Raw genomic sequence first — 72,089 nt, 5'->3', positions numbered from 1 at the left:
TATGCATGAAAGGTAAGCAACCTAGATTTCCATTTGCATCAGAAGTAGTTCTAAGAGCAAAGCATGGTTTGGTAGTTATGCACTCTGATGTGTGTGAGCCATTCCCAGAACCATCACTTGGAGGAAATAAGTATTTTGTGTCATTTGTGAATGAGTTCACAAGAATGACTTGGGTCACTCATCAAGTTTAAGTATGATGTGTTTACTGAGTTTCAGAAGTTCAAGGTGAAGGCAGAAAGACAAAGTGGTAAGAAGTTGAATATTCTTAGAACTAATGGTAGAGGTGAGTATAACTCTATAGAGTTCATACTGTTCTGTGAAAAAATGGAGTTGAGCATGAAGTGAATGCTCTGTATACTCCACAACACAATGGTCTTGATGAAAGAAGAAATCGTACTTTTCTTGATATGACAAGGAGCATGCTGAAGGAGAAGAAGCTACCTCACTCGTTATAGGGAGAAGTTGTCGCCACTGCAACGTATGAGCTCAACATGTGTCTAACTAAGAAGATGAAGGAAGTTGTTCCTTTTGAGAAGTGGATGGAGACAAGCAAAGTGTGAGTCACCTTAGGGTATTTGGTTCTGTTTGCTATAAACATGTTCCAAGTGATACTACAAAGAAGTTGGATGATACATGCAAAATGATATTATTGGTGGGGTATCATAATACATGTGCTTATAAGCTTTATTGTCTAATATCTAAGAAAGTGGAATTTAGAAGAGATGTCATAGTGAAAGAGTCAGAAACTTGGGATTGGAACACGTCTAATCCTTCCTTTGGTGTTGGAGGTGCTTCTAAAGGAAGTTTGAAAGTTTTTTCTGAAGATGACTATGAAGCTAAAAATGATTTTGACTCTAAAGGAGAATTAGAGTGTGAAGGATTCTCTGAAGGTGGCTCTAACAAAGACTCTTTAAGTGATCCATACTATGAAGATGATCCATACTTTGGTGGTCAAGACTCTAGGGTCAAAGTTTTGGAGGTGATCATGTTTTCTGAAGGTAGTGTTTCTGGAGGAGGTCCAGAAACTAACATTATTCCAGGTTATATAGAACATTCATTACAAGTTCATAGACCACAAAGAATGAGATAAATACCTAGAAGTTTTGCAGAGTTTGACATGTTACGCGATAATGAAAAAGACTCTGAATGCGAAGTCATTCAATGTGCCATGTTAGTAGACTATGAACCTTTGAATACAGAAGAAGCACTCAAGAAAAAGTCTGGGTGAAGGTCGTGAAAGAAGAACTTTAAGCTATAGAAAAAAAACAAGACTTGGGAGTTGACTGAGCTTCCAAAGGAGAAGAAAGCCACCAGCTTCAGATGGGTTTTCAAGGTGAAGTTGAAGCTAGATGGATCAATTGGCAAACATAAAGCAAGGTTATTAACTAAAGGTTTTCTTCAAAAACTTGAGCTAGATTACTTTGAGTTGTTTGCACCTATAGCTAGACATGAAACAATCAGGTTGGTGATTGATATAGCTGCTAATAAGAATTAGCCTATGATACATCTAAATGTTAAATCTGCATTTCTGAACGGTTCTTTACTAGAAGAAGTTTATGTGTCACAACCTCCTAGATTTGTGAAAAAGAATCAAGAAAGGATGGTGTTTAAGTTGCATAAATCCTTGTATAGATTGAAGCAAGCTCCGAGAGCTTGAAATTTGAAGATTGATTCATTTTTCAAGAAGCTATGGTTTCAGAAATGTGAGATGGAATATGGGGTTTATGTTCAACATACTTCTGAAGGCAATATGATTCTGGTATGTCTCTATGTGGATGACATATTGTTGACTGGAAGTTGTTCTGATGAGATAGTCAAGTCCAAGAAGGTGTTGATGAATGAGTTTGAGATGATTGATTTGGGAAATATGGTATTTCTAGGGATGTAGATTTCGTACTCTGAGATGGGTATCATTTTGCATCAACTGAAGTATGAACTTGAACTTCTAAGAGATTTGAGTTAACAAATTACAAGTTTGCTATCAAACCTGCTGAGATGAATCACAAGTTGGATTCTGATGCTGAGGATGATGATATAGATGGTACAACTTTTAAATAGTTGGTTGGCTCGCTGAGACATCTCTTTAATACCAGATTTGACATTTTTTATGCAGTTGGAATTGTGAGTAGGTTTATGAACAAATAAAATTGGTCACATTACCAAGCTACATCTAGGATTTTGAGGTATATTAAAGGGCTCTGAAGTTTGGAATTTTGTTCCTTTCTGGTGTTGAATATGAGTCAGAACTGATGTGCTACTCAGACTCTGACAGGTGTGGTGATAAAGTTGACAGAAGAAGTACTTCTGGATATTTTTTCAATTAATTGGAAATTCCCATTTCTTGGTGCTCAAAGAAACAACTCGTGGTTGCGTTTTCAACTTGTGAAGTTGAGTATATTGCAGGTGCTTTGTCTGCGTGTCAAGATGTTTGGCTGATGAATTTGTTGCTCGATCTGAAGATCAAGGTGAGCAAGCCTGTGAAGCTGATGATATACAACAAGTCAGCTATAAGCCTTGTCAAGAACCCATTAATGCATGGAAAAAGAAAGCACATTGACATGAAGTATAACCATCTGAGAAATCAAGTTCAGAATGGGGTGCTAGAAGTTATGCACTGTAGCACCCAGAGGCAACTTCCAGATGTGCTGACTAAAGCTGTCAAGATTGAACACTTCATAAATTTAAGGAATGGAATTGGTGTTGTTGATTTTAGCTCTGATTGGGTATTAAGGGATGGTGTTGATGTGTAATTGCATATTCAGTGTTTGCTGTTAGTTTGTTTTGGGTTGTATGTTGGGCTTTAGCTAGTTGGTCAAATATGTATTTAGTATATATTGCATTTTTTTCTTTGTAATGGTAGAATATAATCATTCATTGTAAATGTTTTTCAATTAAGGAAAAGTTAGTTACACTTTCTCTCTTTTCTCTCTTTTCCATCAACATCTTCTTCATCTTCATCTTCAACCTTGTGCTCCAACATCTATAAAATGTATATTTTAAGTTGAAAGTGCAAAAAAATCAATACAAGACTATTTTTTATCTACAAAATTGAACATGGTTATTATAACCTAAAAATGGGCAACTATCCAATGCACAAGTGTTGATCAACACATTAATTGATAACTATGGTAATTCATAAGAAAACCAAGTCTTGCTAAAAAAAGACTAATATAAATCCATCGTAGATAACGATATCAAGTCTTACTAAAAAATAAATATAGGTCCATTATAAATAATATTTCTCTCTTTTAAAGCTTCCACAAAACATGCAAAGTTACATAAAATAAATTACTTAAAATTGAAATTGTTAAACATACAAAAACACATACATGTGAAAAATAAACATGTTTCTATTAACAAAAATGATAGTCTGTAACAATGAGAGGTAACATTTCCTTACGCTTATTAATTTGAAGTCCATTAAAAAATATAATGGCAAATATAACAACTTGTGCACAAATTCAAATGTAAAGATTCAACACACTAAACTTCAATCCACAAATTACAAACACAAATTGAATCCAAAAATTACAAATTCAAACCCAAATAAAATTCTTCAAAACATCATTCATAAGAATAACAATCTATTGAAAATAATTTTAATAATCTAGCCACATGGAATCAATAACATTATCTCTAATTGACTATACGCTAATTGTATCGTCATTTTTTCTCTTTGTTCTTGACGAGTCGATGACTCTCTTGAAAATCTCTTTCATTTGCAAGATCATCTTGCATCTCATTTATTAAAGTTTGATTGGGTCTTCACCCATCAAATTATTGTGTAAAATGCAACAATCAATGATGATTTTATTTTGAGTTTGAATACCAAATGTAAGTTTGATTGAAGTTTGTAAAATTGAAAAAAATTCTTCAACACTCTAAATGCATATTCAATCGAAATTCGTAATGACAAATGTTGATGGTTGGATAACTCACGAGGACTTTGAGGTGGATTTCAAGAGTATTCTTGTAAGTGGTGTCATTCTCTCCTATATGGTGTGGTGAAACATGCTTTCAAAGGAAATCTTGCATCACCCAAATAATATATTTTAAAAAAATTATAATGAGTTTATTTGTTTTGCGAATCTAAATACTTATACAAATATTTTTATTTATTACACACGTGTCAACACACTCTTAACTATTCTTGAATCAGATTTTGTATCTTCTCATCCAACCAATACATAAGTAGATTTCAAGTTAAATGAGCATGCATCCATTACATTTGGTGTGGGATAATCTTTTCTACCACAGTATTTAGGTGCGAGTTCTATTGACACTTTAATTCAACATATGTCTACAATCAATTGTTCCAATACAATCCTCATATTCAAATTATATATTAACAGTGTATAACAAACTATAATCACTATTTGTTTGAGACACAATTTTTGTTTACCTTAAAATATGGGTAAAATCTATGACTGTTAAATATATGTGGAGGCACTTGTGCTCCATTAGGTTGTTTTAAAAATTTCCCTCCAATTCTATCAAAGTACCTATGACTCTATAAAAATGACGACTAGTAGTTTCACCAAAGTGTCTAAAAATGAAGGACATCACACGATTTATAACATTATATCCTACGATGTGAAGAAATTTTGATACTTGTTCTTCAAAAGACATTATTCATGTATGTGCAAGTCCACTTTAGTCTTGTAATAAGGCGCATCGTGGACAAGCTTAAGAAAGTTTTGGGACTCATACGAACAATATTATAACATCGTTAACTTCCTACAATTTGTTTCATCTACTCATTCTAACTTTCTTTATATGCTCTATGATTCTAGAAGGTATTTTAAACCTTCTACACTTGCTTATAGCAAACATATTAGAACAATAACGATAAATACTTGAACAATCATCATTTGAACCAATTGCATATGCTTGATTCTTATGTCTTCGTTGCTCAACTATAAAAAAACAAATAATAATATCAACTTTAATTATAGATTCATATACAAATAAATCAAATAAAAATAATTATATCTATTACAAATCAAAACACATCATATTAAAAATTAGAATAAATCAATTATGATTTTTTATATGATAAATCAAGCAATTTGTTTATAATAAATCAAATAATTTATTTATACCATCAATTTTTTTATAACAGAGGCTAAAATGATTTGATATATTATAAAAGTTCATATTTGTCATTCCACTCCTTCTTCTCTTTACTTTGAGCCATAACAAATCAAATAGGTATATAGAATAACATACATAAAGGATCATGCAAATCAAACACCTACATAGAATAACATACACAAAATATCTTCTCATATCCAAAGCTACGTGTAACGGAATATCTTTCCATGGATCCTATGACCCATAGAGAAAGAAACATAAAAATACAAAAGTAACTAATTTTATTGTAGAGCGTGCTACTATGACTTAAAGGAAGAAAACTACTGATTAATAAATTTAAAGAATAAGTGTTGTGTATATGAGCATGAAAACAAATCAATATTATTCATTTACTAGAGCACACAAAATGAGAAGAAACATAGTGTACATTGTTAGGGTAGAAGAAATATAGACTCTTTTTGCAAAAAGAAGTTATGTGAAGGAGAAGAGTTGCAATGGAAGAATTGAAGAATATCATGTGAATTGAAATAAGGAATAAAAACGGTTAATGAAAGTGAAAATTTGGAGGATAAAATTATAATTGTTTTATTAATTTATTTCACTCCATTGGATACACCCTAAATTGGGGGAATGAAAAATGGAATGAAATTGTGGTATTGGATGGAATGGATTCCACCGCACCCCATTACATTCCATTCATTTTCTTGTAAAACCAAACTATAACTCCATTATACTCCATTCCATTCCATCCAGTTCCATCAAACCAAACAGACCTTAAGGATTGTTTAATTTCTTAAAATATTTTTAGTTTTTATTTTAATTTTAAATTACATTCTTTTTATACCGGTGATCAGGAGGTTGAAATACCTTTTCTTTCATGCGATCCAATCTATATTAATCTCTATCATTCATTTATGTTACCCATGTGGTGAAAAGTGTTTGAATGGTGAGGATGCAAGCACGATTCAACCACTAGAGATAATCCATATCATCTCACTGTTATCATTATTTTAGGTATGACTTAACATTTGAGCATGATACTAAGTCATTTGTCTTTCTTCTCTCTACAGGATGGAAAATGGTTTATGTTATGCAAGTCAATGTCTATGTCTTTTATAGATAAATTCTTAGGTACCCTATCATTTTTGTTGGATATTGATTTGAATATACTTTCATATTTAAGTTTTGTTGATGACAAACTAGATACTACAGTCACTTATGTATGATATCTGATAGTGGGGAGTGTACCAACAAATATTCTAATGATTAAACTATTGAAATCCATAAGTATGAGGTTTAAGGTTTAGATAATGTGTACTTGAGTCTAAACCATGCATTAAACTTTATAGATTTCTATACTAGAATCAACTGCTCCCTAGGGAGGGCCCATCCCTTGGTCTGCTTCATTCTTTGAGACTTTAGTGTCCCAGAATCTAGAGGATTGGGTTCCCGTGAAGTTTGGTAAAAGAACCCTCAAAGCCTTAGCCAACGAATTTAGGCTATATGTTTACTCTAGAAGTTATTTGCATGAGAGTTCTCTTGTTTGGATGATAGTAGAAATCATGAACCTCAATGGGATTTGATGAAAGAGGTTCTTGTAAGGAGTTACATAGTAAATTCCATGTATGTCACACATTTTTATCATGACTTTATTATGAAGTCTTAACATTTGGTTAGAATTAGCTGTGATTTTGTACTAGCTGATCTAGAAGTAAGACAAATTTTTAAGTTGGCTATCATCCTAATCGAAGCGAGGTTTTACATAGGCTAACCACAAACCGAAACAAGATTTTTATCGAGCTTATCTTGAAAGTACTGATTTTTTACACCAGGTTGAACTCAAAAACCAAGTGAGATTTTAATCGGACTGATTTGGAATAAATAGAGCTTTTAATCACAGTGAGCTCAAGAACCGTTGTAGAGATTTTTACTGGCTGAACCAAAAAAGAAAGTTTCCTTTAGTGGAGAAACTCATGAACCAGACCGAGTCTTCCTAAGACAATCCCCCGACACAAACAATAGATTTTAAATGGTTTTTCTCACAAACAAAAATATCAACTTCCTACGGAACAATTATTTACTCAAGAAAAAATTCACTCTTGGTAAATTTGCAATTTTTCCATCACCCAAAACAATGTGCCTCATTAGATTCAAGAACACTATTGAAGCACTATGGCTAAAATATGAGAAAATATGAAAGATTTAGAGAGGTGATGAGAGAAATAAAATGTGAGTTTTTTCACGTTTTCTAGATGTAAAGGGTGATAGATAAACCCTCAATTTATAGGCCAAGGCATAGTGTAAATTTGGAAACAATCCATGGGCCAATTAAATAACCTAATCGATTAGTCACCTTAAATAACGATTGTTGAGGCCTAAAATGGAAATTTTTGAGATAGAGTTGTTACCAATCATTAAGAGATTGTCCCAATTGATTATAGACTTGATTAAGAATCATCTAATTGATTAGACAAAAGATCTAATCAATTAGACAATTATAAAAATCTTCTAATCAATTAGACACTCCCCCTAGTAACCTGGCTAGGCCTTAAAATGTTTTTTTGGTGATTTTATTAAAATAAAGGTTTCTCAATACATTGGTCACACTTCCTATCTTTCAAAATTTGAAGCTTCAAGTCTTGGTGTCATTATCCTTTATTTTATAATTGTAAAACTATGTGCTTGCAAGTATAATCAAGAAGTAATCGAAGCTTATGGTTAACAAGACTCAAGAAGAAACTGCTTAGCATTGATGATCATGATTTTGATGATGAAGGCACTTAAAGTTGTTTTGATGATGACAACACTTGAAGTCTTGAAAATAAGAACTATCAAAGTTAGCTCAAGCAGTCAAAGATGTAGAAGGTATTTGATTAAGATCAATCCATCCTTCTGAATCAAGCTAAAGATTTTTCTTTAAAGTCAAAACTTTAGTCCAATGACTCTGAAGTGAAGAATTTTGGGTTTATGATCATTGGTGATTTAAGACATCTTAGATGATGGAAACCAGTACAAAATATCCCATACCTCGTCAAGAAGACTGAAGGCTCTTGTGTGAAATGATGTCAAAGATAATGCCAAGACTTAAAGCTTCAGGGTGTGAAAACGAGGAAGTGCGGAAGCTTGCTTGATTGTGTTCTTCTGAGTGATTAGTGTATTGTAAAGACATACGGGAGTTTATAGAATTAGTATGGCTAAATCAAACACACTTTAAACATAGATAAACCTCTCATTTTTAATTAAAAAAACAAAAAAAATGTATCTGAAGCCGAGACAGTTGATTAGGAGATTGTCTACTTAATTAAGAAATATTTTTTTAGTCGTCTAATCGATTAAATTTATTAATATTTGTAGGATAAAGAATATTTGTATATAGAATAGTCCCATATTGACTATAGCATGTATTACTTTTAAATCTCTCTATATATGATAAAGTCTCCGTCGTACTTTTCTAGACAGACGGTTTATTCAAATGCCTCTTAGTCTCTCGCATTTAAATATGGTATCCAGAGCCGAGTGAGAGGAAACCATACACTGTGCTTTACCCGCTTTACCCACTGTCTTCCGATGAGAATTTTTTTTGGCAGACGTGTCATCACTCCAGTTTTCCCTTCTGACATCATATTTTTGTCAACCTCTGCCCACCACCGCCTACCGCCACCGCAAACACTGATTTCGGAGACTTTTCGGAAAACCACCTTTGCAGAAAGGAGCATTTTCCCCGATCCGACCCATCCCCAGAATTGCGCTGCCAAACACCCCACCACATGCCCCCACGCACTTTCGCCATCTTCGCGCATGTGATTCACGCGGCACAGCCTGCAGCGTGCGTGCCAGCGCGTCTGACATCATTTTCCAGTGCCGTTTTCACCGCCCCGGTTTCTGCCCTGTCTCAGTTCCAGATCGGGCCTCAGTTTTATTTTCAGCTCATAGAAAATCGTGCTACAGCTCAAACACCCTTTGTTTTCTCTGACTCGCGTGATATTCCACTTCTGTCACTTTCACTACTTGACTCGGTTTCTTGTAAGGGTTCCAGATCTGCCTTCTGATATTTTTCAGATCTGCCTTCTCATTTATCAAAGTTCCTCTTATCCCATGTGAGAAATTAACTGGGATAGCCAACTACAACATATGGGTTAGTGCTGTCAATATGTGGTTTCATGGTCAAGAGTTTAAAGATCACCTAACAACAAAATTGGATGTTGTTGTTGCCGATAAACTCGATAATTGGAAACAAACCGATGCCTCTCTATGCATACTGTTATGGTATCCCATAACACCTAATCTCTAAGCATAATATCAAGCCTTCACCACTTGCTATGAGGTCTGGGAAAAGGCTAAGAAAGTTCTCTCCAACGATGTTCATTGTCTATATTGTGTCATCCTCAAACTCAACTATGTGAAGTTAGAGAATATGGATATGCATGTCTATCAGAGTAAACTTGTTACCTTGAAAGCAAATTATGCAACCCTAAGGCCTAACACAAAAGATGCAACAACTCACACCGAACAACAAAGTAAGTTTTTTATGTTCATAGAACTTATTAGACTCCCATCAGAACTCGATTTCGTTTGTAACCATATTTTACCAGGTACTATTGTTCCTAACTATGAGACTGTTAGGGAACAATTGTAGCGCTTGGCTACACCTTATGCTTTTGGCCCGGTCTCCCCTTCATCTATTGATGCCCCGACCCCAGGTGACACTTGTAACACCCCCAATTCTATACTATACAAATAAGGTATACATTTGCACAATCAGAGTAAAGAAGCATGAATCTCATGAAGGCGTTACACATAATTATCCAAATATAAAACATTTCCACTTTAACATGCAATGGTCAAATACAAGTAACACAAAATTAAAGATTCATAATTAACATGCCAACCACAGCGGAATAATCATCTCATCGATAAATGGTAATTTGGATGATTCCCATACATCATCCACCATATCACAATTATCTTGGCTCAAAGGCCACACATCCATAATATAACATAATACAAATATGACATATGTATGAGTAAAACAAAGTCTCATAGCATCAAGTCAATTAAAAACTATAAAACTCAATCCCAAGTGTTACACGACCAGAGCACGAATGACTACTTAGTCACGACACTCTACAAGAGATCTAAATCTCCGAGCTAAGCCTCCTTTGAAGTATCACTATCCTTGAAACATGTGCGATGTCGCATTGAACATCATTCAAACAGAAGGGTGAGAATTTAAATCATTATAAATAAACATAATATGATAAATGTATAACAACAACAATTACATTCCAAGAATTCATCACACTTTCTATAAACATATATCATATGCAATTAATCAAGATTCACATGTTCATATTATACGACAAAGCTCATTCAATTCCAAGTAATCAAACATGATTGCTAAACGATGTACATAATCATATTTCACCAACATATATATATATATATATAATCATATCTCAAATATATCTCAAATATAATCATATCTCAAATATACAAGTTATCTTCACATAATCACATATACACGTTTTCCAAATATATAGACATGTGCACAATTCACCGACACATCGCAAGTATGAACATATATCACCAAATGCACATATCCATCTCTATCCCAATTCACAAAACATCATGGAATACATTTATATCACAAGTATACAAGTAATCACATCTCTTACCACATGTATCATCATCAATCAAACATGATTCACATATCCACATATATACATATATCATTAATACATACATATTCACATCTACATCACATATGTTTCAATCACATATATTACATCCATAACACATCAACCATTCATATCAAATGATTCACCAAATCCACATATATGCATATCCACCAAAATCATTCCACACAATTCATATCACATAAATCACACCAACAACAACATTTCACACCAACACATGCGACTCAAGTGTGACTTAATGCGATGTGGATCCCTCCGTTATCATTTCCGATAAGCCGATTGTCCATCTCTTAGACTAGATAACCACCTCAAATCCCCATACTAGTTAAGCTTTCAAACCCTATACTCGTTAGGCTTGGGACAAGCAAATAATTTTAACGAGATTACCCAACATTGCCTCTTTCAAAGATTCATGCTAGTGTAAGTGTGCAACAAACAAGACTTATGCAAATAAGATGATTCTCATTCTCTTAAACTATATAATTGCATCTCTTCCAACATTGCACCATATTACATAACATGATTTCAATCCAAACCAATACACCAAATAGCACACAAAAATTCAATCACATGTATTCAAGCATATCATAACATGTATTGTATCATTATTCATCAATTCACATCATAACACATACATTTTTCAAGCGTTTGTACATGTATAAATTCCATCCAAAACCTATCCAAACATCATTGAATAAATTATTAACATACATAGAAACTTTTCTAAAATCACAAGTATACGGACCCCCAAGCCAAGAATCAAAATCACAAAATTTTTATAACAGACTGTCGTGGCGCGTCACGCCTCCTCCGCAGCGTGAGCCAAGACAGAGAATTTTGCACGGTGCGACCAAGACTTCCCATGGCGCGACGGTGCGAATTCTGCAGAAAAATAACCCATTTTTGACAGCATACGGATTTCCTTCCAATCCAACCAAAATCTCATTCCAAATATATATGTATTCGACACATATATCAGGTTCCTAACATGTTACTACTCATGGGTTAACATTATAACATCATTAAACATGTTTTGATCCACAAAATATCATGAAATCTACCAAAATCAATAAAGTTAGGGTTTCACCAAAATCAACACATATTCACATGTTATTTTCATACTCATTCATAGAATCATGCATAGAATCATTATAACAAGTTAGATTTTACATCATTTATGGATTAACATACCAATTCTATACAAAGCTCAAGAAATAGTACGCTACCCATTCTAAATCATGCATTTACTAACCCAAACAACATTATCCAATTATATCTACTTATAATCACTTGGATTCACACCCTTACCTTGAATCTCTAGTCCTTCCTCTTCAAGAATCTACTTCTCTCTTCTCTTTCTCTTCTCTTATTTCTCTTCTTGCCTCTTTTCTTTCTATATCTTCTAATTAGGTTTTCTCTCATAAACCCTAACTATCTTTATTTTGTTATATTGGGCTTAACCCACCCAACTCCTCATTCTAATTAATTAGGCTCATTACTAGATATCTACTAGTATTCACATAATCACTTAATTAATTAAATAACACATATATTCAATTAATCACCAAAACACAATAAATGATCAACTATCACAATTAATAATTAATAAAAGTAAACACCTAGTAATTAAAAATAATAAAAGAATTAATAAAATCGGGCTGTTACAACACTCCCGCCCTTACGTACCTTGGCAACTCTAATTTCAATTGTTTTTCTCAGGAGTTCACTTTGTTAATCCTTAGAGGATCTCTCCAAGTTGGTTTGTCAAAAGTTTTCCTTGTTAATCCTCAAGGAAACTTTTAGTTTTATTTCTCGGGAGTTCACTCTATTATTGCTCAAGGGACCTCTTCGAGTTTTCTTTTCGAAAGTTTACTTTGTTAATACTCAGAGAAACTTTCAGTTTTCTGTCGAGGGATTATTCTGTTATTACTCAAATAGTCTCTCAGTTGTTTTTCTTTCCAAAGGTTTCTCTATTAATACTCAGGGAATCTTTCAGAGTTTATCAAAAATCAAAACTGAAGGTACAATTCTAGCCTGTGGACAGGGTATCTATCCCTCATGTCCTCACCAAAGTTAGTCCTTCATATATTTGTTTCACCACCATTTTCCTTCCAAAAGACAAAATTGAGATATTCTGATATTTACTTATCATTCATCACGAATGTGTGAAGACTTCATCTTTCGCATTACCGATTTGAAGGGTAATTAAATAGAGGTAGCTGTCATACTTCAATTTTGACTGATTTTTATTATCATATTGGTTTTGGTCGCATTTTCTTTAGAATATGTGAATTAGCCCATTTGGCAGTGAGGAGAGTGTTTAAGGAGTTCAAGTACAAGGAAGAGGTGTTTAAGGAGTTCAAGTACAAGGTCGCAGGTTTGAACCTCATTGCACTCTTTTAGCATTTCCTTTCTTTTTTGTTGTTTTTATTGAAAGAGGTTAAAAAAGTTAGAATGTTGACTTTTGTGTCATTTTTATGTTAATTTTTCGTTTTTTAATTAATGATTATTTAATCATTTTTATTTATTTTATGCACTTTTTATCAAAAAAGAGTCCAAAAAAATATCAAATCTTTTCCATTTTAGTCATCATTGTTTTCTATTTGTTGTCATGTGTCATACTAATCTATGATTAGTCAAAATGTGTCAGCTTGCTGACCAACAGAAATCTGACATTATTTGACATTATTGATTCATTTTTGGTCCTTTTACACACTGGAAATTATAAATAGGTCCCAATTTTCTCACAATTCTCACACACTAGAAATCCACTTCCCACCTGATAGCACACTTGTACATACTTTCACTCATTCTACACAAAAAATCTACAATATAAGAAAATAAGATGTTCTGCCAAATACCATTTTACCCTTTTGCACAACCAGACTGCCACGTGTATGCCCTGAATGTTCAACAATTCTCATTGTTTTTTATTCTCAACAATTGCTTTCTGTGTGAAACTTCCTTTTTACTTCTTCTATGAGCAAATATTATTTTATTATTATTATTTAAATAGTTTATTTTCTTTCAATGCACACCGTGTCATACCCCAAAATTTGCCCTCCATATTCCATTTACAATGATTCAAAGTTCAAGGTTCAGTTCCAAAGATTACTCACTCAAAAGTCCAGATGATCCATAGTCAACTGGTTTGACCTAAAAAGTCAACCATAATCAGAGCATAGTCAAAGCCTCCCAATTTTGGTCAACATCTAGTATGTGAAGTATAATTAACCATCATTTGATCAAAGATTGATCATGATTCCATTAATAGAAACTCAGAGATGAACAAATACAAAAAGGTTCAAATTAGGGTTTTTTATAGGAGAAAGTCAACCCAACTTTGACTGGGCATAACTTTCACATGGAACATCAAAAATGCCCCACTCAAAGCCTATTTTGAAGGAAATTTGATTCTCTACAACTTTATCTCTCACAAGACAAAGCTAGAAATGCTTCATTTGAGAGGTACAAGGCAAAAGATTACAGGTCCTTTTCAGGCATTCTTCAAAAGCAGTTTTTTGTCAAAGAGGATATGCTCAAGATAAAAGCTCCAAATGAAAAATATGTTCCAAAGTGACTTGTAGAGGACACTTTGAGGTTTCCAAAAAGTATTAGAACTCCCTCATAGCTTAAAAATTGAGTGAGATATGCTTGATCAAAGTTGGGTGATTTTGGAGGACCAAATGTGAAAAAAAATAAGGTTCAAATTGAGAAATTTTGCAAATGGGCCTATGGTTTTATGATACAAACTTGATCCACAAGCTATCCAAACAACATGCCACGAATTTCACCTTTTATTTAATTTATATATAATTTTATTTCATTTTTAAATGATTATAATAGTTTAATTAAAGAGAAAATCAAATTTTTTATTAAAGAGGTGCATATGGATTGATTTTAATCAGTATTTATGGCAAAATACAATGTAATTTCGTGCATATTGATTGGAGAAAAAAATCAACACAAAATAGGGCCAAAATAGAAGGTTTCTATTTGAAAATAAAATCAATTTTCACAAGAATGGCAAGAATGGATTTAAGGAGTTTTGGACCTTTCTTTTAGACCTAATTCATTCACTATAAGTAAAGGAGAGTGGGCACACGAAGAGAGGTGGGTTTTTGGAGCAAGGGACATTAGGGTTTGGACTCAAAAATCTCTAAAGAACTTGCACCATTCGATCACGATTTGGAGCCAATCCCAGGCTGTTCTGAGCTTCTATTCTCGTCCCTGCATTGTCAAAGACTAACCTTAGGCCAAGAAGTGAATCCCAAACAGCCCAGAACGATGCAACCCGAGTGCACCGATTTTGTATGATGTTGATTTTGTTCTTTACAATTCAAACGTTACTATTGGTTTTCAATTGTTTATACCTTCTCAGGAGGATTTTTAGAGTGGACTGGAGGCGTTAGATGCAAGGTTTGACGTGCGAATTGAGAGACGCCATAGCTAGGGCATGTTGGAGCTTCGTTGTCGGGTTCACCTTTTCAGGACGTTTTAAGCCAAGATAATATGATATTCGGAATCAGGGGAGAATTCCGATCGGGATAGGGTTTCGTTTCATGATATTTGGTGCGTTTTTGTGTTTTGTAGGTGAGAGGTCGCCGGAGAAGAAGGTGTTTACCACCGTCTCCGGCGAGTCCAGTTTCCAGGGCGTTTGCTGATTAGTGACGTGGCCGATCCGTGCATCCTCATTGGCCAGCAGAATTTTCCAATTCCTCTCTCTTCATTTGATTGGACGGTCAAAATTTCAACTTCCTCCCTCTTCTCTTGATTGGCTGTTTGCGCGACTGTGGGCCCCGGTTTGAAGTTTGTTTCTTACTTTTGCCATTAACACTTGTTTCATATATGTTTCTATTCACACAATGGGGTATCAGCGAATGCATTGCAGCTCAGTTGGTGAATTTGTGGCACCTATGACCGTTGGGACGCAGGCTCGATTCCTGGCAACCAACATCCTTTTGGTATTTGTTTGTTCACATTTATTTGTAGATCCAGCGCACCTCAAGTGTAAACACTCACGATGCTCCTTCACCCAGCCACCATCAGATCTCCTGTAAGTCAGATCTAACGCACCAAAAGCTGAGGGCATACCATGGATGCTCATAGCTTGCTGCACAGAATTACTCCCAGGTTTCATTTAATTATTTATTTTATATTGTTTATAGAATTATATAATTAATCTTGATTATTGTTATTATGTATATAATTTAATTAGGTTAATAATATAATTAGGGTTAAGATATTAAATTAAGATTAGGTCTAGGATTATTCTCTCGATTATTCGACTATTCCGACTTAATTTATTTAATCTATTTTAATTATTATTAAATCACAAAAACCCTAAAAAGGTACCAAATCGTTAGGGTTCGCCCAATCCCATTGGCCATTTGGCCAAAGATATTAGGATTTAATTTATTATTCGTTCTGACTAAATCTATTAGTCGCAATGGGTAATAATCAATTAATTGTTTAATTAATCAAATCCTATAAATATAAACAACAATTTATTCTGCTAAATGGTTTTAACCAAAGCTAGTGGTTACGATGATTAGCATTCTCCCTTTATCAAAGTTCGTTATTATTTGTAATCGAATCTATTGATTATGAGGGGTAACGATAATTAAAATACGCACATTTGCTATTCGCGATAATTGAATCTATCGATTATAGTGGTTAGCAATCCCCCCTTTAATCCGTTAGCCATGGTAATCAAATCTATTGATTATTGCAACTAACGGTAACAAATTAAAATCAGGGTTGTACGCCCAAAATCTCAAACACACTAAACCACGATACTACGGATTTTCATCCCTTCAAACACTGCGATGTTCACGACTACGATAAGGTAATTCAAAATACCTACGAACTTCGCATTTCGAAATAACTTCAAAACAACTTCCAACCATAACAAATCAAATTCAATTCTAAGGCGTACAACCTTGTCCACGAACTACGTAGACTCTGATCCTCCATAAGGAGGTACGTAGGCACTTGCATAACCAAGGCGAGTCCCCCTCCCTAAAATCTCAATCTTTCCCCTATTCAATTCCTTAGCTATAAACCTTGCCATAAACCTTTATCTTTAAATGTTAGCCTTTAGGAAAGGGTTGAGGGTGCCTAACACCTTCCCTCGACCTGAATATAGTATCTTACCCTGATCTCTAAATTGCGTAGGTTTCCTATTCGCCTTGGTAGAATAGGTGGCGACTCTAAATTAAAATTTTAGGGCAGGTTGCTACAGCTGGCGACTCTGTTGGGGACAACTATAATGGTGAATACTATGCTCCTATAGTTTTAGGTTTTGGCAGGGTTTAGGTTTGACAACTTTTTTTAGGGTTTGGCTAACGTGCCTTTTTCAGGGTTTGTAATTTTTTTTATTTTTTTATTTTTTTATTTTTTTTAAATTTTGTTTATTTATTTATTTTTATCTAAAAATATTTAATTATCTAGGATATGTTTATATCTACTCGCTTATGTGAATATATTTATACTGTTATATTTTTATATGCACTGCTGGATATTATGTCGTGTTAAAACCCTAAGTGTGGGAGTTAACTTTGAGATCAGTAGGGGACATGAATCGCCTACGAGTCTCATTGATAACTCCACACGGAGTGGGTTGAGTATTCGGAAATGTCCAAAACGAGGCTTGACTTTGTTGAGGGCAGGACGGGATACTTGGCTGATCTCTCCGAGAACCTACCCCAAAAATTCGAACCTCATGGATAAAATGAGTTGTTCTAAAATCCGAAGAGACAAAAAAGTCTCGGAGGCTACGAACGACCCCATGAGACCTTCTAGAACCCCCTTATAAAAAGGTTGGCTCCCAAGAGCCGCTACGTCGAACCTATGAACCTGGATTTCTTGAAATATTATGATCTGATTTGCATTTTTGTCTTGTATGATTTGTTTGTTTGTTGCTATATCTTTGTGTTTGCATGCATCATTCCTCATCTGCATTCTTGCATCATGTCTTATCCAAAAAGATAAAAAAAAAAGATTTTATCCATAGATGTGGGTAAAGACATCAATACAAACAAAGCATATCATGCATGGCATACACATCATTTTCATGGCATTAAGATAAGATTCCTCTTCTATCTCCAGAACAAGGGACCATTGGGAAGGATAACCTAACATCCCGACCATATTATCCAACAAGATTTCAGCAGAAGAGATCAATGGATCAGCAAAAGCAACAGGGTGGCCAACGCACTTGGAGGTCCAAGCCAAAACGATCATTCACTCCGTTGTACATGCCATTGTCTCAAGCTTTGCAACGTCTGCTCAGCCAGAACCTGGTAACTCTGCTGCCTCCATACTCAGCTCCAGCTAACCCCTCTCCTGGGTACAAGCATCATGCTAGGTGCGCTTATCATTCAGATAGTCCTGGCCATGATACAGAGAATTGTGGGCCATGGAAGCACAAGATCCAAGATTTGATTGAAGAAGGGCTCATTGAGTTCGAAGATCCTCGCAAGTCTAATACCATAGGTGGCTAGATGGAGGATTTCTTAGATCATTAGTTTTGTTTTCATTCGCAAGTTCTTTCCGTTTGTTTAAACATTAGTCTTACGACATATGCTGTGTACTTTACAATAATCATTAATGCATTGCTTACGTTTGTCTTGATTTACTCCTAGTGTTCTCACTATATTTAAAACTGTGTTTTTACTCGGTTTTCTCATTTGTGATATTCAACTCTCGTTAAAAGTCGTACACCTTTAGAGGGAGAATGACGAAAACGATACCACAATTTCATACACTACGTTTTCGAACAGACCGTGTTGACGATGTACAGGCATTGTTTCAATTCCTAAATAACGAAGATATAAGGATGTTAATCCCTTGTCAACCCCTTTGAGCCTAAAGAAGTAGGAGTTTTCCTTCATATAAAATAAAACCCTTAATACATAACCTGGGGTAGGGTAGTTGCTCAGTTAACTTAATTATTCCAAGTTGTTCCTTTGAACATAATCACCGATGGTTCCCCGTCATCATTAAGTCCGGCAGTCAATGTCCGCAAAGAAAAAGAAAGCAATGCAAGGGCCTGCTAAGTCAAAACCTATTAAGGAGACTTAGGCAAAATTGGGGCATCCCGCTGACTGTAGTTTTAAAACGAACAGTTCAGGCAAAGATTAGGGATAATAAAGTAAAAAAGGGGTCACTATATACCCTTGACAAAAGGAAAATATTACAGAAGGAGGATGACTGTCTTTGCAGATAAACCTTCGGTTTTTGAACCATCATAAATATCAATGTTATAATTCCCAAAGTCTTTTGGAGCCTAAACGCATAGTCAACTGAGCATAGGACTGGAGAACATCACGAAGATTGGGATGGGTACAAATAAACTTTGAGCCACTATCCTTTGTTTCTTAAAACCGTGAACCAGGCCACGTTACAACCCTTAAAAGTCCTAACTGAAGCATAGTTAGTTCGGAAGCACATCGTTACCAAAGGTATCCCGACTCCTTAAGGTCTACTATAACTCTTGAGTTGATATCACTTTCTTACAAAAAAAAACTTTGTTTTACTCAAAAATGTTTTTAAACTTTCAAGACAGACATATGCATTCGCATCTTATGAATTTCATTGCAAAGTACACTTGTCTATGTGGATTCAGATGTTTAAACATCAGGGAGAAGTTGCATGGGGGCATGGCTAATGGCTAAAAATCCTATCGACTGACGAAGTAGCTTTAAAAACTCGTCAAAAGAAGAAACATCCCTTACGCATGGCTGGGATGGCTAATGTGTACACATGGCATAACTCGTCATTATACCATTCACATGGGGCAAATCTAATCAAGATCCATAGAATCTCTCAAAGACGCTGAATAGCCCATGGGGCAAGCCCATTACCTGGGAGCACGTTGCGAAGGTCACTCACTATCAGATGGGGTCAATAACACTCTCACATCGTTTCCAGGAACCTTTATAGGATATTTCTCAATCTATCCATATAGTCTTCTTTAAGACATGTTCAAATACTTTTTACCCTTTCTAGGAGCCTTTTTCAGACAGTCTTTTAAAGACCCACCTTCTTATCCTTTCTATTTTCAAACCTTTTCAGATAGTCTTTCTCTAAGACATATTCCTTTCTAAGAACCTTTTCTAGGTAGTCTTCTGCAAGACATCTCTTAACTTTTTCAGTTAGTCTTTTTAAGACATATTCAAACTTCTCTTATGCTTCCAAGAACCTTGTCAAACTTTGTTTAAAGTACAGAGTCCTCTCTAAGACAGTTCACCATCCTTTCTAGGGTAATCTTCTTCAAGATGTCTTTTCCTAAGTTTTGTTTAAAAACACCACAAAAACAGTCTCTATCCTCTATAGGAATATTTTGACCTTCTGCAAACATATCCCTTTGAGCTTTGTTTAAAGCATAGTCTTGTTTAAGACAATGTCCCATTCTTTCCAAGGACCTCTTATAGAAGACATCACCTCATTCTGAGTACTCAAGCAAATCACGGTCCGTCGGATGCGACCGAAACGCATGACTCACTCTGAAAAGCATCTGCTTCACATTCAAATCAACACTTACAATCAAGGATCCTATTGACAAAGGGCACATCTTTCAAGAATTCAAATACTGGGGCAAGGCATATCAGGTTCATGGTGTGACTTGACAAAATTGGAGTTCCCTCTAAAGATACTTCCTTCAGGTTAAGGGACACGTCTCTTAAAGCTTCTGATAGCGGAGAGATTGCTCTAAGTATCATACAAGGAGCATGGTTGCGTAATTGGCCTTCTTACGCTTGTATTACTTACAACTCACGATATGGAATCGTCATACATGCATAATTCTCATTTATTTTGAGAATCTCATTACATGACACATGCATCATGACATTGCATAAAACTAACGTTGCCTTTTCAGGTCACTTCATAATCAAAAGGATGTTATCATCCAATTACAGTGCAAATACGATCGTATCAACGATTCAATCTTAACAGATACAATTCTAATACCTCATTCCAAGTCTTTCTTCAAAGACAATCCAGAAGCAATCAAAGAATTTCTTACCTCTCCAGGTAGTCTTGTCCAAGACAATTATCCTGACCTTTCCAAGCAGTCTTGTGTAAGACATATCCTGACCCTTTCTAGGTAGTTTTGTTTAAAATATTTCATAGCCTTTATAGGAACCTTTCTAGGTAGTTTTGTTTAAAACGTCTCACGACCTTTATAGGAACCTTTCGAGATAGTTTTGTTTAAAACATATCGTGACCTTTATAGGAACCTTTCTAGGTAGTTTTGTTTAAAATATTTCATAGCCTTTATAGGAACCTTTCTAGGTAGTTTTGTTTAAAACATTTCATGTCCTTTATAGGAACCTGTCGAGGTAATTTTGTTTAAAACGTTGCATGTCCTTTATAGGAACCTTTATAGGTAGTTTTGTTTAAAACGTATCGTTCCCTTTATAGGAATCTTTCTAGATAGTTTTGTTTAAAACATATCGCACCCTTTATAGGAATCTGTTTAGGTGGGTTTTGTTTAAAACGTTTCATATCCTTCATAGGAACCTTTCTAGGTAGTTTTTTTTAAAACATATCGTATCCATTCAAAAAAAAACTTTCTAGGTGAGTCTTATTTAAGACATATCATGCCTTTCTATGTAGCCTTCTTAAAATGTTTATCCAATCTTTTCTAAGACACACTTAGTTCTTTTAAAGAACTCCTCAGTTAGTCTTCTCCAAGACATTCTTCCTAAGCATTGTTCAAAGCCTAAGCTTCTTCGCATCAACCTTCGACATACCCTATTCAGGAACCTCTTCAGGTAGTCTTATGTAAGACATTACTTTCTCTCTCCTCAGATACAATCAAATGATCCAGGTCTGAAAAGCATATGCTTTAGACAAGCATCCAGGAAAATGGGTGGCATCTGTGAGCCCATCTCCCACAAAACTTCTTCCAGACGCAAGCAAATTTCAGGGCATTTCAGTGTCCAATCATCTTCTACCTCTTCAGGTTCAAGAAGATTGAACAGGGGCAGCTGTCATACCCCAAAATTTGCCCTCCATATTCCATTTACAATGATTCAAAGTTCAAGGTTCAGTTCCAAAGATTACTCACTCAAAAGTCCAGATGATCCATAGTCAACTGGTTTGACCTAAAAAGTCAACCATAATCAGAGCATAGTCAAAGCCTCCCAATTTTGGTCAACATCTAGTATGTGAAGTATAATTAACCATCATTTGATCAAAGATTGATCATGATTCCATTAATAGAAACTCAGAGATGAACAAATACAAAAAGGTTCAAATTAGGGTTTTTTATAGGAGAAAGTCAACCCAACTTTGACTGGGCATAACTTTCACATGGAACATCAAAAATGCCCCACTCAAAGCCTATTTTGAAGGAAATTTGATTCTCTACAACTTTATCTCTCACAAGACAAAGCTAGAAATGCTTCATTTGAGAGGTACAAGGCAAAAGATTACAGGTCCTTTTCAGGCATTCTTCAAAAGCAGTTTTTTGTCAAAGAGGATATGCTCAAGATAAAAGCTCCAAATGAAAAATATGTTCCAAAGTGACTTGTAGAGGACACTTTGAGGTTTCCAAAAAGTATTAGAACTCCCTCATAGCTTAAAAATTGAGTGAGATATGCTTGATCAAAGTTGGGTGATTTTGGAGGACCAAATGTGAAAAAAAATAAGGTTCAAATTGAGAAATTTTGCAAATGGGCCTATGGTTTTATGATACAAACTTGATCCACAAGCTATCCAAACAACATGCCACGAATTTCACCTTTTATTTAATTTATATATAATTTTATTTCATTTTTAAATGATTATAATAGTTTAATTAAAGAGAAAATCAAATTTTTTATTAAAGAGGTGCATATGGATTGATTTTAATCAGTATTTATGGCAAAATACAATGTAATTTCGTGCATATTGATTGGAGAAAAAAATCAACACAAAATAGGGCCAAAATAGAAGGTTTCTATTTGAAAATAAAATCAATTTTCACAAGAATGGCAAGAATGGATTTAAGGAGTTTTGGACCTTTCTTTTAGACCTAATTCATTCACTATAAGTAAAGGAGAGTGGGCACACGAAGAGAGGTGGGTTTTTGGAGCAAGGGACATTAGGGTTTGGACTCAAAAATCTCTAAAGAACTTGCACCATTCGATCACGATTTGGAGCCAATCCCAGGCTGTTCTGAGCTTCTATTCTCGTCACTGCATTGTCAAAGACTAACCTTAGGCCAAGAAGTGAATCCCAAACAGCCCAGAACGATGCAACCCGAGTGCACCGATTTGGTATGATGTTGATTTTGTTCTTTACAATTCAAACGTTACTAATGGTTTTCAATTGTTTATACCTTCTCAGGAGGATTTTTAGAGTGGACTGGAGGCATTAGATGCAAGGTTTGACGTGCGAATTGAGAGACACCATAGCTAGGGCATGTTGGAGCTTCGTTGTCGGGTTCACCTTTTCAGGACGTTTTAAGCCAAGATAATATGATATTCGGAATCAGGGGAGAATTCCGATCGGGATAGGGTTTCGTTTCATGAGATTTGGTGCGTTTTCGTGTTTTGCAGGTGAGAGGTCGCCGGAGAAGAAGGTGTTTACCACCGTCTCCGGCGAGTCCAGTTTCCAGGGCGTTTGCTGATCAGTGACGTGGCCGATCCGTGCATCCTCATTGGCCAGCAGAATTTTCCAATTCCTCTCTCTTCATTTGATTGGACGGTCAAAATTTCAACTTCCTCCCTCTTCTCTTGATTGGCTGTTTGCGCGACTGTGGGCCCCGGTTTGAAGTTTGTTTCTTACTTTTGCCATTAACACTTGTTTTATATATGTTTCTATTCACACAATGGGGTATCAGCGAATGCATTGCAGCTCAGTTGGTGAATTTGTGGCACCTATGACCGTTGGGACGCGGGCTCGATTCCTGGCAACCAACATCCTTTTGGTATTTGTTTGTTCACATTTATTTGTAGATCCAGCGCACCTCAAGTGTAAACACTCACGATGCTCCTTCACCCAGCCACCATCAGATCTCCTGTAAGTCAGATCTAACGCACCAAAAGCTGAGGGCATACCATGGATTATTTGTAGATCCAGCGCACCTCAAGTGTAAACACTCACGATGCTCCTTCACCCAGCCACCATTAGATCTCCTGTAAGTCAGATCTAACGCACCAAAAGCTGAGGGCATACCATGGATGCTCATAGCTTGCTGCACAGAATTACTCCCAGGTTTCATTTAATTATTTATTTTATATTGTTTATAGAATTATATAATTAATCTTGATTATTGTTATTATGTATATAATTTAATTAGGTTAATAATATAATTAGGGTTAAGATATTAAATTAAGATTAGGTCTAGGATTATTCTCCCGATTATTCGACTATTCCGACTTAATTTATTTAATCTATTTTAATTATTATTAAATCACAAAAACCCTAAAAAGGTACCAAATCGTTAGGGTTCGCCCAATCCCATTGGCCATTTGGCCAAAGATATTAGGATTTAATTTATTATTCGTTCCGACTAAATCTATTAGTCGCAATGGGTAATAATCAATTAATTGTTTAATTAATCAAATCCTATAAATATAAACAACAATTTATTCTGCTAAATGGTTTTAACCAAAGCTATTGGTTACGATGATTAGCATTCTCCCTTTATCAAAGTTCGTTATTATTTGTTATCGAATCTATTGATTATGAGGGGTAACGATAATTAAAATACGCACATTTGCTATTCGCGATAATTGAATCTATCGATTATAGTGGTTAACAATCCTCCCTTTAATCCGTTAGCCATGGTAATCAAATCTATTGATTATTGCAACTAACGGTAACAAATTAAAATCAGGGTTGTACGCCCAAAATCTCAAACACACTAAACCACGATACTACGGATTTTCATCCCTTCAAACACTGCGATGTTCACGACTACGATAAGGTAATTCAAAATACCTTCGAACTTCGCATTTCGAAATAACTTCAAAACAACTTCCAACCATAACAAATCAAATTCAATTCTAAGGCGTACAACCTTGTCCCCGAACTATGTAGACTCTAATCCTCCATAAGGAGGTACGTAGGCACTTGGATAACCAAGGCGAGTCCCCCTCCCTAAAATCTCAATCTTTCCCCTATTCAATTCCTTAGCTATAAACCTTGCCTTAAACCTTTATCTTTAAATGTTAGCCTTTAGGAAAGCGTTGAGGGTGCCTAACACCTTCCCTCGACCTGAATATAGTATCTTACCCTGATCTCTAAACTGCGTAGGTTTTCTATTCGCCTTGGTAGAATAGGTGGCGACTCTAAATTAAATTTTTAGGGCAGGTTGCTACACACCGTCCCAAACTTTTAAACATTATTTTTCTAATCTCTCTTTCTCATCTTCAATGCACACTGTCCCAAACTTTTTCTTCTATTGCACCGTATTTTTTCCCCACTATTTTTTTTTTGAATATTTTTATGCTCTTTTCTCTTCTCCTCTCCTCTCCTTTCTTCTCACTTTCTCCTCTTATTATATGTTCTCTTCTACTTATTTTTATATAATTTTAATTCTGATAATTTTTGTTTTGATTTTTGCAGATCTTTTACAAGATACTAAGTTTCGTACCTTCAAATCTACCATTTTTGTAAGAGATCTACCCGTTTTTTACCTTCAGATCTATCAATCTTAAGGTGAAAGGAAACAGAGAAACATAGATCTTAAGGTGAATTTTAATTTTTTTACATGTTTGATTTTTATTTTAGTTTCTTTTGAAGTTTTACAAATATTATGTGATTTTACACTTTTTCATCTCTTTCTATAAAAAAGATTGAGTTTTTACTGTTTTTGTTCCATTAATCATGTAAAAATGAAAATTTTAAGTTATTTGTTTCATTTTATTAATATTTTTTATTAATTTTTTCAGAAACAATTTTGTGCAACATCTATTTCGTTATTGTTGAGAAAATAATTTATGCTGTTGGAACCATGTTTTTTCATCAATTTTTCATTAGATTTCATGTTTTGAAATCATGTTCATGGTGTTTTTTTTTTTCTGACAGTGTTTTGGAGAATAAAGAAAAAAGAAGATTTGTTGTGGACAAAAGTTTTGGCAGCTTAAATTGATTTTCAAATTTATTAGAAAATTTGGTCTGAATAGTGTGAATTTGGTAAGCATTTAAGAAAAAATTCATTGTAGTTTGACACATCTACTTAATATAAATGTAAGGTTGTTATGATGGCAACCATAGACAAAAATCCTAGCATTTGCTTATGTGTCATCTTCACATAGCCTCATGCTTATGTGTCTTCTCTACAAAATTCTATCTCCTAAAATTCTATCAATTAAATATAATAATAATAAAAATTATATTTAATCTTTATTAGACAACAAATTAATTTTTAAATTAACTCAAATTCATCCAAATTACTAACAATATTTTATTATTTAATATTTTGTAACTCTCAAATATATTTCAATTATAAAGTATAAAAATATTAGATAAAAAACTTTTATATGTATGTATTTTAATATTTATACTTTTAATAATATTTTATTATTTAATATTTTATAACTCTCAAATATATTCTAATTATAAAGTATACAAATATTAGATAAAAACTTTTATATGTATATATTTCTAACTTTAATATGTATGTATTTTTAATAATATTTTATTTTTTAAATTATACCAATTAAATATAATAAGAATTATATTTAATTTTTTATGGACAACAAATTAATTTTTACACTAACTCAAATTCTTCCAAATTACTCATCTAATGATAATAATAATATTTTATTATTTAATATTTTTTTACTCTCAAATATATTCCAATTATAAAGTATAAATATATTAGATAAAAAACTTATATATATATATATATATATATATATATATATATATATATATATATATGTATTTTTATGTTTATATTTTAATAATATTTTATTATTTAATATTTTGTAACTCTCATATAAATTTTAATTATAAAGTATAAAAATATTAGATATAAATACTTTTATATGTATATATTTTTTAACTTTTATATGTATGTATTTTTATGTTTATATCTTTAATAATAATATTTAAATTCTACCAATTAAATATAATAATAATAATAATAATTATTATTATTATTATATTTAATTTTTAATGGACAACAAATTAAATTTTACATCAACTATAATTCTTCCAAATTACTCATATAATGATAATAACAATATTTTATAATTTAATGTTTTGTAACTATCAAATATATTTCAAATATAAAATATAAAAATATTAGATGAAACACTTTTATATGTATGTATTTTAATGTTTATATTTTTAATAGTATTTTATTATTTAATATTTTGTAACTCTCAAATATAATCTACTTATAAAGTAAATATTAGATAAAAAACTTTTATATGTATATATTTTTAAATTTTATATGTATGTATTTTTTATGTTTATATTTTATTATTTAATATTTTATGTGTTAAAATTATTTTTATACAAATGATTTTATTTGTATATATAATATAATTATTTATATTTTTATACTTATAAAATTTTGTGTTAAAATTATTTGTATAAAAATTATTTTATTTGTATAAATAATATAATTTATACAAACCCTAATTTAACTTTTTTAATTTGATCCTACATTAAATATAAATCATAATAAATAAATATGTTAAGAATAAATTTTCAAATTTTTGTGTAGGGTTGTTATGATGGCAACCCTAGACAAAAACCCTAGCATTTGCTTATGTGTCATCTTCACATAGCCTCATGCTTATGTGTCTTCTCTACAAAATTCTATCTCCTAAAATTCTACCAATTAAATATAATAATAATAAAAATTATATTTAATCTTTATTAGACAACAAATTAATTTTTAAATTAACTCAAATTCATCCAAATTACTAACAATATTTTATTATTTAATATTTTGTAACTCTCAAATATATTTCAATTATAAAGTATAAAAATATTAGATAAAAAACTTTTATATGTATGTATTTTAATATTTATACTTTTAATAATATTTTATTATTTAATATTTTATAACTCTCAAATATATTCTAATTATAAAGTATACAAATATTAGATAAAAACTTTTATATGTATATATTTTTAACTTTAATATGTATGTATTTTTAATAATATTTTATTTTTTAAATTCTACCAATTAAATATAATAATAAGAATTATATTTAATTTTTTATGGACAAAAAATTAATTTTTACACTAACTCAAATTCTTCCAAATTACTCATCTAATGATAATAATAATATTTTATTATTTAATATTTTTTTACTCTCAAATATATTCCAATTATAAAGTATAAATATATTAGATAAAAAACTTATATATATATATATATATATATATATATATATATATATATATATATATATATATATATATATGTATTTTTATGTTTATATTTTAATAATATTTTATTATTTAATATTTTGTAACTCTCATATAAATTTTAATTATAAAGTATAAAAATATTAGATATAAATACTTTTATATGTATATATATTTTAACTTTTATATGTATGTATTTTTATGTTTATATCTTTAATAATAATATTTAAATTCTACCAATTAAATATAATAATAATAATAATAATTATATTTAATTTTTAATGGACAACAAATTAAATTTTACATCAACTATAATTCTTCCAAATTACTCATATAATGATAATAACAATATTTTATAATTTAATGTTTTGTAACTATCAAATATATTTCAAATATAAAATATAAAAATATTAGATGAAACACTTTTATATGTATGTATTTTAATGTTTATATTTTTAATAGTATTTTATTATTTAATATTTTGTAACTCTCAAATATAATCTACTTATAAAGTAAATATTAGATAAAAAAACTTTTATATGTATATATTTTTAAATTTTATATGTATGTATTTTTTATGTTTATATTTTATTATTTAATATTTTATGTGTTAAATTATTTTTATACAAATGATTTTATTTGTATATATAATATAATTATTTATATTTTTATACTTATAAAATTATGTGTTAAAATTATTTGTATAAAAATTATTTTATTTGTATAAATAATATAATTTATACAAACCCTAATTTAACTTTTTTAATTTGATCCTACATTAAATATAAATCATAATAAATAAATATGTTAAGAATAAATTTTCAAATTTAAAAAATATCAAGAACGAAAATTTATATGAATTATAAAAATATATATTAAATATTATACAATTATATTAATAACAAAATTAGAATAATAATTAATGCATTAAATTACAATGTATAACTCCTATAATAAATTGTAATTAAAATTGAAAAGTATGTTTTTTATGTCATTTTATATTAAGAATACAATGAATATATTATACAATTATAATAATTACAACATTTAAATAATAGTTATTGCATAAAATTATTATGTATAACTCCCGTAATCAATTGTAATAAAAATTAAAACCTACATTTTTATGTCATTAGTAATGACAAAAAACTAGACTTTTCTGTTACAATCAAATTAAAAATGATGATATAATTTGATTTGATACTACATTAAATATAAATAATATTATTAAGTATAAAAATAATAATAATAATAATAATAATAATAATAATAATAATAATAATAATAATAATAATAATATAGTTCAAGTATTCATATTTTTATTCTTATAAAATTATGTGTTAAAATTATTTTATTTATTTAAATAATATAATTTACATAAACCCTAATTTTAATTTTTTTTAATTTGATACTACATTAAATATAAATAATAATGATAATAATAATAATAATACTAATAAATATGAATATTAATAGTAAAAAGTAACTCCTTATGTTAAGAATAAATTTTCAAAATTAAGAACTAAAATTTATATTCATAATACATTAAAATTAAACATTATACAATTATAATAATCACAAAATTAAAATAATAATTATTGCATAAAATTACTTTGTATAACTCCTATAATAAATTGTAACTAAAATTGAAACCTACATTTTTTATGTTATTTTATATTAAAAATACAGAGAATGTTAAAAATTATACAATTATAATAATGAAAAAATTAAAATAATAATTATTGTATAAAATTATTTTGTATAACTCCTATAATCAATTGTAATAAAAATTGAAACCTACATTTTTATGTCATTAGTAATGACCAAAAAATTAGACTTTTCGATTCCAACAAAATTAAAAATGATGATTGACTATAAATATGTCTTTTCTTTAACATCTCCGCCTATATGAGAATGTTTTGATCAAAGAGATTGTACTTTGTAGGTGGAAGAAAATATTCTTATTCTGTATTTGTATTATGCATTTGTATCACATTCATAGTTGTAATTTATAATTCTGTTTTTACTATATATTCGTATTATGGATTTGTATCTCATTCATAATTATAATTTATAACTCTTATCCATTCTAATTTATATATTTATATATAATGTCAAAATCTTGATTAAGTGTTATGTTTTGTTTAGATAGTATAGATAATTTAGGTATGTTTTTATTGAGTATTGTATTTTATTTGGGGATGTAAATAATATATATCACACTTTTATGAATATATATAAGTAGTTTCTAAAATAACACAGGTAAAGTAGATGATCGTCACCATGTGAAGTAAGTGGAGGAGCAACTGCAAAATGATGAAAGTTAAAACACGCTCAATTGTATGATATTTAAACAACATGCCAAAGCTTGGGATTAATTAAAAAATAAATTGTGTTTGATGGAATCTTTCATTAATCGTAATAAAATTGAGAAAATTTTATACGAAAAAGATAGGATAGTTAACGATTATTCTATTCATTTTTTATGTATATATAAAAGTCATTTTTTTATCATAATTATAATTTCATTATTTTTTGAATTTTTAGGTTGAATCACATTTTTATGAGAAAAAGGTGAGTTGATAAATCTCATTGGATTATAAGAATGAATTTTAGATTGAAAACGTGTATCATAGAATTAGACTAATATATTATTCGAGTTCTCTTTTTCATTGCTATAATTAATTGAAAGAATAAAAAATATATGAAATTTCAAATATGTTTTTTTTTGTCTTTATTTTTCATTTATCTTTTTCAGTGATATATAAGAGATTTTCTCAATTAAACTTTTATTTTATATATATTATATGATATTACTATTAATTAATATACGTTACTCTTTTTTGTGTTTGGTCGAATAAACTATATATGTATTATATTAAAATACAATATTAAAAATGAGAACTAAAATAAATACAAATAAAGTGAAAAATGAATTTAAAAATCATAAACATTTTCAGGATGACACATAAGGCAATCTCGGTTTCTCTCTCTTCAAGTTTATATATTTTTTATTTAATTTAATTGTAAATATATAGTGGTTGGAAGTTATTAAAATATTATCATCTAAAGATATTTACGCATTAAAATAATTAAATTTTTAAGATACAAACTAATCAATAAAATATAATGTAATTTCTAAATTATTTACAATTACATTGATTTTTTATTATTCCGTAAAATTCAACATATTTTCAAATCTTATAATAAACTCATATAATAGTTGTTTAAATAAATTCATTAGAAAGAAATCCTATAAATATTAACCGCGCGTTGCGCGGGTTATATACTAGTGATTGATAATTATATTAGTCAATAATAATCATTTATTATTATTATTATTAGTTTAAAATATTATTTATCATTTACTTTGTTGCTATATATATATATATATATATATATATATATATATATATATATATATATATATATATATATATATATATATATATATATATATATATAAAAATATAATATAATATGTGATTTGTCACTATTTTTGTCAAAGCATCCTAACATAATTGATTGTAAGGGAGCACTATAATATAGGATTCTTGAAGTGTAAAAAAAATTAAGTTTTATTTAAATTCATAAGCATTTTCTCTACGTTTTTGTTTAAGGACAAAATATATTTGATGGAATTATTTTATTTCTTTTAATTTTTTAGATTTCTAATTATATTTTTTTTGATTTTTTTCATGAAATGTCTATTTTTTGTGAGATTATTTTAATGAGATTTTAATTAATTTTGGTAAGTATATATTGGAAGGAAAAATTATGTGTGGTGGATGAAAAATAAAATTTTGTTACTTCATGCTATAAGATTCTTTGAAAAAATATATAAAAATTTTGATTATGTGAGATGAAGGAGTTAGGTATTCTTAGAAAAAAGTTATACAAAATTTTGACTATGAGAGATGGAGGAGTTAGGTGGAAAAGTTTGTGGATCATTTGAAATAACTCATAGGAGCTATTAATTTTCTACACCACACACATTTTCTTTTGTGATCTTATTATTTGCCATGCATTATTTTATAATCATTGAATTTTATATTGTTCAATTAATTATAGACTTATTTTTTTTTACACCACACACTATTTTCTTTTGTGATCTTATTATTTCCCATGTTGTGTTTTATTATCATTAAAATTTATAATGTTCAATCAATTATAGACTAAATGTATTTTTCACTCAAGTTAATAGTTAGTTATTATTTGAACACAAATGTATACATTTTTATTTAATATATAAATCAACAAGTTGATTTATATATTTACTTTAAAAAATTTATCCGATTTATATTTAAATCATAACTTATAATATAATTTTTGAATTATACAATAAATTTAAAAAGTGTTAATATCGTTATAGTCTTATTTTAGTATTTAAGGTAATAAATTATGTATTTCTGAACTATTTTATAATAATGTATTTTAAATTGTATTAAAATATTACAAGTTAAAGTTTATGAGTAAGGTATAAGAATAGGAGGTGTGAGGGGATTATGTTGTTGAGTTTAGACTATTTTATCATAGCACTTTCTTATTGTAATGTTTGGGGCATTTATTATACCTTAGATGTACAAAATTAGTTTGTTTGATAGATTGCACAAAGGTACAAATTTTTTTTTATTATACCTTAGATGTACAAAATTTATTATTAGTTCTATTTAAAACTAAAGCTTCAAATAGTCTAATACATCATTTCTTTTACTCTAGAAGTCTATATTACTTTTGTTATGACATCTATTGGTATTTTATTATCGCAGTTTTTAAAAAGGTACTATAATGATAACTACTACCCTTCTGATGTAATCAGTCATGCAGTTAAATCATTGTAAAACCTGTCAATGTAATTAAAGATGTTTTCAATTGACATCTCTACAATACAACTTTTGATACAAGCTGAACAATGTTTAAAATATTATTGTACAAAACCTACTTGCTTTTCCAATACACTACCATCATCTACCGTATATTCTTGGAAAGAGAAACTACTTTTACCCAATTCACTTCCTATCTCTCTACCATCAATGCAAATATTTTGTGGGTAGAATATTATAGTAATCAAATTAGATGATCATGTATCACTGAGGTCTTTTATTCTATTTCCAACAATAACATTGGCAATGGTTAAGGTGGAGAAGTAGGTGTCTATCTGAGTGTTTGCATTGGATTCATGTTGATTTTTTTATCAAATATTTGTTAATGGAATTATTAATAAAAATCAAAATATTTTTGATTTAATGATTTGATCTTATTTTGTTAATTTTGAATATTATAATTAATTGAATTGAAAATTTTCAATTACTCTTCACTATTAAATGTTTTCACAATTAGTTACCAAAAAAATTATGTTTTCACAATTAATAATTTTTAATATACAAATTTTAAAAATTTCACTTTTAAAAAAGCTTAATTTTTACAATATATTTATATTGTAAAGAAGTGTTATCTTTTGAAAAAAAGACTAATAATTTGGTATCTTGCTATTGATCATGAGCAAATCAAATATTTTGATAATAGTTTACACAATTTTTTCTCTTATTATAAATTTTAAACACAGTCTTTAATGACTATTATTATAAAATAAACACTAATTAATAATAATAATAATAATAATTATTATTATTATTATTAATTTATTATTTATAGAGTTAAAATGATATTTATAAATATCAAGTTTTAAAGAAAAACGATATATATATATATATATATATATATATATATATATATATATATATATATATATATATATTAGTATATATATATATATATATATTAGTATCTTAAGAGAAAAAGATCGAATCATTTTGTGATAGAAATAAAAAAAAAACAAAATCTTACCTTCCCTTATTAAATAAATAGAAAATATACATAAACAATAAACAATGTTATTAATATAAGAGAAAATGGGTGATACACTGACATTATGAAAGTTTTTATGTTTATATAGTCAAGTTGATAGTTTTGCATTAATATACGATAATACACATTCATTTAGAATTTTTTTTTTTTGTACTTTTAGATTTTCAAAAAATTTGCATAAAAAACTTTTTTTTTACCAATTTTTGAGATGAAAAAATACTTGTATAAAAGCGTGTATATTCAAAATCAATTAATATACTTCACACATATTACAATATTTGTTTCCGTTGGATTACATGCAATCAATGACTTTTAGTATAAGAAATCAAAAATTTATATAATTTATGATTTAATAACAATATTCTATAGTGTTTAATTAAAATTTATGATTTCACTATTATTGAATTTCATTATTTATGATTTCTTTTTTTGGTCAATCTTTGTTTATGATATCACTAATGCTAGAAATTCTAAAAATTATTTGTTGGAAAGACAAATATAATCTAAAATATTAAAAATCTTCCATCTTGGAAAGACAATTATTTAGTTTCTATTTGCTTCTAATATTTGCTTTTTTCTATTTTTTTATTACATTTTTTTGCTTCTATTATTCACATATATTATAATAAAATTGTATTTTGTATTAAAAAATATTATTGATCTAAATATTTTTACGGGTACCCGACATTTTTCTATATATTTAATTATTATTTTTTCACAGGTACCAGATATTTTTCTATATATTTAGATTATTATTTTTTCACGGGTACCAGAAATTTTTCTAAACATTCAATTATTATTTTTTCACGCCAAACATTTTTCCAAACATTCAATTATTATTTTTTTCACTGGTATCAGACATTTTTCTATATATTCAATTATTATTTTTTCACGGGTACTAGACATTTTTCTAAACATTCAATTATTATTTTTTCATGGGTACCAGACATTTTTCTAAACATTCAATTATTATTTTTTCGAAAATTTTTCTATGCATTCAATTATTTTTTTTTACAGGTACCAGACATTTTTCTATACATTCAATTATTATTTTTTCACGGGTACCAGACATTTTTCTATACATTCAATTATTATTTTTTTACGGGTATCATACATTTTTCTATACATTCAATTATTATTTTTTACAGGTACCCGACATTTTTCTAATAAAAAATATATATCTGAAACAAATGCGCGTCCCGTACCAAAACCTGTGCGAACGCAATTTCACACAAAAAATCTCCACAATTTTTAACACCTACAACCTTGTACATATTGCACACTAGCAACCATTGTACATACAAGTTCTCCTACACTTATTTCACGTACAGTAACCAAATCCTTCACAATTTCTACACAACCTCTTTCTCAACCTATAAACCATCACCAAAGAACCAAATAATTCAAACATGCATAAGCAACCATTATCAACACCAAAATTCACCAAAACTCTCATTCACACACATTCAAATTCAATACCACAAATAAACATTTTTCAACATACAAACCCTCATAATTCTCCTGCAAAATCACAAACCAAGTTTAAGCAAACAATACACCACAAACTGATAGGCCCAGCAGAATTGTGAGGAAGCCCACATGGCTTCAAGACTATTTCATGGATTAATTAGTTTATTTTAAGTTCAGCAATTTTATATTTTCCTCCAAATGGGCCGATCCGGTTTGTACCCAAGGCCCATATTTTATTATCTTGTATTTATAGAGCTGTTGTCTCTATCTTTGGTATGCTGAATGAAAACTAATTTTATTATTGTCTCAATTTTTATCTCTTTTCTTTGAGTAGAACCCTAGTTTATGGTAGTAGCAAAACCCTTCTTATCAATTGGTGCTTTCATCTCCCCTCTCAATGCCTCCCAAACCCACAAATCCTACACCCAAAGACATTGAAGATACTCTTCATGCCACAAATCAACGTATTGAGAACCTCATTTCTACCCATGAGAATCTTGAATCCTCCATGGAAGCTAACAACCAGGCTGTAGCTTTGCAGCTAGGGCAGATCCACACAAATCACACAAACTTGGAATCCACCATGAACAGCAACTTTGCTGCTCTTACAGCTCTAATGAACCAGCAATTTGCAGCAATGACAGCAGTTGCTGCTATACCTAGATCTAATCCTACATCTACCCCCACCCCCACTACCAGATCTACCCCTACATCTACCACCATCCCTACAACCAGACCTACCCCTTTCTCCACCACCAGATCTACCCCTACATCTCCTCCTTTCTCTACAACCAGCACTATGCATTTTACCTCCCCTTCTTCCCAAATCAACTCCACCCTTGTCTCAACCCAACTTTATACCCCTCCACCACCACCCCCTTCGTCCACCTTTACACGACCTATCTCATCCATTCACACATCCAATTCTGCATTCTACCCTTATTCCACCTCATTTACAAATCCTTTTCCCCCAAATTACACACAGCCACCTCATTTTTTAACACAGCCCCCAAACCTACTTTATACTTCTTTTCCCCAACTCACAGCCGTCACCCAACCACCCACATACGCTTCTTACCCATATACCCCTCAAGCCACCCAAATTCCCTTTTCACCCCCACCTAATTCTGGTTTTAGACACCCAAAAATTGAGTTAAATTACTTTGACGGAACGGATGCTTTAGAATGGCTTTTTCAAGCTGAACAATTCTTTGCTTTTTATAGTATCCCATTTGAGAATCGCTTACCTATGGCAGCCTTCTATATGAAAGGTGAGGCACTTGGTTGGTATAAATGGATGTTTCAAAGCAATGAACTCACTACTTGGGAAGCTTTTTCAAGAGCTTTAGAACTTCGTTTCGGTCCCTCCACTTACGAAAACCATCAAGCTCAATTATTTAAACTTAGACAGCATGGTTCTGTTACGGAATATCAAGCCAGCTTTGAAAAGTTAGGAAACCGTGTGATTGGTTTGCCAGCAGAGGCAATTCTTAATTGTTTTATCTCGGGATTAATTCCAGAAATCCGTAGTGAACTAGCTGTTCAACGCCCTCAATCCATCACTCATGCCATAGGCCTAGCTAAACTCATTGAAGCAAAGCTAAAGGATTCAAAGCCCAAGTTCAAAGTACCATATAGCAGCACCCCTACCCCTCCCAACGTACCTAAACCACTACCCATTTCCCCACATATGGCTGCTGCCTCAAAATCAGCTGTTTCTCAACCCACCTCCAACTCACGTTTCCCAATTCGACGGATTACACCAACACAGCAGGCTGAACGCAGGGCTCAAGGTTTATGTTTTAATTGCGATGAAAAATTTATTCTAGGTCATAAATGTTCCAATGGTAAATTCTTATTGCTTATGGTTGATGATGATATTCCAACAGCTACTAATGATGACACTAGCGAAACTATTCCTTCAGAAGCTGTTTTGGACTCAGAAATAGATGAAACTTATTTTCAGCTCTCTCCACAAGCTGCAAGTGGACAATTCTCTCCTAAGACTTTAAAGTTTAAAGGATTGATTGATGGGCTGGTTGTCACTGTTCTCATAGATACAGGCAGTACTCATAACATCCTCCAACCGCGAATTGCAACACACCTCAAAATCCCTACCATACATATCCCTAATTTTTCTGTCATGGTGGGTAATGGCTCTAAGCTTCACTGTTCAGGTCTATGTTCTAAAGTCCCTATTACACTCCAAGACCAATTATTCATTATACCTTTCTATTTAATCCCAATTGAAGGAGCTGATGTAGTCTTGGGAATGGAATGGTTGCGTACCCTTGGCCCAATTGTTGCTGACTTTTCTATCCCAGAAATTTCATTCACCTATGAAGCCAAAAAGATTACTATTCAAGGCGATGCTAAACAGACCCCCACCCCCTCTACTTTCACCCAACTCTGCCATCTCTTACATACTGATTCTGTTGCTTCCTTGCACCTTTTAATTTACCAACCATCCTTTGATCCACTCACAAATTACCCACCTCATTCCCATGAAAACCTACCCAATACTTCCCCACCAGAAATAGCTGCCCTTATCAACTCGTACCCTACGGTTTTCCAAGCCCCACATGGTTTACCTCCTAGTCGCCCACATGACCACCACATTCCCTTAAATCCCAATACACCTCCCATAAATGTTCGACCCTATCGCTATCCTCACTCACAAAAGGAAGCAATGACCACCCTAATTCATGAGATGTTAAGTGAAGGCATAATAAAACCTAGTACAAGTCCTTTCTCCTCACCGGTTCTCCTAGTCCGCAAGAAAGATGGTTCATGGCGGTTTTGTGTTGACTATCGCGCATTGAATGCAGTTACTATACGAGACCGATTTCCCATCCCCACCATTGATGAGCTTTTTGATGAGTTGGGTTCTGCTACTTTGTTTACAAAGATTGACCTACGGTCAGGCTACCATCAAATTAGGGTTGTACCCGAAGACACTCACAAGACGGCATTTATAACCTTTGATGGGCACTATGAGTTTTTGGTGATGCCCTTTGGCCTAACTAATGCTCCTAGTACTTTTCAATCGGCGATGAATGACCTCTTGCGACCTTACTTGAGATGGTTTGTTTTAGTTTTCTTCGACGACATTTTAATTTACAGTAATTCTTATTCTGATCATTTACTTCATTTAACTTTGATTTTAGACCTACTTGCTTCAAATCAATTTGTTGCAAAGCTTTCTAAGTGTGTTTTTGCAGTTCCTAAAGTTGATTATCTAGGTCATGTCATTTCGTTAAGTGGAGTTACCCCTGATCCAGACAAAATAAAAGCAATTGTAGATTGGCCACAGCCACGATCGCTCACGCAACTCAGGGGATTTTTGGGCCTCACCGGTTTTTACAGACGTTTTGTCCGTCACTACGCCACACTCGCCGCTCCACTCACCGATTTATTACGATCCACTAAGTTTACATGGAATACAGATGCAGAGTCTGCCTTTACAAATTTAAAGAAAATAATGACTGCCACCCCTGTTCTTGCTCTCCCTGACTTCAGTAAAACCTTTGTTGTAGAGACCGATGCTTCTGCCGTAGCCATTGGAGCTGTTCTTTCACAAGACGGTCATCCTTTATCATTCTTCAGTAAGAAATTGTGCCCAAGAATGCAAGCTGCTTCAGTCTATGTTCGGGAAATGTATGCAATCTCTGAAGCGGTAAAAAAATGGCGTCAGTACCTCATTGGAAGACACTTTAATATTTTCACAGATCAAAAAAGCCTTAAAAATCTTTTGGTTCAAACTATCCAAACCCCTGAGCAGCAAAAATGGGCGGCGAAAATGCAAGGTTTTAGTTTCGAGATTTTTTACAAACCTGGAAAAACAAACAGCGTGGCGGATGCCCTTAGCAGAAGACAGACAGAAGAAGACCCCCTTATGTTGGCAATTTCATCCACAATCCCTACATTCCTGTCCAATCTCCAACAGTACTACAAAGAAAACAAAACAGGACAAGAATTTGTTACTAAGTGTCTCAGTAATCCAAAAATGCAGAATTTTTTTGAGCTCAAACAAGGGCTATTATACTTTAAAAATCGTATTTTTTTACCTGATGATTTGGAGTTCAGAGCTTCTATACTTAAGGAATGCCACAGTACGCCGTCTGCTGGCCATTCGGGGATGAAACCTACTTTAGCTCGTATCTCAGCCACCTTCAGCTGGCCTGGCCTAGCTAGAGACGTCAAGCGCTTTGTTAGGTGTTGTTCTTCATGTCAAAACAATAAGTACCTCACAACAAAGAAACAAGGCTTGTTACAACCTCTAGAAATACCTAAACAGGTTTGGGAAGATTTGTCCATGGATTTTATTACTCACCTTCCGAAGTCTTTTGGACACACAGTCATTTGGGTTGTCTGCGACAGATTGTCCAAGTTCGCCCATTTCATTGCTTTACCACCAAAGTTCTCGGCCGTGGATCTGGCGCGCCGATTCTCCGTTGAGATATGTAGACTCCACGGAATCCCGAAAACAATCGTGTCTGACAGAGATCCGATTTTCTTAAGCACTTTCTGGAAGGAGCTTTTCCGAGTCCAAGGCACAACCCTGAAATACAGTACAGCTTATCACCCCGAGACTGACGGTCAAACAGAAGTTTTGAATAGATGTTTAGAAACATACCTACGGTGTTTCACAAGCGATAGCCCGAGACAGTGGTTCAAATTTCTCCACCTAGCGGAGTTCTGGCATAACTCAGCTTTCCATTCTTCTATTAAGATGACCCCTTTTGAAGCCCTCTATGGCCGACCACCACCGGCAGTGAAAGACTATGTTAAAGGGTTTTCTTCCATTCCATTATTGGACTCCACTCTACAACAAAGACAAACCATACTGAATACATTGAAGGTCAATCTACAACGCAGTCAGAAGAACATGAAAGATCAAGCAAATAAAAGGCGTAGAGAGGTTACCTTCACGGCCGGAGATCTTGTCTTGTTGAAGTTGCAACCGTATCGACAAACATCTGTTCAGCGCAGAACCTCCCAGAAACTTTCAAAGCGATATTATGGTCCTTTCTCTGTTCTGCGTAAAATCGGTCCGGTGGCATATGAGTTGCAACTACCACCAACTTCTAAAATCCACCCGGTCTTTCATGTTTCTCAGCTAAGATCCTTTCATGCCCAAGAGCCACCGATGGCACCATTTCCTCTACCGGAGAACCTGAGAGGATACGATGATGAGGATGAAGAGGAAAAATGTTTAGACTCAAATGGACAGACATTAAAAAAAACCAGGGAAGACTCGGTTGTGGGGTTAGATTCGTTGAAGGAGAGAAGAGATAAGGAATTAGTTCAAGAGGACTTAGAAGTTCTAAAGGGTTATGTGGGAAGTGGTTCATCTAAAGACTTTAAGACTTTTTCTAAGTCTTTAAAGTACAACACTTACGGTGTTTTTCCCAACCCCACGCGCCAGAAACAAGTTCACACCACTCAGCACATGCAGCCATCCGATTTTCCTAATCCAACTTCTGCACCGTTGGATCACATTGGATCCCATTTTTCTCCATCTTCTCACGCAACCCTTCGCCCACCAGTCCACAAATCTGCGATTCCCAAACCAACAGACCCATGTGCTTCCAGCTGTTTCCAACCTACCCCATTAAATGCCACACTGCCCAAGGATTTTTCCCAGCCACCCGTGACTCTGCAAGCTGCGCCGTTGGATTTGCAACGTTCGAATTCGTTGCGCTCTCCTACGTCCACGCGTCCACAAGTTTCAAATTTCCCAATACAGCTGGATTCCTCTCACAATGTTAACCCTAATGTTACTGCACCACTGATTACTGGGCCTTCCATTGGGCCGGGTCTTACAAGAAATATGTCTAACCTTAAGGACAAGGTTCTCATTGGGATGGATAGTAGTGATAGGCCCAGCAGAATTGTGAGGAAGCCCACATGGCTTCAAGACTATTTCATGGATTAATTAGTTTATTTTAAGTTCAGCAATTTTATATTTTCCTCCAAATGGGCCGATCCGGTTTGTACCCAAGGCCCATATTTTATTATCTTGTATTTATAGAGTTGTTGTCTCTATCTTTGGTATGCTGAATGAAAACTAATTTTATTATTATCTCAATTTTTATCTCTTTTCTTTGAGTAGAACCCTAGTTTATGGTAGTAGCAAAACCCTTCTTATCACAAACTAATACACGATAATCCCTTAAAAAAAATTTAACCATAAACCATATACAAATCCCCAATCCAAACTCTCAACAACAACCTGCAAGTTACAAAACAACCATAATCAAAACCTTTCATCCAACCTTACATCAAGTTCGAACTAAAAACAGCAAAACCAAAAAAAGAAAAGAAATATGGAACGAAGAAGAGAAATGTGAATCCAACCACCATAACGCTGCACACATCTCTGCTGTCGAAAACGAATTGCGTCGTCTATGCTTGAAAACCCACCTTCCACCGTTGATTGTATAGTTTTTTTTATTCTCTTTTGTTGCTTTTGGTTTTGCTTGCAGGTTGTTGTCGAGAATTCGCTGGCTTTTGAAGAAAGAAGATTAAAAAATAAGGCAAATCGAGAGCTACCACTACTATATCGAAATCGAACGCACCTCCTCCGCACGAAGCTCCGGCGAAAACTCATCAAGCCACGTCAAAAGTCCCTCCGATCTACGCCTCAGCCATACGTCGCTAGAGATATTACCAAAGAACAAGAAAGACATCAATGTGAGATAGGTTTTTAAGATAAAGCTGAAGCCAGATGGGCCAATTTCCAAGCATAAAGCAAGGTTAGTAGTTAGAGGTTTTTAAGAAAAATCTAGTTTGAACTACTTTGAAGTGTTTGCACCTGTAGCTAGACATGAAACAATCAGAATGGTGATTGATATAGTTGCAAATACGAATTGGCCTCTGCTACATTTAGATGTAAAATCTGCTTTTCTGAATGGTCCATTGCAAGAAGAAGTTTATGTGTTACAACCTCCTAGATTTGTGATACAGAATAAAGAAAGAATTGTGTACAAGCTGCATAAAGCTTTGTATGGACTTAAGCAAACCCTAAGAGCTTGGAATATGGAAATTGATTCATTTTACAAGCATCAGGGATTTAGAAAATGTGAAATGGAGTAAGGTTTGTATGTGCAGCATACCTCTGACGGCAAAGTATGAGCTTGAGTTGCAGAAGATGTTTGATCTGATGAATAATAAGTCTGTAGTCACACCTGCAGAAATAAACCATAAGCTCGCCTCTGATCCAGATGGTGAGGAAGTATATGCTACAACCTTCAAACAGTTGGTTGGCTCTCTGAGATACTTGTGTAAGACTAGACCTGACATATGTTATGCAGTTGGAATGGGGAGTAAGTTTTTGAATAAACCAAAGTGGTCACATTATCAAGCTATAATCATAATACTCAATTATGTAAAGGAAACTCTAAAGCATGGAATTATGTTTCCATCTGAAGTGTCACATGACTCTGAACTGATATGTTACTCAGACTCTGGCTGGTATGGAGACATAGTTGAAAGAAGAAGCACTACAGGCTACATCTGTATGTATCTAGGAGCTTCCATTTCTTAGTGTTCTAAGAAGCAATCAGTGGTTGCAATGTCAACTTGTGAAGCAGAATACATTGTTGGAGCACTGTCTGTGTGTCAAGTTGTTTGACTAATGAATTTGCTGCAAGAACTTAAGTTCAAGGTGAGCAAACCAGCCAAGTTGATGATTGATAACAAGTCAGCAATAAACCTTGTCAAGAATTCAATGTTGCATGGGAGAAGCAAGCATATAGATACAAAGTTCCATTTTTTATGCAACCAAGTTCAGAATGGAGTGCTTGAGGTTGTTCATTGTAGCACTCATAAACAACTTGCAGATTTGTTGAACAAAACTATCAAGACTGAACACTTCATTAATTTGAGTGATGAAATTGGTGTTGTTGATTTTAATTGGTTGAATATGAATTAAGGGATAATGTTAGATGTAATTCAAATTCAGCATTTGCATTTGATTAGCGTTTGAGTTTAGCTTGTTTAAGTCTCATTTTCATTTAGCCTTCATTTCAGTTGAAGTATATAAACTAAATCTCATTCAATTTTTTGTAATTTTTTAACCGTTTTAGTGCTTGAGAAAATTAGTTACAGTTTCTCTCTCTTTCTTTTTCTCTGCATCTCTTCTTTCATCTTCTTCCTTTTATGCATCAAAGGAGTTTGTTTAACTCCAACACGACTTAATGAACATGATCAAAGAAGGAGAGAGAACATGAAAAGAAAAAAGTCACTCTTCTTTATTAGGTTAAGTGAAAATGAAAGGCAAAAAGCAACTAAAAGAAAGACATTATAAGAAACTCTAACTTAAACAAGCAGAGGTCATAATAAAAATCCCCGTAACAACATCTTTTTGAAATTATAATCTGTAGTTGCCTGGAAATGAAATCAAGTTACATAAATAAATAATACATCCGTGTTCAATTCAATAAATGAAGCTAGCTAGCTAGCAAGCAATAATAATGCAATAAGGAAAAATGCATCTCAACCTCTAACAAAACCAAAACCAAAACCAAAACAATTTGTTGGTAAATAATCAAGGTAAATGGTTTCTAGCATTAGAGGATAGTAACCACTTGGTGAAATTTTGAAGTGTAGCTTCGTCAGCTCTATAGTACTTTTGTGTGAATTGAAGCAATTGTGACCATGTAAAATCAGGATACTCTTTTGTCCCATCTCTATTCACAATATCTTGTGGGGGTCTCACCATTTTGTCTTGTTTTGGACACAAAAAGAATGCCAAGGACCTCCTCTCTTTGTACCTATTAACCACTGCCCTATGCAAACAACTCTTGTATCTCCCATTTGATAATGCCTAAACAAACAACCAACAAATAAGTTAACACTGAGTGTACTATATTGTTACATATTTTTTGAGATGGCCTATGTACGAAAATTACGTACCGTGAACGTATCGCCAATGTTAACAACAAATGCATCTGGACGAGGTCTAACCGTCTGCCATTTCTCGTCAGCAAACACATCTAGCCCTCCAACTTGATCTTGATGAAGTATGGTTAATGTTGTTGGGTCACAATGTGGTCCTGTCCCTAATGCAACACTTGGTTCTTGGCATGATGGATAGTAGTTGCATCTCATTATGGAACAACCATCTTCAAATAAGTACTTATAATGTAACCTATCCACTCCTAAGCTTATAGCTAATATCTCCATTAGTTTCATTCCTAACTTCTTCATTGCTTCACAATACTTCTGGAAAGCCACCCTGCATGTATTAAAAAATGCAAAATGAGTATAAGGTCTATTACATCTATATTCTATAGTGTACACTCTGGTCTCTCACCTAAAACATTTCGCTTTTATAAATATCATGTTTGAGAGACTTTATACAATCAGATTTTTCACCTAAAATATTTCGTTCTTACCTACCTCATACTTTAAGACTTGTGTACATTCCAATAACTTGGGCCGAGTTTTGAGCTAGAGCTAATAGAATTCGCCCTCAACCCGTCCATATGAATCATAGTGATTATAAGATATTTATAATTCTTAAATATGGGACAAGACGATATCACTATATTTATTGTACGTAGTGTCTCGATAAAAGAAAAAAAATAACAATAAAAACAAAACATGCAAACAAACAAAAAAACAATGTACGTGTAAAAGCCAAATAGCTCTAAAGACCAAAAAAGTACTCTATAAACATTGAAAAATTAATATAAAAATTATTTTGAAGTAGTAATATTAAACGTGCATAGAACTCATAGTAATAATATTATTATATTCTTACCCAGTTTGTTTCAAATCTTCTCTCAAAGACGTGGAGTTAAAGTAGTTAGTAACAACAGGCTCAAAGGAATTATTATCATGAAATGGAAAAGAAAGTGTTTCCTTCCATGGCAACTTGGAAGAGAATCTATCAGCATGAGCACCAGAATAGCCCCACATAGAACCCTTCATCTTACGAACACCAAGTTTCTTATCAATCGGAAGCTTAAAAAAAGCATCCATTTGATCATAAGCTTCACCAACAAGACTCAAATCAACACCATGGTTAACCACTTGAAAAAAACCATGAGTTGAACAAGCTTTAGAGATTAACATGGCAGCATTGTTTGTGGCTTCTTCGTTGCCTTTAAGGAAACCTTCAAGGTCTATCAATGGTGCTTGAAACTCTTCATTTGCGTTCACTAGATACTCTTTAGGCCAAACGAAGTTGGTTGGAACGTTACGTTGTTTTTGTAACCATGTTGGGTCGTAGAAGTGGTTTTGATGGACTATGTCTTGGTGGTTACTAGACACTAAGCAGAGACCAGAATCCATGACACAATAATTGTAGTTTGATGAAATTAAGGAATGAGGAAATTAATAATGATTAGAGACAAGATTGTTGGAGTTATTTATAGGTGTACATGTATAGGCCAAGAAATGGCATGAAATTTGTAGGTTGAAGCATGGAATATAATGCAAGAAAACAAAAAATAGTTTAAAAAGTGGAATCAAATTGGTTAGATAAAAATAAATAAAAATGGAATGGAATTTTGAAGGTCATGCCGCATGCTTGAGTTGAGGGGTTTGTGCCTGAATTCGCACGCTTTTCTCGGTATCCAATTTGGGCAGGATGCTTGATTTTCATTTGGAATCATGATAAGAAACATAGGGATGAAATGGATTGACTAATGCATTTTTTTTCATAAAAATTCTATGATAAAGGATTGAATGTTGCATTAATAATGAGTTGACTTTAAGTAAATATTAAAAATTAAATATAAGCTGACTTTTCCCTATAAAAGTATAAGTTGACTTTTTTCAAGAAATAAATAAGTTGACTTAAACCATATCATAAGATTTGTATGTGCGTAAAATGGGTAGATGGAATGAAAATTTAAAACAAATACTTTTTTATTGCTAAGTGTAAGTGATTCATATTTGTGATCTCTTTTTAATTTTTTTTATTAAGTTGTTTGTGGTTTCTTTGTTATTAATGAAGTAATGAAATTTGGGCCAATTGGTGATTCAACCAAAAATTAGATTTCTGTTTGATTGAATTAATCTTAAAAAGTGCTTTATATCTCAAAAGAGACAATAAAATTAGTGGTTGCTGATTACAACCTATATGTTTTTTTTAAATCTTGTGAATTTTTAAAATTGCACGTCTGATTCAGAGAGATCTCTCACTGTCATTAAGTAGAAGATCTTGGAGGCTGAACGTGTTAGGGTTGACCGTGTTATGGATGTCTTCCCCAAATTTCGTCATATTGTCACTATACTCGAGAGTGTCACGCTGAGGAGAGATATAGGATGGCACGTTTATCAAGGACTAAATTTAGACGACATAAATAGAGGCATGTGGCGCACTAAGTATAGGAGGAACCGGAGAAACAAGGGTTTGCGCCAGACACAATAGGTATAGACCATTTGCATGTTTGTAAAAAAATTGAGCTGAAATTTATGACATTTGTCTTAGAAATGTCATATGTATATTGTTTTATCAGTCTACTTATGTATGTTAAAACAATGCATTTTTATATATGATATCTTATTTTTCTGAATTAAAACTATGTCAATCATGTATGTTGAAACAATGCACTTGTATGTATGTTTCACCAATTCATTGTTATTCGAATAACATATTTATATTTGACTCTGGGATTTGTCTGGATAATGTTATTCATATACACCCTGCAACAAAACATTGAGGTCTTTACATGGCTGTTATTTGAGTCAGAGATTTGTATGGATAGTGTTATTCATATACACCCTGCTTCAAAATATTGAAGTCTTCGCATGGTTATTATTTGAGTCGGGGGTTTGTCTGAATAGTGTTATTAGGATACTCATTGCATCAAAATATTGAAGTCTTCACATGGTTAATATTTGAGTCAAAATTTTGTTCGGATAATATTATTTGGATACACCCTGCGTCCAAATATTGAAATCTTCACATAGATATCATCTAAGGAGTTTGTCCAAATAGTGTCATCTAGATACACCATACGTCAAAACATTAAAGTCTTCATAAGATTATTATTTGAGCCAAGGGTTTGTCCAAATAGTGTTATCCGAACACACCTTGCGTCAAAACCTTGAAGTCTTCACATGGTTATTATTTGAATCAATGGTTTGTCTAGATAGTGTTATCCGAATACACCCTACATTAAAATATTGAAGTCTTCACATGGTTAGTCAGGGGTTTGTCCGGATAGTGTTATCTGAATACATTCTGCATTAAAAGTGTAAACGTGAAACAAAGTTTATGGTTGAGTCATGTGTTTGTCGTGATAGTGTTATCTGGATACACTCTGCATTAAAAATATTAATGCGGTATTTCAAAACTAAACATGTTTTTGATCAATTTGTCAAATTTTAAATTGTAGATATTACAAATGCAATCCATTTTATACACATAATTAACTATGCAAACTAAAATGCATCAAAATATGTTACATTGACTAAATCTTTGGGTGCTTATGCACTAGACTTTTTCTATTTCACTCTTTTTCAATTTCGTTCAATTTGTCAAACTCGGCAATCTTAACCAAAAAAGTATTCTCTAATCAGCCGATACGCCTTTGGCACGTGTTCTCGACTCTACATATGTTTGTGGTAAAGGACACTCACGCTTCAAGTAAACTTGTACAAAATATCTCATTTTTTAAATCCATCAAATACATATAATTTGGTTAGCTATATTATTTGGTGGACCACTTTGGAGCAGCAAAAAAAATCTAAAATACCATGCTTTGTTAACTCAACAAAAAATCTATCATACATACTTGCTACAAGATATCTCATTTCACAAAAACGCGGGCACTTTTCACTTGGTGTTAAAATACCAGTTCTACCAAGAATCATAGATTTCAATGTATTGTTGTATCATTTTGGTTTCTTGTATGTTACCTCCTAAAATCTTCATTATGAGAAGTTAACTCTTTGATAAGATGTTGACAAACAAATGTAAGATTATCCTTCCCCAAACATGTTAGGGCTAAAACAACGTGAAATTTGTAGCTACCATCACCCTTAACATATTAATCTTGTTAATGTATTTGTGCAAGAAAACATGCATATCCTTAATATTGTGGTTCTATGTGCTTACTTTCCAACGCTAAAGACTGATAAAGTTGATGGTAATTACTTTCCAACTCTCTGATGATAGTAACAAAACTTTGAGACTTTTCAAGTCTCGTGTACTAGGAGACTCAAGATTCCATTGTAGTGCTTCTATGATCGATGTATCTAACGAAGAATCTTGAAAGCATCAGAGTTGTGAAAGAGATGAAGTGTGAAAGCTTGTCACTTCCTGTTTGAGTGACTAGAGTTTTGTGAAAGTATGAAAGTAAACCCTAAGATACTAAAGCAACTAACACACACAGACACACACTCATACTTAAAACCTATTTTCTAACTATCAAATGTATTGAAATGTGTTCAAGACCGAGCCAAGTGATTAGGAAAATCCTAGCTTCCTTTTAAAAGCATTTTTTAACTACCTAATCAATTGGGACCTTAAGTTAATTGATTTGAAAAACTTTTTTGAACTACTGAATCAATAGAGACCTTAAGCAAACGATTGAAAGAATCCTGAACGATTATACAATTGATTATGACAATGACTTAATGACTGCCAACGACTCTCAATCCAATCTTTCCAAAATGGGCCAGAACAAATGATTATTTTCCCTATCCAATTGTGTGGGCTTATGATACAATTGAATAGACCATTAAAAATGCCCATGGATATTTTCCTTTTTTGGATTTTACTTCTCCTATATAAAGGAGGACCTTCTCTTTATTTCACACCATTTTCTAAAGCTCTCTATTTTCTATGAAATTTATCTCTCTCTCTCTCTCTCTCTAAAAATATTTTCTCCCACTGAAAATTTCTTTAGTTCCTTTGAGTAAAAAGCTACTAGTGAGGAATTATATTGATCTCATGTTGTTGTTATAACTCTCAAGAATGTGACACTCTTTAGAAATTAAGTTTGGTTCATGAAAAAACCAATCATAATTAATCTTTGTTTTGCTTTTTAGAATTTTTTCAGAAAAAATAGATAAGCCTGGGAATTCTCTAATTGGTTCATTAGCTTAGCCTGGTTAAAAGCTTTCATTTTGGTTAGGAATAAGCCTTTGTAAAATCTCAAAATCAGCTTGTATCAAGGTTCGTGGGCATAACATGTAAAAGTTTAAAGATTATATTCAAAATCTCAAGAAGATCTCTTAGGGACAGGAGTAGGCCAACGTTCGCTGGAACCTGGATAAACCATTGGTGTCATCTCTCTAAACCCTTATCTTTTACTTTTGATTTACTTTACTTTTTTTTACATTTCTGCTAGTAATTGTTCTCAGATCTCAAAAGATACTAGCACAATTAATTTACTAAGTAACAAAACCGTAAAATTAATCGCGAATCTTGAATACCACAAGTCAACCCCCACCGCTCTTTCTTGTGTTTAGATTCACTTGTCCACCAAGTAACATCATACCCTAACTTCTATTAAAGACTAATCGTCCCAGGAAGAAAATGACTTCAAGCTATTCATTAAACAAATTCACATTCTTTAATGGAGAAGAGTATAATTTATGGAAAGAGAAAATGAAAATTTTTATTGAAGTGATGGATCATGGTATTTGGAAGGCTGTGAATAAATGTCCATTTGTTCACACACAAAATAAAAGGTGTTGTAGTGAACAAACCGGAAAAGTATTGGACTAAAGATGATAAAGAAAATGTGCAATAAAGTTTGAAGGAAAAAGTTGTCATCACTATCGCTCTTGATTAATTTTTACGAGTTTCTCACTGCGAAACTGCAAAAGAAATGTGAGACATCCTCCATATTATCCATGAAGGCACCACTGAGGTAAAGAGGGAAAGGTTTGTCACATTAACCCATGAGTATGAAACACAATAAATGGGGGTTTGAATTGAGTTTCAAGGTTTGAAAACAATTTCTTCCCAAATCAAAAAGGCAAAAACAAAATAACAAAAATAAATAACACAATTATTTTTATCCCGGTTCATTGTTAACGAAGTTACTCCAGTCCACCCGCCAAGGTGGTCTCGCCTCATCAACAAGGATTTAAATCCACTATAACCAAAGTGATCAAAGAACCACAATAAAGACTACCTGTCAATATTGCAAACCACAACAAAGACTAATTGTCACTTGTTGCAAACCACAAAGACTAACGGTCAATGTCTTATTGAGAATTTTGACTAAAGCCTTAGTCTCTCAAGGAACTATCAACTTCACTCGTTGAATACAAGGATTTTGTGTTTTCAGAGTTGCTTCTTGAAAGCAGATTACACAAATTTGAAATACAATTAAATAATACAAAAGTGTTAAGCACGTTTCGAACAAAATCTCACTTGTTTCAAGTTATTGAATAAAAGTTCCATTGCTTATAAAACTATACAAAGAAATGATCAGAGTGATTTTAGCAGCATATCAATAAAGAAATGATCTCGTCCTTTGAATGTTTCTTCTAATTTTTCTTTTTATAGCTAAAGAAGAGAAGTCTGTTGAAGGGTAGAATTGAAATATGCAATTCCAGTTGTATAGTTTCAACAGTCAGTGAGGGAGTGGTAGACAGTATGATATAGTAGTACTGACCTAGCGCCACCCTATTCGAGTAGTGGAAGAATATATACCATATATTGTTTCCTCACGTGAATCCAAATTTGATCTTTTATCTTCTAATCTTCAGAGGCTTCATATAGTACATGTTGAAGCATGTTTAGAAGGACCAAAATATTGAGTCATCAAAAACTAAGTCTTTAGAGTCTTCGGAACTTGTTCACTCAGAACCTTATCTTTAGAGTCTTCAAATCTTCAGAGCTTAAGTCTTTAGAGTCTTCAGAACTTGTTTAAACAGAACATTGTCTTTAGAGTCTTTAGCTCTTGGTCTTCAGAAGCTTTGTCTTCAGAATCTTCAGAACTTTCTCATACAGAAACTTGTCTTCAGAATCTTCAGAATTTGGACAACAGAATCTCAGAGCTAGAGGAGGCCCCAAAAGCTCTTTCATGAAAGTCTCAATCGGAAGCTCTATTACTAATGTTCATCAGAGTCGTTGTTATAGAAGCATTCTCGAACTTGACTGAATCTATAAACACGTTGATTTTTTCCAAAGTTGAAGTGTGTTGTGTCCAGAACTTGATGACGTCGCACGCCTTTTCTTTAGAGTTAGAACCTGCTAGACATAAAATATTATAGTACTAAATTGTTTTTAAGATATCATGTAATGTTATCATCAAAACCTAAGGGCAGATGCAGAACCAAATCTTGTTCTTACACGTGCCCTGTCATAAAATAGGATTTGTGAGGTCCATGTTAGCCTCTAACTACTATAAATAAGCCCACTCGCTATATTGTTTCATACCAAAACACTAAAAACCATAGTGAACATCATTTGTCTTAGAAATGTTCGCTTTACCGACAATACACCATCAAGAGAATTTAAGATCACCGAGTACACCCCTCTTGAAGATCTGCAATACACCATGCAGGACCTTCTACCATATGATGACAATCGCAAAATTGTGAAGATCGAGTACCGCTCGCCATCCTTTGACAAAGAGGGGAAGCTTGAGTTCAACAACCTTGAGCAGAAGATTATCGCGAATTTGCGGGCTATGTGGACAACCTTCTTCCGTTTAGAATTAAAAGTTTTTATTGAGTTGGATGCGACCATTTCAATATCAGTCGATGATATTATCAACATTTTAAGACGTCCACCTGGATATTGAAGTAGTGCAATGTTTGATCTATGTTTAATCTCTTATGTTTTGTTGATTTTATGATATCAATAGTATTTTGATTTTTGTCAAATTGGTGTTTTACAATTATGTTTTTTTGCCTTTTGCTGTGCAAAATTTCGGAAATAGTCATCCGACAATATTCCAGATATGCATCGCCGAAAAAATTGTTGTTTTAATACATGTTTGGTGCGCTCAAAAATACATCTCCCAAATCTATGAACATTTCATTATTTCTAAACAGTGCGTTAGAAAGACATGAGAAGCATTAAGAAATTTCAAAAAAAAGTAACTCAAATAGAGAGTTGACTGATTCTTTAAGAAAATGAAAATAATAGCGCTTGCAATTAATGATAACCAATTTTTTTATTAAAAAAGAAACAGAGCAGAGACAAATATGAAGGAAAATACATCTATAGAACATAATTTCTATGTTTAGGTATTCAACATACGGATCAAATGTACAATACTTTTGTTGCCATCCCTAAATTTACTACCTACTTCCTGGAAAACACGCATTTGATGACCCCTACTAATACTCCATGGAGCCAATTAGAAAACCTTCATCATGCAGACACAAAATTGACGAGTCCTGGTCATGACGACTGAAAATATGTTCGAGCTAGATGTAATTCAAAAAGAATTAGTCACAAATTTCAATATAGTAAAATCTATTTGAGCAGGTTTGAATAATGCCACTAAATTTGGTTATCAATGTGAGTTTAGAACAAACAAATCTCTTACAATGGTACTCATCAAAGTAGGCACCCCATTAAGAATCATTGCCCTGAAGTGTTAACGCAATCACGAGAAAACCTGCAAGTGCTAATAATAATTAAGTCTGCGAACCTTGCTTAAACATCAATTGAAGAAAAATTAAGGATAACAAGGAGGGTATTTATATGCATTCTATCCTAATTCTTCCAAAGGGTGATGCCAATTATCATCATTCAAGCATTGGCAAAATTTGCAGAAATACTTTCCTATAAATTGAGAGAAAGTTATAATGATAAAGTTTGGGTATCATAATCTCACTATTTCTCAGCAGCCAAGCAACAGGGAAATGGCTTAAAGCCTTCTCAATTTTGAGAGCAATATAGGCATCAATAAAAGAAAGACTGCCAAGTAGCATTTTACTAAGGTCTTCCTTCGTCACTCTAGTTGGTAGTAGAAACAAGAGGGAAAAAAATGCCAGAACATATGCCACCAAAGCATTCTATTCGTACCTAAGCAAAGTTCAAGATGCTATATCACCATTGACGAAAGCACAATTTGCAATCACCTCCCAGGAATTACTCTGTAATTTAGGGCAAGGTCTTCTGGTTTCTTCCATATATAAGCTCGCACTGTGGCTAAGCTCATTTCTGGAGGCAATACCTGGAAATAATTTTACAAAAAAATATATACATCAAGATCTATTCATCTCATCATACAAGTGAACATATCCTAGAAGATGATTAAAGTTTCTGCAAAGTATTATTCCTGTTGAATAAGAGAACTTTTTCTACCTGATCATTTCAACGTATCATGGTGTAAGGTATTTAAACTGGTTTTCACGATAATTAGACCAAAATATTTTCAAAGCTGTTAACAAAGACTTCTTTGAGTAATTATGCGCCGAGGATAAAAGAAACTGATTAAAGTTGTAACTTTAAAACATAAAAGTACATCGGACGGAATTGTCTTTAAATTTTTACTAGCAGGAAGCAACAGAATGAGTAACCAAAAATGTCGATAAGGAAGGTGAACGGATTCTAAAAGGCATAAAGAAAAATTGAAGAGAAGGCCAACTAAACAAATAAAGCATGAAATGCTCAATTTTGGCATCTAAAAAACTAAATATATGACTACCTTGATAAGAATATATAACTTGCCTGATTGTTGCACAATATTTCAATAGAAGGTCTAAGTTTTTGCCAAGGTTTAATCCCAGAACGGAAAGAACCATCCCCAACTGTTTGGTGCTGTAAATTCGATCCAGCAACTCCAGGGGGAAAACTACCTTGAACATTGACACTATCCAAAGGTTTGTCAAGCACCACCTTTTCTATCACATAATTAATAACCTAGACAAAAAAGAGTTAATCATTAATAAATGCATATTGAGCAGGAGAAAAATTTCTTATAAAAATTTATCCAAAAACAAAGCAATGAATCCTTGTGGAAACTAAACTGTATTATTCCTTTTTCTGTCACTTTTTTTATTTCTTCCAAAACATGTATATCATTTCCACCTATTTGCAATCACTCTTTTTATGCTTATTTAATATACTGTTTCATTTTCTTTCAGTGACCAACATGCAATCCACCATGCAAGTTGAAGCTTCCCAGCATATGCAATTGAGAACTCTGCCTCCTTTCCCATATTTCATTTTCTATCTGGGATGGACAAATTAAACAAAGTTGTTGAGATCCACGCCAACTTAGAGATATGGATAAGGGAGTTCTAGTAAGGTTTGGAGTCATCACCTTACAAATTGGTTTTGTGAGGTTGAGTTAGACTCAGCCTATAGATTCTATGATGGTAACAAAACACCGACACCTCTAAAAAAAGGTGCCCATGTCTGTGTCGGACACCTGCACCGACACATGTGATTACGCATAATTGATTCATCTTTTCAAATTATTACCGGTGTCACCGTGTCAGTGTCGGGATCGTGTTCAGGGTGTCCGTGCTTCATAGATCAAAACCTAACCTAAATATGTTTATGTATGTCCAAGGAACTTACTTTCCGACCCTCAAAGTTACATCGGAAGTTTGCTTCTGCAAAAAACACTGTTTATATGCTGTCCGGACGAATGCTTCATAACAAGAGCATTGTTTTTCCATCCGAAAGTAACTTCCAAACAAATGTGTGTTTTTTTAGAAATTTGGGGTTGGGAAAGGAGTTCACTTTGTTCTCGCTTTCGATGTCTAGTCCTAGTTGTGTATGTGGTGTTATTGGTCCACCTGTATTTGTCCTCCATGCTCCAAATGTCCACATGAGAGTACTAGACGTGACGTGAGGAGGTGTGTTGAGATCTCAGATCTCACACCTACCAAATATATGGCCACGATAGTCATTACGAGGCTTGGATAATACTCATCTTATAAACCGATAATGTAAGGTTGAGTTAAGCTCAACCCAAAAGTCAACTTCAATGAAGATGAAATGCATTGTCCTAAATTTGATGTTAAAAGCAATTGATAGATTCAAGGATATGGGTACAGCACATCGTTCTCTTGCTTCAGCACATTATCTTTTCATATTGAAATGAAGAAAAACTTCAAAGGAAAACAGAAAAAGCACACAAAACTATTATTTCCCATTTGTCAATAAGAAATATTAAAACTTACCTTGTGAATTTTTAATATACGTGGAGCACTTAGCTTCCCTTGAGTGAGGATCTGGACATTAGAGCTTTCACAGGGATATAAATAGAAACTGCATCTGCAAAGGTTATGATAAAAATATGATTATTAAAGAGAACGGTATAAAACTGGCCCATGAATAATAATCATAGGGGTTTCCAGAATTATAAAATTACAATTGTGATCAGAAACTGAAACCATAAATACTCTTCCAATTTTTCTAAATGCAGAAAAGTAATGCATCATTTTAGGAGAGCGGAAAATGGTTAAAGATGCTGTAAGAACTGCATAAAACCAAGCGACAACTTGACTAGTAGGAAGCACAAAAGTACAACTCAATAAAATCAGAAGTTGATTTCCATCATAGTTACTATAATAAAGTACAGCCATATTTTTTGGAGGTGTATAGAGTACAACCATTATATATAACTATCCAGAGTCAACCAAGGTCTTACACAGAAGACAAGGAAAATATGACCTTAAAAACACCAGAACATGCCAAAGATGTTGCTTTGAGCCTTAATAATAATGAAAATAATAGATTAAGGAAATAGTTAGATCATGCTATGACAATAAATGCAAATTACCATGACCCACAAGCAATCTTTCACTCTTGCTACTACAAGAATGGGTTACATGCAACAATTTAGAGAGAAAAAAATTAAACAGGAAGAAAAAAGTTACTTGGTATTTTCTCTAGGAGGTAATATATTATTCAATACACAGTCCAGACACCACCAGGGGATGTCTTTATCATCTTCAGCTCCATCTAAATCTGTAATCTTTTTTCTCCATGGACCTCCAAGTGTTCCCTCAGTAATAATGGAAGGAGGGGAAACAATTGAGAATTCAAAAGGTGGATAAACCACAGCCTCATTCACAGAACTTCCATCAACCTCAACTCTTGAATGTGAAAGACTTTTAGTACCATTTTCATTTTCAGATAATAATTCCCCATTGGCAGAAACAGGAGTTCCCATCCTTTGCTTTCGTTTTCTCAACCAATGAGCCAAGAGCCCTTTCAGTGTTTCTCGGGCCAAGTTAATCTGTAGGGTAAAAGGAAGAGTCATTAGCTGCTTCCATATTTCATGTGTGTGTGTGTCTTCCTGCGTGCATGCTTGCATGAATGTATGAATGTATAAATAAGCATTGATTTTGGTGTGTAAGAATTATGAGAATGCTGCCTCCTACGTATTGAAAATGTAGAAGCATATAATAAATACTATGATATTAGTGATAATAGTAACATGGTGAGCATTATTCAGATTGAACAAGAACAAATTAAAATTGAAAGCTCATTATGCTTCACTGATGGTAAAAGATCCCCAAAACGAATGGCGTAAACAATTAAATAAACTGGAAATCATTAGTTCATTTGTTACAGCCGATATGATAACTAGTGTTGTCAATGGCGGAAAGCTAATCCTCCGTATAAACAACTCATTGGGGCCTATGGCACAGCCAGGATGGGCATTGGTTGACAAATTTCCTATGGCGGTTGTCCAAAAATCTGTTATGCCTGTTAAGAAATGTGGTTGGGCCTAACTCATCCCTACAAAACCGGCTAGTAGGGTGAGGATTGCCCCCACTTATAAAGCACATGTTCAGGCCATATATTGTCCGATGTGGGACTCTTAACACACCCCCTCACGCCCAGGACTAGACAACTGGAGCGTGGAAATAAATGATGGGTGGCCCGATAGCGGAAACTATAATAGGTGGCCCGCCGGATCTTAAACGAGGCTCTGGATACCATGTTAAGAAATGTGGTTGGGCCTAACTCATCCCTACAAAACCGGCTAGTAGGGTGGAAATTACCCCCACTTATAAGCACATGTTCAGGTCATATATTGTACGATGTGGGACTCTTAACAATGCCATGGCTGGCATATAACAACACTGATGATAATAACATACCAACAACTTGAAATTAGGGAAAATACCAATAGATAAGAAATTCAAGAAAAAGGAATACAAATTGCTTATGAAAATATATTCACTTACCTTATCATCTTCGGGTTTGTCTACAATGTTAAGCTCTTGTGAATACAACTCTGCAGAAAAGCACTGGGGAGTGTCCAAATGTACAGACAAACATCCAAGTCTGGTATCCACTGTGAACCATGCTGGAATACTAACCTGAAATAGTAGGGAAAGAAAATATAAACTGTTGGAAATTAAAATAATTAATTATGCATTTTCTATTAATTCTGCATTTTCCAAGTAGTTAATACATTGTTTACTAGGTTCTATGTATCTTGGTAAACTGTATTAGTTTAATTCCTTGTAAATTGCACATAATTATGTATTACCCTAGTAAGTTGTAACAAATGATTATAAATAAAGCTTTATGCTGAGAGCAATGTATCTCAAGCATATTCATAACATTTTCTCTCTGTTTTTTCACATAAACCATCCAGAACTAAAACAATAATATATTTATAACAAGTGTCATTTCAAAAAGCAAAAGAATTGCTGATGACAAATACATGCAATCATACCATCTCAAATAGCTCTTCCTTTTTCTCGTCAAATGGTACCTATATAGTTCACATGTAAAGCATGAGCTATTTTGAATTACAAATGAGACCTGCCAGCTACAGTTGAACTTTGAAAACATTAATTGGTACAACTAAGGTTTTTCCCTATCAGACAACACATCCATTTAGATTAGTAAATGAAAGTAAAACAAACTCTCACCCTTCCATAATCTTCAATTGCAACACCTTTAGTGATTTCCCATAACTTCACTGAACCAGAAGTATCCTATAAAGGATCCGTTTATCAGCTCAGAAGATAACTATACAATGGAACATGTGAAAGTATTAACATACTTTGCATAATAACACAAAACACAGCACCGTGAATACCTTTGTCAGCACATGCCTCTTATTATTTAAAACTTCATGTTGTACTATTGCAGGGATGCCGGGAATAGTCAATGTAGGCTGTTTATATTCAGGAACCTATTTATATTTGAATGTCAATAAAAAGAAAAATTATTAGTGGCCCTGTGCCGAAACAGGTAATCTGTTGCAAAGAAAAAGATTCAGGAAGATTATGGCGAAAATATTGTATAAATAATAAGCTGGCAGTCCTTATAATAAAGAGTTTAAATCAGGGAGGTTTGTTTGAGTTGTTATCATGTTTAGATATATTCCAAAATTAGACTATTATTTTTGAGAAATAAATATAAACACAACATACAGGGGTAGATCCTTCTAGAGACACCCTCGCTCTTGAAAATGACAAATTTCCAGCTAAAAAGGAATTGCCTCTTTGGAAAATCTTTTGAGGGTTGCATACTTCAGCAGGCCATCTGTGAACTGACGAGTCCGTTGATGCAACCCATATGCTATCATCATGCAAAGCCATTTGAAGAATTGGTTGTTCCCCAGTGCTAAGCAAAATGCTCTCTCTAGTATGCAAATCTGTCAAGTATAACTGGACAAATCAAATAATAGGTCAGAAGATGACCTTCTCAAGTTGAACAGAACGAGACGTCGCAAAAATTCAAGTCACAATAATTAAAATATTCATTTTATTTTTATAAAAAATTGCACTCACAGAAGAGTCTCTACCACCACTATAAACATGACTAAATGTTGAATTGCTAGCAAGAGCCCAAACAGAATCTGTATGAACGGCATAAGAATGCACACACCGTTGCTGACCGAGATCCCAAAGCCTACAAAGAAACATGTGACATTTGTTAATAAACAATATAAATTACTATTACACATACACACACATCATCTTATTGTCAACAAAAAAAAGTACACCACCTTAACATAGAGTCTGAAGATCCTGATAAACAAAACCTACAATGATAAATGTTAGAATCATCTCGGCTGCTGTAGGAAGAAAAGTATTAATTCGAGCTAACATAATTATGCAGTTAAAATAACTATATGCAACAGAAAAGAAAATCAGAGAGCATTCTGTTCAGTATACTGTTGCCAATCAAATAGCAGCCCATTGTAAGATTGTCAATTAAAATATTAATTGTTAGTAATCATCATTTTCATCCTCCAAGTCTAAAGATACAAGCATCGTCAATTCCGTAATTCATTCCTCGCAAATTCAGTATATTAACTAATTCATTTTGTTCCGGAAAAAAGTTCAGTATACTATTACCCATTAAATAGCTACTTGTTGGAACATGGCCTAAGAAATATTAGGTCTTAGTAATCGTCATTTTTATCCTCTATGTCCATAGATAAAACCATCATTAATTCAGTGATTCAGTCCTCACAAGATTTTTGTCATAAAATATCCCTCAATAGTGACATTATTTTGGTCCTTTGGTTACCATAAATTTACTTAGAAGGCTCTCTCATAGGTAAGGAAAGGCAAGGAGATAATGGACTAGCCTTCAAATAGAAGGTAACAAAAGGACTAAAATGGTTACATTTTCAATTATTGAGACTAAATTGACGAAAAAATATTGAGTACTAAATGATGATGCTTATATTGTGTACCTTTGGCGGATGAAAATAGGGGTTTAAACGTGCTATATATGTTTTTTTTCTAATTTGTTGCAAAAAATAAGTAAGAAAATGACAAAAGAAGAAAGAGATAGGGAGAAATTCATAAATATGTTCCTAACTCTAATGTTTGTAAACAGTAACTTGTCCAAAGTAGAAGAAATTCGGTATTTGTGGGGAGGGGCCATAGGCGAGTTTAAGAAATATATATGTAAAGTTTATAGACTAAAAAATGTAAGATTACTGGACAGACCTGCCAGTAGAATCCAGAAGCAAAGCCCTAATGTTATCTGTATGCCCTTTTAGCTTCATAGTCTTTGATCCAGATCTTGGATCCCAAACACGTACGACCTAGAGAAATGAAAAAAATTAAAAGCAAAGAAATAAATCATACTAATGGTGAAACAACAACCCATAATCCAGCTTGCACAAACCAATATAAACCAAATGCCCCTTAAAATTCTAAGTTAATAACAGAAGCCACAAACAGTTAGAACATAGACATGAACATGAATGTCACGAAGTACCTTTTCTGTACCACCGGAAACAAGAACTGTTCCACCTTCATTCATTGCCAATGCATAAACAGATTCCTTATGGCCTTTGGCAGAAACCGGAATGTATCCTTCAGTTTGAGTTTGCATGGATATACTATTGCTAGAGCCGATGGTACGTAATCTTGTCATTGGCAATAAGTTGCCAGAACCATTGACACAATTTGAAGCATCGTCATCCATAGAATCATTGCATTTTGCAGCTGAAGCGAGTGCAGCTTCAATATCCCATATAAAAACCTCCCCACCAAGGCCGCCAGAGGCAACAATATTGCTCTATTAATTCACGACACTATTGAAGGATCAGAAAATGGATTTGATAAGATTCAAACTTTAAATCGAATCAAACAATTTATCAAATTCAATGATGAACACAGAAAATATGAAAATGAAACTTTTCTTGACGCACTTTAAGAAGCATGGAAAGTTCCATAATATTACATTTTTTTCAGATGCGGCAAGGCAAGTAACATAATCTGAGTGTTGGCAGAGCGTCCTAGTACATGTTCCTGTGGACAAGGCATTCCATGTCTGGCACAATCATACAGCAGCCAAAATAGGAGTAACAAGCATATCAGTGCTGCTATCACAGTCAAAGAACATGGATTGATTACAACAAATTACCATTAACACTCTCAACAAACCTTAAGGGTTGTATCTGAAGAACAAGAAACAAGCGTACTATCACCCACAAGAACTGCATCATTTACCTGTTAAGAAAACACACTTAAAAAATTTAATAGTACGTTAAGCTAATTCATTGCATGTGCCAAAAATTGTGATGTTTTAGTTGGTATAAAAAGCTCAGTATTACAATGCCCAATTAATGCTGCATGCAAGCTCAAGGGTCTTGGAATTAAACTAAAAATATATAAGTTGAACAATGACTAGGATCGTAAAAAGTTGATGAATAAACAATTGATTGGCTAGATCTCAAGAAACTACTTACTGAAATTACTAGTAAAATAAAATTAGACCAAAAAAGAAGGAAATTATTCAAGTAAAAGAAGTATCAAACTATCAAGGCCCAAAATGGAACATGATGCAACAACAGTCAAGAGAAGTACAGGAATTCAGTGACTATGAAAGTTGGCATTTAAGTATTAAAATAAATTATAAATCCCGGTAGTGGTTTTAAATTTTGACTTCTTATAACCCAAAAAAAAAAAAAACACAGCAGACAAATAAAAATGTACTCTACAAAATAAATTGCGGAAAAAGAGGAAAACAAAATTTAGTGAATCCGTGTATTATTGGAAATAGTTAAATTTATTGTAGGTTTCTCATTAAAAAGCATTCAAGTCTTTAGGTTTATGTATGTTTAGATTCATGCATTTAGGGAGTTGAATTTGTATCTATTTCTCCTTGTAAATATAACATGTAACTAATTATGTAGTGTGTATAAATATCATGGTTGCTAAGAGTGTTTTTGCTCACACAAGCACATTCAAAAAAAAATGTATTCCTATTTTTCACATAGCATTAGATCTCCTAATCTTGGGGACAACTTCCGCAAATAACTTTTGAGAACTTATGTATGGACAACTTTTGCTTTCAGTAACCGCAAATCTTGACTGGCACTACATGCTGTCAAGTTCTTCAAGTTAACCACTATCCATACACTTTCCAGAAGTCGTTTGTATAGTTTCCTGCCGCCGTCGGTACAACTCTGCACATTTGTCAGTAATCGTTTGTATAGTACCAATCGTTGTCCCTACATTTTTTGGATTGAATTCTTCATCGAATCTTTTTTTTTTGGTTGGTCTCTCTGGTTACTTCATGGTCAATAGAGTGTGGAAAAATCATCAGGTTGTAGTGTGGCGTATTCCGGTAAGCTTTCACTCTTATTTGGATTTCATGTCTTAGAAACATCTTCTAGCCTATTTTGGATATTAGATTCAAGGGAGCCACAAACCACATGACAGCCTCTTCGAAACGGTTCTCCACATATTTCCCTTGGCCCAATAATAAAAAAAAGTTGATAGTGTAAATGGTACTCTTGTAATTGTAGTTGGCATTGAAGATATCTAAATAAATCATTTTAGAATCTTAAAAAGGGTCCTCCATGTCCAAAACTATCCATGAACCTTGTCTCCATACAAAAACTTACATGCGATTTATCCTGTAGTATGACTTTTTAAGAAGAACCAGGTCAGTGTACAAAAGTCCACTTATCACTCATTTATGTCAAAGTCAGTACTCTAAAAAAAAATCTTTTTTTTTCATTGTGGATTGGGTCATCCTTCTTTTGGAGTCATTAAAGTTTTGTTTATGTCTTTATTCAATAAGGTAGATATTGAAAGTATTCATTGTGATGTGTGTGAGTTTGCTAAACATAAGCGTTTACATTTTCCATTAAACAACAAAAGAAGTCTTTCCCCCTTCTATCTTATTCATTCAAATGTTTGGGGTCCCTCTACCAATCCAAATGTAACCGTTGTTAGGTGTTTGTGACTTTTATATATACATGGGTTACTTTGGTGTTTTTATTCCAAAAAACAAGTCTGATATCAGTATTGTTTTTCCAAAAAAATTCTATATGATTAAAAATCAATTTAGAGTAAACATCAAAAGGCTTAGGTCTAGTAATGGAAAAAAGTACTTCAATCATGTTCTTATTTCTTTCTCTTATAAAGAGGGAATTGTTCATGAGTCTTTTTGTGTTGAAACACCACAACAAAATGGAATCGCCGAAAGAAAAATTGGGTATCTATTAGACCAAACCTGAGCATTGTTTTTCATCAAAATGTTCCCAAAAATTTATGGGGAGAGCCTGTTCTACTAGCACATATCTTTTTAATCGATTTCTCTCTAGAGTAATAGGGTTCAAGATTCCTATGGTTGTTCTTTCTTCCTTCTATCCAAATTTGTCAGCAAGTAGTAATAGTAAACCTCGAATCTTTGGGTGTGTCTCATTTTTCCATGTGCATAGTTAATAAAGGAAAAAAACTCGATCCTAGAGCCCTAAGAAGTGTTTTTTCGGGTATTCCTCTACTCAAAAAGGACACAAGTGTTTCCATCCATCATCTAAAAAACATTTTGGGTTACGGGATATTATCTTTCATGAGGAGGAATTGTACTTCACTAAACCATATCTTCAGGGGGGGAATTTTAGGGAAGATAAGCTTGAAAGTCTTAATATTTGTGGTCTTGAGTCGAATACACTCAATTTGTCTAGTATTAAGTCAAATACATCTGGTCATTCTGGTCGTGAATCAAATACACTCAATTTTTCTTGTCTCGAGTCAAATACATCTAATCTTTAAGTTTTGAGTTAAATGCACTCAATCTTTCTGATCCCGAGTTAAATACACCAAATCATTCCAGTTTCGAGTCAGATAGACCCAATCTTTCTGGTTTCAAGTTAAACACACTTGTACCAGACCTGTCTGAGACTGAAGAATTAGGAGCTGGGTCAAATCAATCTAATTCGCACGTAGCTGAACTTGGACTTGGAGTGGATGTAAGATATGGAAAAATTTTGGTTTACATGAGAAAGTCAAAGGCCATTTCTGACTCGATACAAGTTCAAGAGCTTAACTCAACTCCTTCAAATGAGGTAATTAATTCTTAACTCAACTCATTCAAATGAGGCAATTAATTCTTTTGAATTACAAGATAAAATGATAACCCAAACAACAATGATGATCTAGATATTTCAATTGTCATTAGAAAAAGAGCCAAAAAATGAACCGAACAGCCTTTATATCCCCTCTCAAACTATCTTTCTTTTCGAAAACCCATACCTACCCGTAAAGCCTTTTTACAAACTTATACGCTACTTCCGCACCTACTAATGTTTCTAGGGCATTGTCAAATGAAAAATGGAAGCAAGCCATGAATATCAAAATGGATGCATTGAAGAAGAATAGAATCTGGGAGTTAGTGACTTTACCAAAAGGAAATACGCTAGTTGGATGCAAATGGGTGTACACCAAAAAATATAAGGCTGGTGAATCAATTGAAAGATATAAAGTCAGGCTGGTGAATCAATTGAAAGATATAAAGTCAGGTTGGTCGCCAAAAGGTTTACACAAACCTATGGAATTTGACAATCTGAAGACATTTGCTCTGGTTGCGAATATGAATACAGTCAGATTAATTTTGTCACTTGCTTTCAATTATGGTTGGGATTTACATTGATTTTATGTGAAGAATGTCTTCTTACATGGGGAACTTGAGGAGGAGATTTATATGTAGGTACCACCTGGGTATGATTAAAATGTACCTCACAATATAGTTTGCAAATTGAAAAAGGTGTTATACGGCCTAAAACAATCACCTCGAGCATGGTTTGAAAGATTCACTAAGATTATGACATCTTTGGGGTACAAGCAAAGTTAAGAGGATCATACCTTGTTCATCAAACACTCGCCATAAGGGGGAGTAATAGTTTTGTTAGTATATGTGGATTACATTATAATGAGTGGAAATGATTGGAAGGAGCAACAGATCTTGAGTCATTGTTTGGCTAAGGAGTTTAAAATAAAACTCTAGGAAAGTTGAAGTACTTTCTAGAAATCGAGGTGGCACATTCCTGGAAAGACAATTTTATATTTCAACAAAAATACATTACATATTTGCTCTAGGCGACAGGGAGAACAACGTGTAAACCTGCGAGCATTTTAAATTGGGTAATTCAGAAGATGTCGCACTAGATAATCTAGTTGGGAGATTAATTTACTTGTCTCACACTATACCGAATATTGCATATGTTGTAAGTATGGGTAATCAGTTCATGCACTATCTAGAAGAGATCCATTTAACATAAGTATGGGTAATCAGTTCATGCACTGTCTAGAAAAGATCCATTTACAAACAGCTCATAGAATTCTGCAGCATCCCAAGGGAACTCCAAGAAGAGGAATTTTGTTCTAAAGAAATGAAAATACAACCCTTGAGTTCTACATTAATGCAAACTATGCAGGGTCAATTGTTGATAAGAGATCCACTTCAGAATGCTGCACGTTTTTTGGAGAAAATCTTGTGACTACAAGGAGTAAGAAGCAAAACGTAGTAAAACCTTTTAGCGTTGAAAGTTAATTTCAAGTCAGGGCACAATGCCGTTGTGAATTACTTTAGCTCAAAATTATTTTAAAAGATTTGAAAATCAAATGGGAAGGACCTATAAAACTCTACTATGATAATAAGTCAGCTAACACTATAGCACATAATTGAGTTCAACACGATCGAACTAAGCATATTGAGATTGATAGACATTTGGGCTGATGTGTCCTCACAAGTGCAACTTGCAGATATTCTCACTAAAGAATTGAGTAGCTAAAACTTTGAACGAATTGTATCATCAGTAAAAAAATATGCATCTCGGTGCTAACTCTTTGATGTGTTTCATGAGTACATCCAAAATTTTAAAGTAAAAAAATAGAGAATTAGGGTTGAACCTATGCAATTTGCAAACCTATTATAATGGGGAAATTATGTGTCTCGCCACCCTCTGTCCGCACACTAGTCGATACCCCTCCATACATATCTCAGATAGCTTGAATATACAACCCGACCCATATCGAGGCCCGTTTTAAAAAATTAGGGTTTTTATTTTAAAAAAACCTCAAAAAGAATATGTGCAACATCTCTGAATTCAAAATGAGTTTGATTCCTAACTCGTGTGAGTTCGTCGAGTTTGCTACATACAATCCCACCTGAATCGCAGCATGCCGGCATGTGATAGGGACATTGGATCGGACGAGTTCACGTGTTGACTTGCAATTCTGCATAATCTGGTTGAAAGTTCCACTAACGGTAAAGATGGCATAGGTAGTAGTTACAAGCTTCGACAGACCTCATCTTACAAGTCGATTTATGGGGTTGAGTTACGCGCTAAACCCAAATTCTAAGAGCTCCTAAAATATATAAAAATAAAATTTGGTATCAACTAATCTTTGAACAACTACAGACTATCGTTGCAGATAAAAGACTAGAAATAGGAAAATAATATTCATGTTAATCCCACTTCGCATATAGGGTTGCTATAATATATTCTAGGCTCCCAAGAACAATATATAATTTGCACATAGCATAGTGAATAGCTTTCCCGTGCTGCTTCACATGTACCTTCAAACTTGATCATCAAATTTGGTGTTTAAGAGATAAACCTACTACATGATTAACATGAAGTTCACTAACATATCTATCTTAAGAAATTATTAGAGACTAAAGGGAGGAAGTAGTGTAACTAAAGCATCATTGCTAACCCTAGAAAGTAAAAAAAAAAATTGACTTCATGAGGTAATTCTTAATAAACCATGGGTCACCAGACAACTGTAGTGTGAGTGAAAAATTTCATTAGAGAGAGAAGAATTACCCAATCCAGGTGAGATTCAAAGGTCGCAGAGCAGGTCGCTGCATCCCCAGAGAGTGTCCACCTATTTAGTTTACCATCACGGCTTCCAGTGAAAAGATAATCAGACTCATCAGATGATTCGGACTTCAGTACAGCCAAGCAATTTATGCCTGCACAATGCTGCAGAAAGGGGGAAAAACATTTGAGTAATATAGATGATAGATGAACATAGAAAATCTTCAAATTTTGAAAAAAAATTCAACTAAAACCAGCAAGGCTGATGCAGAAATAGCATCTATTACATGTACTTTTGGAAGCAAAATGCCAAGTACCAAGACAGAAGGTAACAGGTACCAAACTGTATAGAAAAAATATTGATGAAGCTTTAATTGTTTGTAAGGTTAAATAGTGATAAATATTAACAATAAGGATGCAAGGAAATATGCAGCTAAATGGTCTAATGTTGGCCACACAAAAAAATATGAATACAATTTTATTAACTAAAAGAACATCACAATCTGCCAATCAGTCAGTAATATAAAAGAAGTGTTTTTTATATCGTATAATACTGATTATTAATTTTTGAAATTTTTATGTAAAGTTCATGATAGTTTGTGTTTGTTCAAAATTTATAAAAAGATTACTTATTTAACATTTTCTCTCGTCTATCACACTCATAATAATAATAATAATAATAATCAGTATATTTCAGAAGAAGTTACTTGATAGTTTGTCATTATACTCAAATTACAGTTTTTTTCAGATTCAGATTATTTTTAAAAGCTTAAACAATGTTGAAAATCAAAAGTCATTTTTCTTTTTTAAAAAGGGGTTTTTTTCATGTAACAGTCTGAAACAACCAGGTTCACAGTCTCATCTAGTTCACAAGTTTGAGGCAAATGTCAAGGAAAAAGTCTTTGGGGGTAAAGAAACAGGATGTGACAAACATGAAACTTGGTCATTTTTTGGAATAAATATAGAGAAAATAGTGATGCACTGACAGTGTAAAAAAGTTTTACACTGTCAACCAATCACAACCATGAATCAGGATAAATCAGACTTTAATTTTTAAAAAATTTATATGACATGGCAAAACGATTTATATGACAGTGCACTACCTTTAACCTCATAAATATAATAAAGAAATAATGTGTTACCTTTGTGTCATCTGAATCATTCAAAACATATGTCAATCTCTTCTCCTTGCGTGGCCGAGTTGAATTATTTGGGTTCCCTACAGTACCTACGTGGTGCATTGCCGAAACTGTGATGGAAAAAAATGATCAATAACATAGCACATATATCCCGGAGTGATTAAGATAATGAAAAAGGTGGCATACTATAATAAATTATTTACTTCAGCTACAACCACACAAGTCACCCCACAATAAAATATACAATTTATATTTGAAAATGGTCGGCAGGATACATTACAGATGTGATAACCTTAACGGAATAACTTGCTGCAGTGTACAAGTGTTGCAAAAGAAAATTTATAGATCCTACACCTTGGAAAGTCAAGCATAGACATTTGACTTTTATGCTCAACAATCAACCCTATAACTTATGTAAATCCATACCCTGAATTTTCAAACTAAACCCACTAACAAGATATCAAATACCAGAAGAAACACAAAATCGCCCTGCCAATCCAGGAGCATCTAGAATAACTATAATAGCTTCTGTACAAGAGAACTTTTAAGTCTCCAGGCCGTTTCAGCTTCCGAAACACCGTCAACTATACCATACATTAGGCCTAATCCATCAGCTCTGAACTACTGAAAATCCATACCCTGAATTTTCAAAACGTGTCTCGGATAAACTTATCAAACTAAACCCACCAACAAGATATCAAATACCAGAAGAAACGCAAAATCTCCCCGCCAATCTAGGAGCTTCTAGAACAACTATAATAGCTTCTGTACAAGAGAACTCTCAAGTCTCCAGGCCGTGTCAGCTTCCGAAACACCGTCAACTATACCATGCATTAGACCTAACCCATCAGCTCGGAACTCAAGTAAATCCAGTACATCTAATTCTTTGCAAAAATAGCAACAACTCATAGTACATCCAATGTCCAGTAACAGAAATTCATAATGAGATTAGAGGCAAATTGCAAATGTCATGATTTTGAGCAGACTATACAATGCAAAATAAGTAAATAACAAAATTTAGCTCAGTCGAATCATTAACTTCACTGAAAGGCAAGAAAAGTGACTAACGCAATGCAATCTCAAATAAAACCGCGACATTATCTAAACAACAAACAATGCGAAAAAGCCAAATCATAGTCTGTGAATTGAGAGCTTAAATTACATCATCAGAGCTTTTTCCTAATCCATGTCCTGATCTATTCCAAATAACTTCCACCAGCCAGTATTCAGTTTGTGGACAAATATTTTCCGCCAACGCATGTCATTTAACTAACATTAAGAATTCCAATTTCCATACCTCCTTTCAATTGCATTCAGCCAAATCTCCATCTCATTCACCACTCCAAACGCATATTAATATAGAATTTGCAGAAAACATATAATGTGGATTAAAACGCAAAACACACAGTTCCATAATCAATCACCAAAGAGAAACCTAACCGAAGCAATCGAATTTCCCAAATCATTCCGAATGTCTATATTCACAATAATAAATCATGTACTGTTACGAAAATTGATAACCTAATCGTAACAAGCGTTATCGTGAAATTTATACATTTTAATTTAATGCTAACAAACAATGGAAAAGAAACTTGGAATTGTGAAATGAAGTGCGAGCGAACCTCGATCAGTGATGAATGTGTGGCTCTGTTTTTCAGTTTTGTGGAAGATTTAATCAAGTTTGTGAGCGGAAGGGAAAACGAAGAAGAGAGTGAAAATGGATGCGAATGGAAAATAGGCTTTTGATTTTAGTTATGGCTGGTTTTTGACTCGGTTTGGTTGTTGTGATTTTGAATCGAGGGTAAGATTGTCTTTTCCATGAGAGAAGCTGAGTATAGAGGAAAACTGAATCCACAGCTGTGATAGCTGATTTGCTTCCTTATTTTACTGCTTAAGTGGTTGATTATTAATTTACCACATGTCATGAGTTTAGTCCAAGCACAATTTCAGTTCATTTCATGCACCTGAACATTTCCATTTTTATTTTAGAAGAGGCAAACTTTTATTTTAGGAGAGGCAAGTGTTCCCTCATCCTCTATCAAGAAAAATAAGAATAAATCCTTATTTTAATTGTTAAACTATCACTCTTTCATCAAAAGTTTAACTAATTTCAATTAGTTAGTTTATTATATTCAGGAGTTAGATATACCTAATAGGAGATTAAATTAACTAAAGTTACTTATATTTTTGGATCCAATTTTTGTAATTGATTAATTGTTAGTATGTAAAATTTTGAAGAGAAATTCAGTTGAGAATTCTCTCAATCAATTATAAATTATGTGAATTTTTAATATGATATTAATTTTTTAATATGATATTAATAAAGATATTTTGTGTCAAATTTTAACTTTTGTTGTTCCGTATAACTTGGTTGAGGATATAAGAGAATCAATTAGGTGCTACGATTAAAGTATGGTGTTGCAGAAGAAGGTTGTCATTAGAGAACCTACCAACGTGGATACGAAGCGGATTAGGCCTGAAAAGTATTGGATTTGCATTAATATTGATGGGGTTGTCGCAAAGAACAACGATGTTGGATGTGGAGGTTTGGCTAGAAATAGTGAAGGAATAGTGAAGGTGTTTAGTTTTGTGGTTTTTCCAAGAGTATTGGTAAATGTAGTGTTCTAACTACTGAACTTTTGGGTGCTCTTGAAGGTCTTAAACTAGCTCTCAATAAAGGTTATAATCGGATTGAAATACAGGTTGATAATCAAGATGGGGCTAAGGTAATACTAGGGAAGGTCAACAAGTTAAAGGATATGCATTTAATTCGCAACATCAAGATTATCATGGTTTTCTTCTTGAAGGTTAGAGTGGCGAAAGTTTATAGGAAAGCCAATATGTATGTTGACTGTAACGCCCCAGAGTGCTTTTAGAAATACCGACTCATCTACAAATCAACACGGGTCTTTTTCATCATGATTTGTCCTCACTCACAGGCTTTTTCGGGAAACTTCTTGGAAAGTCACTCATCCAATTACTACTTTAAGTCAAGCACGCTTAACTGTGGAGTTTTTATCTGTTAGGCTACGGAAAAGAAGATGCATCTTGCTTTTGGTAGCCTAATAGATAAGAACTTCATAGTTAAGCGTGTTTGACTTGGAGTAGTATTTAGATGGGTGACCTTCTGGGAAGTTTCCCGAAAAACGTGTGAGTGAGGACATGGCATGCTAAAAATATTCGTGTTGGTCTGTGGGGTCAGTCGATAGTCCTAAAAGCAGACTGGGGTGTTACAAATTGTATCAGAGTCAGACCTCTCCGAGTATGATGTGGTTCAAGGAAGAACCAAGCGGAAGCTAGTGGACAAGTAACACTCGAGGCCGACGAGAGCGGGGAGTGGTTGTCGCTGCACGAGGCATGACAATGACACTCTCTCGAGACCGAAGAGGGCGAGGAGTGATCACCGAATTCACATCAGAATGAGAGGGATCCTGAGACTATGCAGGTATCATATTACATGGTTGGATGAAGGCTTATAAGGATTGATTGATAATACCTCTACCAACAAGATGAATCTTATTTTTTATAGCCTAACAAATAAGAACTTCATAGTTAAACCTGTTTGACTTGAAGTAGTATTTGGATGAGTGGCCTTCAGGGAAGTTTCCCGAAAATCATGGGAGTGAGGACAAAGCATGCTAAAAAGACTCATGTTGGTTTGTGAGGTCAGTTAGTAACCCTAAAAGCAATCTAGGGTGTTACACTGACACCTTGGCTAAACACAGTTTGAAGTCTCATCGAGAAGAGCGTCTTGAGTTTTCAGAGTATCCAGACTTTATGCTCAATGTTTTGCATAGTGACTCTAGTGGCATTGGTTGAGTTGTGTTTGTTGTTTTGAGCTTAGCCCTCCCACCGCATGTAAAAAAAAGTCTTTTTTTTCTAAGATATTTTTCCAACCGACCCTTTTATCACTGATGAGGACACACTTGTTTGTTTTAAATAATCTTTGAGAAGTTGGATTAGGAAATTATTGTTTATGGTGTCAACAAGTGGAGCACGTGATAAAAGCTCAAAAATTTCATAATTTTATCTTTAATCCTCCAATT

The 72,089-nt window shown here is 33.1% G+C and overlaps 2 protein-coding genes across 6 annotated transcripts; both read right to left on the bottom strand.

The window, feature by feature from the left end:
- Window positions 1-43,856: 43,856 nt before the first annotated feature.
- On the bottom strand, window positions 43,857-45,828 carry LOC131616296 (gibberellin 20 oxidase 2-like). The gene is made up of 3 exons (XM_058887593.1): window positions 45,229-45,828; window positions 44,379-44,700; window positions 43,857-44,289 (listed from the first exon to the last, which is right to left on the bottom strand). Exons 1-3 carry the CDS (start codon window positions 45,759-45,761, stop codon window positions 44,011-44,013), a joined length of 1,134 nt encoding a protein of 377 aa, XP_058743576.1. The 5' UTR covers window positions 45,762-45,828; the 3' UTR covers window positions 43,857-44,010.
- Window positions 45,829-52,593: 6,765 nt separating this feature from the next.
- LOC131644112 (uncharacterized) lies at window positions 52,594-69,936 on the bottom strand. 5 transcript variants are annotated; one of them, XM_058914519.1, is made up of 20 exons: window positions 69,666-69,936; window positions 68,047-68,153; window positions 66,911-67,069; window positions 61,233-61,298; window positions 61,030-61,119; window positions 60,562-60,864; window positions 60,288-60,385; window positions 59,333-59,368; window positions 59,115-59,235; window positions 58,755-58,991; window positions 58,418-58,513; window positions 58,248-58,313; window positions 58,049-58,087; window positions 57,552-57,686; window positions 56,232-56,593; window positions 55,533-55,626; window positions 54,070-54,261; window positions 53,422-53,572; window positions 52,940-53,020; window positions 52,594-52,817 (listed from the first exon to the last, which is right to left on the bottom strand). In XM_058914519.1, exons 2-18 carry the CDS (start codon window positions 68,143-68,145, stop codon window positions 53,474-53,476), a joined length of 2,292 nt encoding a protein of 763 aa, XP_058770502.1. In that variant the 5' UTR covers window positions 68,146-68,153; window positions 69,666-69,936; the 3' UTR covers window positions 52,594-52,817; window positions 52,940-53,020; window positions 53,422-53,473. The 5 variants fall into 5 exon arrangements, with proteins under 5 accessions (XP_058770502.1, XP_058770499.1, XP_058770500.1 ...); XM_058914516.1 differs by having other exon boundaries at window positions 52,940-53,011; XM_058914517.1 differs by having other exon boundaries at window positions 52,594-53,020.
- Between the last annotated feature and the right edge of the window lie 2,153 nt (window positions 69,937-72,089).

The sequence above is a fragment of the Vicia villosa genome, linkage group LG1, assembly GCF_029867415.1.
Source record: "Vicia villosa cultivar HV-30 ecotype Madison, WI linkage group LG1, Vvil1.0, whole genome shotgun sequence".
NCBI classification, from domain to species: Eukaryota; Viridiplantae; Streptophyta; class Magnoliopsida; order Fabales; family Fabaceae; genus Vicia; species Vicia villosa.
Note: the sequence above shows the minus strand (reverse complement) of the source record. Positions and strands in the feature narration are given on the sequence as shown.

Bases quoted from the DNA above. Each gene is read 5' to 3' on its own strand.
- LOC131616296 (XM_058887593.1), bottom strand. From the start codon at position 45,761: ATGGATTCTGGTCTCTGCTTAGTGTCTAGTAACCACCAAGACATAGTC. The intron at 44,701-45,228 runs GTAAGAATATAA...TAATACATGCAG, and splicing joins GAAGATTTGAAACAAACTGG to GGTGGCTTTCCAGAAGTATT. The intron at 44,290-44,378 runs GTACGTAATTTT...TTGTTTGTTTAG, and splicing joins ACATTGGCGATACGTTCACG to GCATTATCAAATGGGAGATA.
- LOC131644112 (XM_058914517.1), bottom strand. From the start codon at position 68,145: ATGCACCACGTAGGTACTGTAGGGAACCCAAATAATTCAACTCGGCCA. The intron at 60,386-60,561 runs GTACTTCGTGAC...TCATTTCTCTAG, and splicing joins TTTCCGGTGGTACAGAAAAG to GTCGTACGTGTTTGGGATCC. The intron at 58,314-58,417 runs GTATTCACGGTG...GATCCTTTATAG, and splicing joins AGAGGCATGTGCTGACAAAG to GATACTTCTGGTTCAGTGAA.